This window comes from Phaenicophaeus curvirostris, chromosome 2, assembly GCF_032191515.1.
Source record: "Phaenicophaeus curvirostris isolate KB17595 chromosome 2, BPBGC_Pcur_1.0, whole genome shotgun sequence".
In the NCBI taxonomy this organism is placed as follows: Eukaryota; Metazoa; Chordata; class Aves; order Cuculiformes; family Cuculidae; genus Phaenicophaeus; species Phaenicophaeus curvirostris.
In genome coordinates this window covers 90,179,601-90,249,745 of record NC_091393.1, presented here as the reverse complement: position 1 = coordinate 90,249,745, position 70,145 = coordinate 90,179,601, and the positions used below count along the sequence as shown (strand labels likewise).

Sequence of the window (70,145 nt, the reverse complement as noted above, 5' to 3'; positions counted from 1 at the left end):
CTTAATTATCTTGATTTAACATTTTGTATGACAAATGTTTCAGGCATGGGAAGACTCAGTGACAATATACATATCACAATAAGCCAAGCAGGCTTGGAACACTGTCCTTTTCAAAAAGGATCCATGTCTTTTGGCCAGGTCCAATGCTACAGAGACAATAGGCACACCCTGCTGCTCCTGGAGAGGCAAGTGTGAGAGGAGTCCTGGTGTGGTAGCAGAATAGAGGAAAAGTAACTCATAAGTATTTCAACGGCAAGCAAGAGCATAGGAGTGGAAGTAGAGATGCTTTCATTGTCAGTGCTTTACATTTAATGACTTGCTGTGATATGGCTGTTCTGTCAGGACATGTACATGTTTTCAGCCTGAGCAAGCAAAATGAAAGTTCATACCTCTTGATATCTGTGGGTGTATTTTCCTTTTGGAAAAATGTTAATAACCTGTGCCAAAATATATAAATTCTTTGCGAGGTACAGATTGAGAAAATATTTATGTTCATGGGCTATGGTTGCTATGTATTTCTGCTGCTGAAAAATCTTCACAAGATAATATCTTTGCGGTTTTGGGGAATTGTTTTGAAATGCCCAATAGAAAGTCTTTGGCAGTATCTGGAATGCTTTCTGAAATGTCCAATACACATTGTTAAAGTTTGAAGATTGAGGGTTTTTTCTTCCTTTTTAAAACTTATTTTTAATTCCTTTCCAGATCCTTTAGTTATGATTGTTGAAAAAATATTCTAACCCTTCTGGCTCCTTGTGTTTTTTATCTTCTGCCAAATTACTTGGCTACCCTGTGAAAAGGTCCAAACAAGATCTTGCCAAGCTGGGAACCCTGCTGGGTTCCTGAAAAGAGAATATTCTTAATAACAAAGGCTTAATTACATCCTGGATTTAATACTCTTCCTATAAAAGGAGCCTGAAAGTTGGAAACCTGTGAGCTATTTCCAGACAATCACAGTGTTTAAATAAAAGGCTCAGCAACAAAATACAAGAGCGAGTAAAGAACAAGTCAGTATTTTATACGATAATCTTATCTGTCTGTCAAAGGGTTCTAGCTCATGGCAGAAACAAGTTTAGGGTAGTTGGGGCCTTGGTCTTTTTGCTTTTAATTTTTTGTTTTTAAACAAATGACGTCCACCCAATTAAACATCCATCTGGAATGGGAAGTAGGGTTTCTGACTTTCTCAGCATTGATAGCCTGGCTCAGCCCTCCCGTAAGAGTAGAGGTGGGTGCTAAAAATCATAACTGCCTAAAGAAGTGATCATTTAATGAATGGAATTGCATGTCAACTATGAGAGTGGGGAACTCAAGTGAGGAGAGACATCCCAATCCCATGCATCAGGTCTTGCTTTTCAATGTGCTTTTCTTCTAATTGCTTTGAGAAAACTCTAGAGGATGCAAGAGAACTGATGTAATGGTGAGCCTGAGCAAGGGGGCTGCATCTCAGGCAGCTGTTAAAATAACTTTTGTCCTACCTTGTTTCTTCCAGACCATGTTAAACTTTTGCTAGCTTCAGTGGGAAAGACTCTTGAGAACGTTGACCCATTTTTATTTAGGATTCCTAATATGGCCTTAAACTCTCGTTTCACTTGGCTGGCTTTGAAAATATCAGACCTATTGCTCTCTACAACTACCTGAAAGGAGGTTGTAGTGAGGTGAGTGTTGATCTCTTCTCCCAAGTAACAAGTGATAAGATGAGAGGAAATGGCCTCTGCACCAGGAGAGGATTAGACTGGATATTAAGAAAAAATACCTTCACTGAAAAGGTTGACAAGCACTGGAAGTGGCTGCTCAGGGAAGTGGTTGAGTCACCATCCCTGGAGGTATTTAAAAGATGTGTAGATGTGGTGCTTGGGGATGTAGTTTAGTGGTGGAGTTGTCAGTGCTAGGTTAAAGGTTGGACTCGATGGTCCTAAAAGTCTCTTTCAACTTAAATGATTCTGTGAGCCTATCTTGTCCACCCACAGACAAGTGAAATCACATTAAGCTATAAGCATTTATAGCTTCCATTTTCTGTTCTGTGAAGTGGTGAGTTTTCCTCTGCAATTGGGAATGTGTGACCTTTTCGGTTGTTGTCTTTCAATACGTGAATGTACTGCCTTAAGTGTTACAAGCTACTAATTCATAGACCACAAGCTAAAGTTATTGTATCTCATGTGATTTCCCCACCTCCACCATTTGGTCTTAAGTCTATGAAGAGGGGGGAGTGATGTTAACGCATGAACTAGAATGAATTAGGTAAAAAAAATGTTCCTTAGAGAAATATATTTCTATGTAAGAGCCATGTTATTTACTGCTCATGTTTTAGTTCTTCTCATGAAGATCACAAAGATTTTTGCTGTAATATTTTGGTTTTGTTAGTGTCCCATTCTTTGTTTCACAAGAAAATGAAAAATTCCTTATGAATATTCTCCAACTGCAATATTGTTCATATGTGTATATGTGGGTGGCATCGTCCCTTACTACTATATGTTTGTTACTAATAAAGCGTGTAACATGATTGGAGCCAAGATTACAGTTTTTGACAGTTTCTGGTGCAGCTGATGGTCTAGAAATGATTAGGTTTTTTCCTTAAAAGCTGCCATTTAGTGCAGGAAAACTTTGTAAGTGAATGATATGCTGTGCCATTAATAAACATGCGTGCACATATGTATGCAGGGTATATAAATGTGTTATGTACGAGAGTATTGGCTTACAGAGAGGATAGAGTGAGACATTACATTCAGTTAAGGCTCAATTTTTGTTTATAGAACCAGAGTTGTCCGCAGTGGGAGCACAGTAGGACCCTTGTGAACACTCTGCAAGGGTTCTGTCACTTAAGCTCAGACATTTAGTATTGATCCCCAACACAACAGCTGTAAGCCAGGCAAATTTGAGGAACCAGCTTCAAAGAAAGTGGAGTTACTGTAAGAAAATGTTTTGGTGGTTTGGGTTGGTTTTTTTTTTTGTTTGTTTGTTTTTTTAATTTCCTTTCTTCTCAAAACTGGAATTGCCTCAGCTGTTTTTTATGCAGGAGAGGCTGCAGGTGCTGCAGAGCACAAGACAAGCCTTTTGTCATAAAGCAGCTCTAGTATCCAGTTCTCTGGTGGTTTGAACTTTCAGATGGATTCTTCATTTTACAACCAGGACTGTAAAGTCGTATTCCTCTTGCATCACTTCTATGAAAGCTGTAGGCTGTATCCCCAGTTAGCATTGCAATTTAAACATTCCCACAGCTGGGTAGCAGTAATCACAGAAAATGATCATTGTCTTAAAGTTCCTTCTTTCTCAGTTTTTTCTTGAAAAAAAACCCACACTAGAAAACTCATCAGGTAAGTGAGAGGTGTGAAACAATCATGGCTGTGATTAGTCAAAGGCATTCTTGAGGGAAAATACTTGTTTTCTATAACTGCGGGAAGTACTATGTATCCAAACCTAACAAGTGTTACCTCTTCTAGAAAGTGATGTGGGTTGTGCATGGATAAAACATCCATGTGCCTAAGAGTGTGTAGCCGCTTTCATCTTTTAGAAGACAAAACAATAATATCCTGAACTTTGTAGAAAGGACTCCAGCAGGTGTATTACAGTAAGAAAAAACAAAAGGCTACGTACTGCCAGTAGTTATGTGTAGTTACTGATTTGTGAGGCTGGGTAATACCTGTTTAATATCAGGTGTGATCAAAATTCACCCTCTAGGATGCTGATTTCCAGTGCTTTCTAAATAAAATGCTTCTGCTTGTAATAATGCTTAGGCCATTAAAAAAGGTGATAAATAGTATCTGAGAGGCATTTTCAGGATTGTGGTCTTGCATTGTGAATTATAGAAATAGAGACTAGACCCTACAAAAGCTATAAATTCCATGCAGATCGAAAAATTACTGATGAAAGATGCCTCATGAGCCCAAAAGTGCTGTCACTGCAACTGCAGCTCAGAGTTCATCTGCTTTGTAGACAGGGCAGTGAATGTGCCCCCTAGTGTGTTGATTTTGGAAAATGGGAAGGTGTTATTAAAAGCCTTTTTTTCCATGCTTAGGTGACTGGTTTATGATGTCTGTTTTATCACTGAATAGCAATTTTTTTACTGGTTTAACTCCCTTAATGTTCTACCTGTATTTGTGTGTGTTTCTATAATTATGTAGCATGTCCTTAACCCAAATTCTTGGTGAGCAGCGTGACTTGGGGGTGTCAGGGATTAACCCTGGTTCTTAAAGCACAGGGTTGCTTTGCTGGGAAGAAGCCTAGGGAAGTATTTAAGGCTTCAGAAGTTTTTTCAGCCTGTGCTAGGCTGAACCAGAAACTTCCTAATTTTTTTTTTTTTTCAAAATGGGGCAGTCCTAAGGTTGCACAGATACTGATCACTAGTTCAGATAAGGTAGAAGAGGGACTGCAGATGACTGCAAAGTTACTTATTGTTTTAGAAATTAAATTATCCAGCTGCTGCCAAGGAAAAAAAGACATTAAAATGTAACAGCGCTGTTTCTAAGCCTGTACATAACTGTTTTCTACATTAATTCCTGGAAGGTAACTCAATTTCTTCAGAATAATTCATCAGCTTACTCTGAACAACCCTACAGGCGTTAGGCAAAACCTACATCCTGTGCTTAATGAAGAGGCATTTTCCTGCTAGGGTGAAAGTGACTCATACTTGGATGATTAACTAACTGGCTCTATGGGACCTGAATTTGTCTATCTTCTGCACCCAGGGAACAACTGAAATTCACTTAGGGGCCCAGTGCTAAAAACCTAAAATTCACTTAGAGGCTAATGCCTAAAGCCTAGAAATCCCATGATTGCTTACCTTGTCACTGCTCCACAGAAGCTTTGAAAGGGTAAAGGAGCCCTCAGAGGCTCAGAAGCTTGAGAAAGTTACCCAAACCAGACTGCTACTCTGACCTACTCCATGTGTTCAGGCTTAAGCTGTTATAATTTCATGAGGGCTGAAATGTCTGTCTGCATGAAGAAGACAGAGCATTATGGAGCCTCCTTGAAGTCTGCAGCTTGTGTCCTCGCATTTAGATGTTCCTGGGTTTGATTCCAAAGTCAGGAAATGCTTTGAAGGCTTCTGAATTTACGAGTTTCCTCTAAAAACTGGTATCATTCACGTGATGGCAAACAATGAAGATGGCTTTAATTACTTTAAGAGCTTTAAGTTTTTTAATTGGCCACAATATTTGAAATTTAGTCTTACTTTTAAGGGCTCCTGCACTGTTTTAGTTACTGTTCAGTTGTTCTTTAGAGACGGGGAATCTCAGTCTGCAGAGTGCTGCCTGCCAGGAATGCTTCAGATGAAAAACTGATGAAATCATCAGTGTTGTGGTGATATCTTATTGTACCATGACTCTGAGAACAATGTATTTTGCAATTCTCTCTATTCTGGTTTCACACAGCACCTAAATTCAAGGGCCTGTGGTTTCTGGGCTTGTGGCATATTCTATTGCTAAAATTAATAGCTTTCTCAGTCCACTTTCAAGTATTGGGTGGAAAACTGGTTGGATGGCTGGGCCCAGAGAGTGGTGGTAAATGGTGTGAAATCCAGCTGGAGGCCAGTGACAAGTGGGGTTCCCCAGGGCTCAGTGCTGGGTCCAGCCCTGTTCAATGTCTTTATCAATGACCTGGATGAAGGCATGAGTGCACCCTGAGCAAGTTTGCGGACGACACTAAGCTGGGTGGAAGTGTCGATCTGCTGGAGGGTAGGGAGGCTCTGCAAAGGGATCTGAACAGGCTGGGCTGCTGGGCAGAGTCCAATGGCATGAGGTTTAACAAGGCCAAGTGCCGGGTCCTGCACTTGGGGCACAACAACCCTGTGCAGTGCTACAGACTGGGAGAAGTCTGTCTAGAAAGCTGCCTGGAGGAGAGGGACCTGGGGTTGTTGGTTGACAACTGACTGAACATGAGCCAGCAGTGTGCCCAGGTGGCCAAGAAGGCCAATGGCATCTTGGCTTGTATCAGAAACGGTGTGACCAGCAGGTCCAGGGAGGTTATTCTCCCTCTGGACTCGGCACTGGTGAGACCGCTCCTGGAATCCTGTGTTCAGTTCTGAGCCCCTCACCACAAGAAGGATGTTGAGGCTCTGGAGCGAGTCCAGAGAAGAGCAACAAAGCTGGTGAGGGGGCTGGAGATCAGGCCTTATGAGGAATGGCTGAGGGAGTTGGGGTTGTTTAGCCTGGAGAAGAGGAGGCTGAGGGGAGACCTCATTGCTCTCTATAACTACCTGAAAGGAGGTTGTAGAGAGGAGGGAGCTGGCCTCTTCTCCCAAGTGACAGGTGACAGGACAAGAGGGAATGGCCTCAAGCTCCGCCAGGGAAGGTTCAGGCTGAACATTAGGAAAAAATTTTCCACAGAAAGGGTCATTGGGCACTGGAACAGGCTGCCCAGGGAGGTGGTTGATTCACCTTCCCTGGAGATGTTTAAGGCACAGGTGGACGAGGTGCTAAGGGGCATGGTTTAGTGTTTGATAGGAATGGTTGGACTCGATGATCCAGTGGGTCTCTTCCAACCTGGTTATTCTATGATTCTATGATGCTACTGTGTGGGGAGACAATGCATTTGAGGAGCTTTTATACCTACGGTCAGTGTTTGTTCAGAGTGTTTCCTAATGAGCATCATTCTATTCCTAGAAGGCACAAGATGTCCCATAACAAAACTGTATTGCTTAATCAATTACTAAACAGCACCAACAATTATCCTTCTAATCTGAAGCAGGCAGGGGTTTTATTGTGGTGTGCTAGTCTCTCCATGCAGGTGTGGGATGGCGCCTTGGCACCTTCAAGTCCAGCCTCTCACCTTTGGACCCACCACCAGCAGCTCCCCTGTTACAAGGGTTACAGGTGCTGACAATTGCAATGAAAAAAAATCTTGTTCTTGGTAGCAGATTTTGTTTATCCACTGCCTTTCTTTATTACCTGTACTTTCATTATACAGTTCCACCGCAAAGTGATTGTGCTGGGTAGTTTACCCTCTGACTAAAGGTTCAGGAAGTATTTAGTTCATAAAAGGTGGATTGCCAAGATTTGTGGAAGATTACATTAGCATTTCTTTGTTTTCATAAGCAGAGCTTGCTGCAGAGACTAAATGATTTGACAGGCTCACAAGTAAGACCTTTGTAATGAACTGTACTGATTAATTATTTTCCCAAGCTACAGCAGTATTTGAGACTTAAACCTTGGAACAAGACGGAAAGAGTAAGGTGGGCTTATAGGGATGCTGTCGCTGCACCAATGAGAAACAACAATTTAATCTGTATCTTATGCTATCAGTTGTAGATGAGAGTGAGGTGACTATAATTAGTATGGAAGAGGAAGGGCTATTTTCACTGTCAGCAAATGCTCAGGCCAAGTAGGACATGCTGACCTGCAAAGGGGGTGGAAAGAGAAAACTTACAAAACAGTTTTGGGGAGGCCCAATTTCTAGGCTTCTTCTGCCATGTCAAGGTTTTTCTGTGCTGGAAATCTTGCCTGTAGGATTAGCCTGAGATCAACTGAAGCCCAGTTAAAGAACCCCATCTGAAATAAATGCTGTGATGCTTTGCTGCAGTAGAATTACTGCAGGACATCCAGTACTTGCTCAGGCAGAAATCAAAAGATATCGCTGGTATTCTTCATTGGTAAAGCCAAAGCAGATGATGGTTATTTTTTCTGCTAGACCATTGCAAAATAAAGTGTGTTAAGCCTTTCCAGAAAGGGCTACCTTGGGGGAAGCTCCAAGGAAGCACACACTCAAGTATTCCTTTTATATCTTTATTAGTTTGGGGTTGTTTTTTTTTTTCAAGTTGGCTTTACATATGTATTATCCCAATGATCACATTGCTGAATACATAAAGTTATCATTCTTAAAGGTTACGCAAATCACTCCTGCAAACTTACATTAGCAGCCATTCCCCTATTACCATGGTTACATCCTTATTATAATTTAACCTTGCATTTTATTACTAAACAAAACCCATCCCACCTTAACTTCCAGTTTAGGAAAAAGTCCCAAGCAAACAAGTTTTATTTTCCTTTTCAAGGATCAAATGAGGTCACTATGGTCTTTTCAGGAAGAGAGATAATGTTTGCATAGCAACAATGCAATTCACTTGTGGCAGGTAAACCTTCTTGACCTGTGTTTTCTTACTTCCCTTCTGCAAAGCTGAAGTACCTTTGTAGGACTAAACATCTCAGACTACTGCTGCTTTTCTGAACATACAGTGGTTCCTAAATTCAGAAAAGGCCATTAAAATAATTTGGCCTGGCTTTAGCAGAAGGGATGCTTGTAAGGTACCCAGGCTGCAGGCTTTTGCACTGACTTGAGCTTTGACTGCTGCCAGCTGGAGGTATTGGGTATGTTTCCTGCTCCACCAGTAACCAACTTGCCTCTTATGTGCTCAGTGCTAGTACAGGGACCTTCATTGAGTGATGAGCACTTAGCATTCACTTATGCTGACCAGAATAACAGCACAGGTCCAGATCGATCATGCTGCCACCCATTTGCATCTGATTCAAAGGAAAGATAAACTGTTAAGCTTTTACTCAGGCGCTTTAGGACTATTCCTTGGCTATTGCCTCCCAGCCCCTCCCTGGATGGCAGCAGAGTTTAGCTCCCCTTCTTGCAGAAAAGCAAACCTTAGCTGTCCCTAGGAGGGTTGGAACAACATAAGTGGTGTCTCCTGCTCCTGTTGGGTTGGCTGCCGAGGCACCAATGCAAAATGCATCAAGAGCAGCTTTGTGGCACTGAGAAGAGCGCTGGTGTGGGCTGGGACCAGGGGAACTGCTACACAGCCTGGGCCAGAGGGGTCGGGAAGCTGGTGGGCTGAAGAGGCAGGAAGGGCAGGGCAGAAGCAGTCTGCCAACCAGCCCATCTTTTGTTGCTGTGCTACTGCTGGTCTTGCTCCTCCTCTGAGTTTGGTGTTTGACTTGTGTGCCCTGGCAGGAGAGAGCAGTATTCCTGTTGACAGTCAGAGATGTTTTAACATGGGTCTGTTGGCAGACAAGTTGGGACAAGGCCTTGCTAAGATCTTGCAAAAGGCTGGAGCTGTGCTGGCAGAGGATCTGCAGAGCAGAAAACCACTGAATTTCAAACGAGTAGAGCAGGAGCATAGATGGTGCATGAGACCTTGCAGGAACGCATCACACTAGTGGTCCATTCCCCAGCAAAAGCAGTGGGTTCTTCCCCAGCTTGGCCACAGCTCCCTGCCCCGAGGCCAGGCTGGGCTGGAGCTGGAGCTGCTGGCCAGGAAAGCCTTCTCCTGCTTGGTCATAGCAGCTGCATCAAGCCAGCAAGAAATGCTGCTTGGAAACAATGGGTAATAGAGGAAGTGTTTTCCCAGATAAGCCCAAATAAATACATATTTTAACTTCTTCTATGTGTGTGGAGTATCACAGGGCAGTGAGGGTTTGCTATGCAGCAGGGCTGGATTCATCGCTGTGTGCAAGAAGATGCTTCCTAGGGAAGGAGCTAGTGGGACTCTTTGTAGGGGTGTGGAGGTGACACTTGGAGGAGAAATCTTCTTGGAAAAAGTGGCGATGCTGATATCATCTTGCTGCCATGGTACAATTAAGAGCTATTAGTTTTCCTGCAGTTGGTTGTGTAATTGCGCTGCAGGGCCTTTTGAATGCTGCATTTAAATTAGTCTGCAATTGGAAATAATGAAGGTTAAAACCCTCTTACATGATTTTATGATCAAATTAGTTCCTTTGACCCAGAAAGCAGCTGTGGCAGCAACAAGTGCTGCACTAGGAATAAGACCATAGGTTTGAGGTGTTATTCAGAGCTAGCTTTAGAAAAGCACCTCCATGCTAAATGAGTGGATTTCAAAGTCAAAAGGCTCTGGAGCAGAGGCTGGGCAGTGGCCTGGGTGCAAGGGGAAGGGCAGCACTGGAAGGGCAGAGGAAGAGCCGCCAACAGAGTGGGAAACAAGGCAGCTCTGCTGAGAGTTACGATATCAAAATAAGGCAGTCCCACAATATGAAAGCCATTGGATAATGGAGGGAGCCATGGGGGCACACTGCATATCCCACCCTGCTCTTGCTCATCTTCAATGTCTGCTCATAACTAATACTGGGAACAGCTTGGGCTAAATCAAAGCAGCATTCTTCGATTTTTACTCTTAACTGGTAGCTGGGAAGAGGGTAATTAAGGCTTTCCCTTAGCTGTGTAGGGACTTTGGGACACTGCTTTTGTCCCCTTAGGCTATTGTTTCAAAGTTGCTTCAGGACCTCAGCTAACTTCTGCCCTGCCTGTCCATCCCACAGCTGGCCTTGGCTGCTCTGGCTGGCCTCCAGGAGTTGAACTTGTCCCTCTTCAGCCTGAGTGTCAAGGAGGAGCTGATAAGACTTTTACTCTTTCATTCCTGATCAGAAGGGGTCTGGGTGCTGCAAAGATCTACCATAGACAGGGCTGTGGTGTTTCAAACTTTCTGTGCCTCTTATCTGTCTGGACAGGGAGAGTCCTTCCCTCTGGCATAGAGCACACTCTGGCATAGCGCATCCAAAAGACTTTGAACTGCAAAACACAGCTTCACTCTGGTCTTCAGCCCTTCAGAGTGTCTAAGAAGTAGGTGGATTTAGGGAAGCATGACCTGAGGGTTTCTGGCTTCTCTGGGTGATGCTGCCGCACTGAGCGAGGCTGTAGCAGCCTCACTATCATTGCCCGTTCCAACAGTGAACAAGGTTCTGGGACATATGTGACTCTCAGCATTGTTGATGATGACTTTTCCATTGCTCCAGACTCTGTCACATGCAGCATGTCCCTGGGCAACTCACAAATGGCTGCCACCACCTGCACAGTCTGACTAATACCAAGATCCAAATCTGAATGATTTTCAAGCTGGCTCTGCTCCAGTAAACTTGCAGACTTTCTTGGCCTCTCTTTCCTTGTGCTGCCTTGCCTGGGCCTCCCTCTGCTCCTCAAGAGCCCTCTTCTCTGTGGCTGCAGCCATCTGTAGCATCTCCTGTGCCTCTGTCCTTCATCAGCTCCCATCTGGAGTTCATATCAGTGCTCTCACATCTTGCTAGCGTGCAGTCTCATCTGCACTCCAGAAGGACAGAGGGACTGCACTTCCCCTGGGATCCTGCTCTAAAACACAACAGAGGAGAGTGAATCACATCTGGTGAACATGGGGTAACATTTACTCTCCAGTTGCAGTGTTTACCTCATCATCAGGGATATGCAGGACATAGCGGAGAGGGTGAAGACTTCACAGCAGCTCTAAACCCACTCTCATTTTTCTACTCTCCCCTAGATCGCCATTTCCACACTGAGCCCCCCTGTACAGCTTATGGGGATCCCTAGACCAAAGTCTCCTGGGCTGAAAGCTGACACTGGGCAAGCTGTTTAAGCCGAAGCCCTTGGTTTGCTTCAGCTGATGGAACAACCTGTCATTGGTCTTCCTTATGTCAAACCTCCTGATGAGAATCAGGCATATCATGTGGCCAGGATGCAGCAGGGAGGATTATTGGTAGGGCTCACAGAGACGTCAACTCCTGCAGAGAGTGATTAGCAACTCAACATACACCCAATGCTTGTTAGAGCCTTCAGGAAGCTGATTAGAGCACTGGAGAGATTTATTTACGGTGACAGATGAAAATCGGTGCTTTCAGCTGCTGAGGAGATGCACAGGTACACGCCCAGCCGTGCTGGGAGCACGGGAGATCAGAGTGGCAGTGGCATCTGAGTGCATAGGCAGGAGATGGGAACACAATTTTTCAAACTATTATTTAGTTCTGATGGGGAGTCACCTCTCACTGTAGGACTTGTATTAGGTGGACACCGTTGAGCTTGATATAAAGAGTTAAAACACACCCTCCAAGTATGGAAATAAGCATCACAGGACTGACACAAGCAGTGGAGATTGCAACAGCAGACAGGGAGTCACTTGCCTAGGAGGTGCTGCAAGGCCAGCATCTGGGCAAAGCCCTAGGGGAGAGACCATAGAATCATAGAATAACCAGCTTGGAAGAGACCCACCGGATCATCGAGTCCAACCATTCCTATCAAACACTAAGCCATACCCCTTAGCACCTCGTCCACCCGTGTCTTAAACACCTCCAGGGAAGGTGACTCAACCACCTCCCTGGGTAGCCTGTTCCAGTGCTCAATGACCCTTTCTGTGAAAAGTTTTTTCCTAATGTTCAGCCTGAAACTCCCCTGGCGGAGCTTGAGGCCATTCCCTCTTGTCCTGTTCCCCTGTCACTTGGGAGAAGAGGCCATCACCCTCCTCTCTGCAACCTCCTTTCAGGTAGTTGTAGAGAGCAATGAGGTCTCCCCTCAGCCTCCTCTTCTCCAGGCTAAACACCCCCAGCTCTCTCAGCCGTTCCTTATAAGGCCTGTTCTCCAGCCGTTGCTTTCATCCACAGCACCATCACTCCAAGCACCCACAGCACTGTTGTTACCGTGGTATCAGTACCTGCTGACATGTGAGGCAGGTACCTCTGACTGCTGCCAGGGATAGAGGCAGGACATGGCTACTGTGCACACCCTGGAGTAGGAGGCTGTGCTCTGAGTCATGGAATGCTCACGCATCCCTCTGGCAGTATCTGTGGCAGCCAAACACTCGGAGAAAGGCCACACTGTGACTTCCCCCTCCTACTCAGTGGTTGGGCACCCAGTACTCCTGCTGCAGAAGGATACAAATATTCCCTGGGAAGACAAGCACCTTGCTGTGAGCCATCCAGAGCAAAGGGAGGCTGTGGGCTGTCATGAGACTGCGGCCACTTATCACTGGGGCAGGGCTCTGCCAGGTCTGGAGTGCTCCTTTCCTACTGGACAGAAGAGCCCTGCAGCCTTTCCCAGCAGTCCTCGCCTTCAAGCTGGGATCTTGCTGCCAGCAGCATGGTTAACCATGGTTAACCATGAATTCATAGAATCATAGAATGGTTTGGGCTGGAAGGGACCTTAAAGATCCTCTAGTTCCAACCCCTCTGTGATAGGCAGGGACACCTTCCACCAGAACAGGCTGCTCAAGGCTTCATCCAACCTGGCTTTGAACACCTCCAGGGAGGGGGCAGCTACAGCTTCTCTGGACCTGTTCCAGTGTCTCACCATCCTCATTGAGAAAAATTTCTTCCTAACGTCCAATCTAAATCTTCCTTCCAATTTAAAGCCATTCTCCCTCATCCTATCACTCCATGTCCTTGTAAAAAGTCCCTCCCCAGGTTTCCAGTAGCCCCTTCACATACTGGGAGGCTGCCATAAGGTCTCCTTGAAGCCTTCTCTTCTCCAGGCTGAACAAGCCCAACTCTCTCAGCCTGTCTTTGTATGGGAGGTGCTCCAGCCCTCTTATCATCTTCATGGCCCTCCTCTGGACCCATTCCAACATTTCCATGTCTTTCTCATGTTGGGGATTCCAGAACTGGACACAATACTCCAGATGGGGCCTCATGAGAGCAAAGCAGAGGGTCAGAATGCTCTCTCTCACCCTGCTGGCCACGCTTCTTTTGATGCAGCCCAGGATACTGTTGGCCTTCTGGGCTGCAAGTGCGCATTGCCGGCTAATATCAAGCTTCTCATCCACCAACATCCCCAAGTCCTTCTCCGCAGGGGCCGTTCTCCATCACACCATCCCCCATCCTGTACTGAAACTATGGGTTGCCCTGATCCAGCCATGGGACCTTGCACTTGGCCTTGTTGAACCTCATGAGGTTCACACATGCCCACTTCTCCAGCTTGTCCAGGTCCCTCTGGATAACATCCCGTCCACCACTCAGATCCGCACCACTCAGATCGGTGTCATCTACAAACGTGTTGAGGGTGGGTTTCCACCTCTCTTAGGGAGAATGGCACAGCTCAATGGGCTACAATAAATTTTCCAGCTCTCTTAGGAAGAAAGGTATAGCTTGGCTCGCTCTGATAAAGACTTTGATGTCCAGGCACTGAGGCCAGGCTGCAGGACATGGAGCTACAAGGCATGGAGCTGCAGGACGTGGGAGAGAAGGACCTGGGGGTGTTGACTGACAGCCGACTGAACATGAGCCAGCAGTTTGCCCAGGTGGCCAAGAAGGCCAATGGCATCTTGGCTTGGATCAGAAACGGTGTGACCAGCAGGTCCAGGGAGGTTATTCTCCCTCTGGACTCAGCACTGGTGAGACCGCTGCTCGAATCCTGTGTTCAGTTCTGGGCCCCTCACCACAAGAAGGATGTTGAGGCTCTGGAGCGAGTCCAGAGAAGAGCAACAAAGCTGGTGAAGGGGCTGGAGAAGAAGTCTTACGAGGAGTGGCTGAGAGAGCTGGGGTTGTTTAGCCTTGAGAAGAGGAGGCTGAGGGGAGGCCTCATTGCTCTCTATAACTACCTGAAAGGAGATTGTAGAGAGGAGGGTGCTGGCCTCTTCTCCCAAGTGTCAGGGGACAGGATGAGAGGGAATGGCCTCAAGCTCTGCCAGGGGAGGTTCAGGCTGGACATCAGAAAGGAATTTTTCACAGAAAGGGTCATTGGGCACTGGCAGAGGCTGCCCAGGGAGGTGGTTGAGCTACCATCCCTGGAGGTGTTTAAAAGACGGGCAGACGAGGTGCTCAGGGATATGGGTTAGTGCTCGATAGGAATGGTTGGACTCGGTGACCCCACGACTCCCTGTCCCGGCCCGGCAGGACACGCGGCCGCCGCTCCCCGCGTGGCCGGCAGGGGGCGCGCCCCCCGCCCCTCTCCCGGCGGGCCCCGCCCCTCTTTGTTGCGGCGGCCAATGGGCGCGCGGCGGGGGCGGGAGCGCGGTAACGCGGGGCCGGAGCGGGGCGCGCCCCCGGGGCCGGGCGGGCGGGTGCCCGCCACTGCCGAGGGGCCGGGCCCCGCTCCCCGCCCGCATCCGACACGCACACACGCGGTGTCTCCCGAGCGGCGGCGAGCCCGCGGCGTCCCATGGGCGCGGGGCGATGACGGGCGGCAAGGCGGGGGGGCGGTCGCGCAGCGCCCAGCCGCGGGCGGCGGGAGGAGGAGGAGGAGGCAGCGGCGGCGGCTCGGAGGAGGAGGACCAGAGGGACGGCGGGTCGCTCTTCTTGGTGAACAAGAGCGGCTTCCCGATGGACGGGCAGACGTGGGAGCGGATGTGGGGCCACGTGGAGCGGGTGCATCCCGACGGCGGCGCCGTGGCCGCGGCCATCCGGAGCGCCGCCCGCCTTCCGCGGGTAAGGCCGGCGCCCCCCGGGCTCCCCCGCCCCGGTGGGAACACGGAGGCTCCCGCGGAGCCCAACCCGCCTCAGCCTGCGGCCGACGGCGTTTCTGGGCGTCGCGGGGACGGAGGGCGCCGAGGGATGGGCAGGAGGGCGTCGCGCTGCATCCCCGAAAGGTGCGCTCGGCGTCCCCGAAAGTGACAGGGGACAGGACGAGAGGGAATGGCCTCAAGCTCCGCCAGGAGAGGTTTAGGCTGGACATTAGGAAAAAATTCTTCACAGAAAGGGTCATTGGGCACTGGAACAGGCTGCCCAGGGAGGTGGTTGAGTCACCTTCCCTGGAGGTGTTTAAGGCACGGGTGGACGAGGTGCTAAGGGGAATGGTTTAGTGTTTGATACGAATGGTTGGACTCGATGATCCGATGGGTCTCTTCCAACCTGGTGATTCTATGATTCTATGAAAGGTGCTCTCGGCATCCCGGAAAGGTGCGCCCGGCGTCCCCGAAGATGCTGTCGGGCCCCGCGGCTGCTAGGGGAGAGCTGGAGCGTCTGCTGTTTGGAAATGGGGTACGGGGGCGGGAGGGATGCTCAGGAACTGGACTTGGTGTCTTCAGAAACAAGTAGGAAGAAAATTGCTTCTTTTTTTTTTTTTTTTTTATCCTGGGGAGGAAAAAGAGGAAAACGATCATGAAAAGAAATCTTCAGGAGCTGAATGAAGCGCTTTGTGCACACTTTACTTAGCTCTTTGGAACGTGGGCAGTTCCTGAAACACAGCCTTACTCCTGAAGTGTAATAAGGGATTTAAAACCCAGACATTTCGTTTCCAGTACATGGAAAGATTCCAAACGCTTTTGTCTTGTATGTTCCTCAGTACAGGCTGCAAATAGCTTTGCCTGACCCAACTCTTTTCTTTTTCCTCCAGCCAGCAAATAAAATGTTGTCTGCTGATGTTCCAAGGCTTCTCACGTCTGTGCTGCGTTACTGATCACATCTCTTTAACGTGGTCAGCTTTAGCAGGCTTGGAGCTTCATTAGCTCCTCCCACCAAGCAGCATTAATTGGACCTGACCGCTGAACTCAGTGTAGATTTGTACCCCTCTGTACGCTGGGTGGGCTGGCGTTGTCCCAGTCCTGTTTGTCAGTGATATGTGTGCTTGTTCTTCATGTAGGGTAGAAAGGAAAAATTCTGTGCATGGAGAAGTTGGAAGTATATTGAGTAGGGCCATCTTGCACAGGTGCTTGTCAAGTAAGATGCAAACTGAAAGGACCTTTTTTCTCTCTTTTGTGATATTTAGTTCACTGTGAGTGAAAAAGGGGCGATCTATGTTGTCTGTGTTCCCTTGATTCCTTCATGCTGGCACCAGCCTTTGTTTGGATGGGGAAGGAGATTCAGGTAAAGAATAATCTGGTTTTGCTGGGTTTGTTTGCAGTTTCCTGATGTGGTTCATTCCATTCTTGCACAAGTGCTTGAGCTACAAATGAAGGGGCAAGGAGAGGGCAGAATTTCTCATTTCAGTAGCCTGAGAGACCTGCTAGTGGCTCCAATGTGCTGGCATGCTGTTTGCCAGAGTACTCTGGTGAGTGTTACCCGTGGCTTCTTCCTTGGTGTTGAAGCACGAGGCTGAGTCTGTGAGGTGTGTGCTGAAGCTGGGTAGGAGGAAAAAGTGTTTTGAAATCTGCTTAGAAAAATAATTTGCTGTTAGTTACTAGTTGCTGATCGGCGGAGGGTGCTGTAGAAGAGTTGCATTGTGTTCCTCCAGTGCTGTCCAATAGCAAACACCTCGTCACAGTGAGGGGTTCTTCAAAGGCAGAAGGTCTTGGCGTCTCCTGTGACCAATTAGCTCTTGCTGGCTAAGCCTGGGACCTCTGGGGTCAGAGGGTAGTTTGAGGGCCACCTCGTCCTTACTATGGCCAACACAGCTTAGGTGGACAAAAAAGAGTACGAGCCGGTGTGTTTGCCACAAAGTGGTGGTGGGTTGCTGAAGCTGTGATGGTAATTTCTGGGTCAACGTAGGAATGTGAATGGAGAGTTGTTCCTGGAGTAGTGGTACAGCTTTTGTAAGTAGCTTGTGCTGCTGAGTATGTGGAACCCTGCAAAAGACCAGGTAGTGCTGGTCTGGAGTGACGAAAGCAACTTGTGTCTGTGAGAATATAGCTTGTAATCCACTTGAGTTGGTAGAGGTTGAATGAGCAGTGTGTGCAACTACTCCATTTTTGCATCTGATCTGTGCTTAATCCCTAGTGATGGGAGAGAGTTTTCATCCCCTTCCCAAGAAGCTCCACTTGATTGCTCTAATCGTCTTGGTATTAGCCTCAGCAATCATACACACAGGACAGTAAGTAGCTTCTTACTGTATTGGTGAGGTTGTCCTTACTGAAATAAACACAAGCTGCAGGGCTGCTGGGAGGAAGAGTCCTCACAAAAAGCCAGCTTGTCTGCAAGGGGGGCAGTTTTGGAACCAGAGGGGTCCCTTGGTTGCACCCCTCACCTCTGACTTTTGGCTTGAGCTATGGGAAAGGTATGGGCTCCTGGTTTGGAAGGGCTGTGCATTTTTTTAAATGGCCTGTGGTCTTGGAGATACTTGCAGATCTTAAGGAATTAAACCTCTGACTGGCTTTGAGGGCTCTAGTCTGCCAGCTTCACCCACACTGAGTAACAGGGTACTTGCAGGGTGAGCTAGCAGAATTTCTCATTAGATGAGGCACAGTGGAGTTGTGCAAGATGAGTTTCTCAAAGGATGTCTGCAGAGAACTAGGCCTGCAGAGTTTACAGCCACATGATGACAATCTACAGCTCTGCCACAAGGTCTTGCACTGCAGAGGCTCTGCTGTGTCTGGAGCTGCTTGTGCTTGGAAATGTTGATACTCAATCAAGGCCTTTTCATCTGCCTGGTCTCTGAATTTCACTCACTTTATAAATTCATGGTCTGTAATGCTGTGTCTGCGTTTCTTCTCGGCAGCTCTGGCATCCCACCGCAAAGCCTTGCGGACTCCTGGCTGCTGCACTGGGATATGCACTGGTAGCTGAAGGGCTGCAGCCTCAACTGCAACAACGCTGTGCTTTCCTCCCCTTGTGGTGTGGTGCAGCCCTGGCTTCTGCTTTGTGCTGGCTGGGTGCCCAGGATCAGTGCTTGCAGCCGGGGCAAGAATCTGAGGAGGAAAAATGGGTTTTGTTTGGAGGAAGTGGGAGCGGTGGATGGCTCCTTTGCTGGCTGGTGGCACGATAACGTCTTTAATGTAGTGTGTCTTTAATAGACAGGTGATGGGATATTTGTCAGCCATTGGGAAAGCCCTGGTTCTCTTTACCTGAATGCGCCGTGGTGGCCGACACTATTGTCCTCCACCTTGGAGACAGGGAAGCACCTTGCCTGAAGGTCCAAACCTGACCCTCATGGCGAGGGTGGCAGCTGTGGGTTACAGCAAGGGCTGCATCCTTCTGCACTGGTGGGATCTCTATAGGGTGCGGTCCTGTCCCACAGCTGGATGAGGGCAGGGACATGAATACTATCTCCCCAGCAATTCTGCAGCCTCTTGTTGGCTGGGACTCCGACTGCCTTGGCACATGTATGTGCGATGTGAGCACCTGGAGGTTTTTTTGTATTTGAAGCAAAGGAGCATTTATATCAGAGCAGGAATGACTACTCCTAGAAGGATTTGCCTTGATTTCCTCTTTCAGCTGCTTGTTACTCCTGAAAATCAAGCCCTGTCTGGTGTGTTGAGTACCGGGCTTCCTCATTGTCAAGAAGGATGGGTGAATAATTCATTCAGACCAAAGGAGTTGGGGGCGGAAGGAACTTGTGAAACTGAAAAATCGCCTCTAATGAAAAGGATAGGTGTGGAAATTGTGATTAAGAGGCGTTAATGAACCTCATTCGTAACTCCTACGTGTTCAGAGAGAAAAAACCTGTGTGCATGGCTGTCTTCTGTGTGGTGCTGGGAACAGTGGCAGCATGCTGAAGGCCTGGCCATCTGTTTCTTTGCTGCTTAAAATAGGTTTCTGTGCTGGTAACGTAGGAGTCTCTATTTTGTCTTTTTTTTTCCCCTATTTACTATTTGACTGTAGTAACTAGCTGCGTGTAGTAAATGTGTTTTAGTCAGCTTGGGACTTGGTGCTCGCTGTCTGAAAGAAGACACACAATCCCTGCGTTTTAATGGGAGTAGAAGCCGGAGAGGAAAGTATGTGTTGCAGAGACAGCCTTCTACTGCCTGAACTTGCTTTTCTTATCTGTAATCCCTGACCTGAAGTGTATTTAGGACAGCAATATCTCACTTTATGGTCCTCAAACTATTGTAACAATATCTTGAGCCTGCAGACACCGCGCACTTCCCTTTGTGCCTTGTGTCACAGCTGCCCAACTTGCTGGTTCCTGAATTTGAGTCTGCATTAATATCTAAATAACCTGTTCACTGTTTGTGAGAGTTGTACTAACTTCTTTTAGACATTCTGCCCGCTTTACTGTCTGCTGACCCTGTCTTTTGCAGTCTTGCCGCTAAAATAAGGGAACTTGGGACAAGACCCTGCCCCTTTCCTGTATGGTTACAGGCTCAGGAGCTGTGTAGCTTTGGGGATTAAATATAGATTGAGGGCCCGGCTTCTTAAAGTTCTTAGGCACAAGCAGATGTCTTATGGGATTTTGGAAGAATCCCATTATGGTGCCAATCTATATCTTTAAGTGTCTTAATATCATTAGGTATCTGGGTCCCAGGTGGTCTTCTAGGTACCATGTGCTCCCTGCCCAGCTAGTGTGCCGCTGTCGCATGGCAGGTGGGGAATTATGCAGCCTGAGATCCCCGTCTCCTTTTATCTTTCTCGCATGGTAGAGGAACCCAAAAATGACTTCTCATGGAAGGTATGACAGCAGAGCCAGTGCTGGGACTTGGCTCATTCAAACTGCTGTGTGCTAGAAGGGAAAAATGGGAAGTGTTTGCCTTTGGCATGGACTGCCTGCCCACATAGGGTGGTGTTTGGAGGATGGCAGTGGCTGGGATGAACATCCTGCCATGGCGTGGCCTGCTCTGGTCTCTCCATACCGGCAGGGATGGGGCTGGTTCCAGTGCACAGGCATCTGCCATTGTCAGTGGGATGACTTTGCCCAGTGCTTGAGTTCACGTGAGATTCGAGCCATCTGTGCTGCCACATTGTGTTGCACTAAGGACATGCCGTTGCCCAAGTAAATCACTTATCTCCTCTGCAGGGAGCTGTAACTGTCTAACCTCTTTATCTTTTTTTTTGTGTCCAGCCTTCAGTGCCACCGGTGCCAAACTACAAGCTCTCTATGTCAGTCCCAGAATGGCTCCAGGCAATACAGACCTACATGAAGATGCTGCAGTATCCTTCTCCAACGTATGGTCTCCAGAGAGAAGGCTGTCTTGTGCCTGGAATGAATTAACAGGGGCTTTACCAAAGCACTAGCTGGTTTCAAGGGCTTGGGATTACTCAGGGTTGAAAGGACACTTCTAAGGATTTGTGATAGCACCTGCAGCACTGAGCTTGTCACAGCAATCCTCTGGGAGATGTGATTAACTTTAAATGATACTGAAGAATTTAACTGAAGTGACGTTGGTGGGAGTAGAAGTGCTTATTTTGCAGTTGATTTATGAGGATATTATGACTGGATTGTGATGCCTGCAGAAATAATATGGTGTAAGTGATTAAGGGGGAACCGGTGTTGTGGCAAACCCTTTCTCTCTCTGCCCTGGCAGCCCCTGTGGGCTCCCTGAGGACTGCCTATGTGCTCAGCTTGCAGGAGGTGCTTGTCATTGGAGTGGTGGGCACAAGCAACTGCCCTGACTCTGAGGTAGGTAGGTTTGCCTGTGCCACAGGAGCTGAGCGAAGGAATTCCCCCTTGCAGATGCCCCACCTTGCTCAGGAGGCTCATCAGAGATGTGCGCATCTATCCAACCTTCCTGTTGCTGCCCCATGCCTAATACCTGGCTGTTTCTGTTGCTGAAAGATAATGTCAGAGGAGATGGTTGCTGGCCCAGATGCTGTTCTCTCTGTTTTCCTTTTTTCTGAATTCTCCCTTTTGGCGTGTGTGTGTGTGCGCGCGCAAGTAGTGGGGATGAGGAAGGAATGTAAAGTCCTGGTAAGGATTAAGAAAGGATATGGGCGGCAGCTGGAATAGCATCCAAAAATAGCAAGCGCATTTAGCCTGCAGGGGACCAGTGGTTGGGATCAAGGCAGCAGCGGGGGCTGAAGTTGCAGCAGCTGCTGTGGGGAGGGAGGCTGGGGCCAGCCTGCTTGGAGTGGGGGGTGGCACATTTCTCTTCCACGTATCGGACACTTGGACAAGTTGAGAGGCTCACTGCTCGGTGGAGTTATGTGCCAGACAGAAGACCATGTCACAAAGAGCTCCAAAAGTTATATTCTTTTTTTTTTTTTTTTTTTGCCTTAGCAGTCTTGAAATTCTGTACTCCGCTATGTAGGAGGAGCGGGACTTAGGCATGGGGTTTGGATCTCTGTTCAGAAAAGCTTCAGTGTGAGCTGAGGAACAGGGCCTGGGCTTCCTTTGTTGGTTAAAAGGCTATATGCTTTGTTCAGAGCACTCTGAAAGGGCCTCATGAATTAGGTTTTGAAGGCAGGAGGGAAGCAAAGCCTTGTTTCCAGAGAACTCTGATCTTTAATTGAAGTCAGTTCAGAGCATCCTGGTGTGAGCTGGAGTTTTTATTTAGACCATGGTTATACAGCCAGCAGCAGTGCTATGTATACCTCACAAGGTACCCTTCGCCTCCATGGGGTCACCCGTTTCTGCCCTGGTATCAATACCACTGTTTTGCTGGTGTGAATATTCTTGTGGTCGTTTTGGGAACTAGGCTGCAGAACGGTCTCAACTGGAAAAATAATCTAGCAAAAGTAAGTGGATAGTGTGATTTATTTTTTTTGTAATTTTTGTTGTTATTGGTTTGTTGTTTTAACTGGACATATCACTTTCCTGATCTGATTTACTGCATTACTGCTTGAACAACTATGTTAAAGCAGCAGGCAAGAGGCTACTTTTGGCGATGCTGCTGCTGCATGGTAGCTTGCGCCTCTAGACAGCTGGTGCTGAGTCTTGGTTGATGGGTGACCGTCAGATGGCTTCTTTTGTGATGAACTTTTCTCTGATGTTCGCAGTGTTAACTAATATTCTTGAGTTGCACTTAACTGTTTGTTTCCATTGCAAATGCATTGCATTTTTAAAGGGTTATTTATATTTCCTAGATGTAAATGGGTGCGTGTGCTGTGCTTTTGGTTCACAGGTCAAACTCACAAAGGGAATAAGTTCTTTCAAACCATGAATGATGTTGAATGGTTTGGTTAGACTATAAGAGTTTTCTCTTGCCCAGATGGGAGACTTTTTTTCAAACTTGTAACCTCATAGTGGGACCTAGAGGAAAGTTGAATTCATAACCCTCAAATGCTAAATTTGAGTGTTAATCTCTGCTGAGAATCCATGGCTTTTACTGCTCATTTCATGTTTCAAAAGGAAATCAGAAGAGAAATTCACCCTTTGAATTCACCCTTATTTTATTGTCTGGTTGTTCAAGTTACTTTCCTTTAACAGGCAAAATTCAGATACAATCACACGGGAACACAATTCTTCGAGATTAGAAAAAGCAGACCTCTAAGTGGGTAAGTGTCTCCTAAAATGGTCTAGTGCGCTTGTCCCATCTGATCATCTTGGGCATTCAAACACTGTAGCACCATGGCACTGGAGGGCTGTCTCCTCTGTGCCATAGCTCCTCTGGCAGGGCCAAAGCTGTGTATGTTGCTGCCTTTGCAAGGAGAGTCCCAACTTGTTGCCAAGTGGCAAAAGGACCTATCAAGAGCCAATGAGTGGAAGGGCTGGTTTTGCTCAGCAGCCACGTGGCTGCAGGCCAAAGCTGAATGCACAAGGTTGGGAAAACTCTCAGTTCTCACTTGTTAGTGTTGGGCTGGGAGAGCTGGGCTGCTTTTTTGGAAAATATGTAAGTCCTGATATTCTGGTTGTGCAGTAGTGCCCTTACCTGGTGGTAGGAGGAGGTCAACTGTGAAGACACTGCAGGAATTTTGAGGTCATCGTGGGTGCAGTCCTTTTCCCTGGAGGATCACAATGAACTGCTTAAGTCATGGCCTCGCTACTCCCATTGCCACTTATCTTGCCATTCCTTCCAAGTGGCGGACTTTTCTGCTGATTGGCAATAACTTTGTGCAGGAAGCCTTGTAACAGAGACTTAGGATCCCTTGCATGTAAGAGCTGCCTCATACTTAAGACAGCTCTTTAACAGGACCCGTTGCCACTTAACAGGTTAAGGTGGAAAGTAACGTTGACAATGTTATTCTTTTATTTTAGGATGAAATTTAGAAAAGCAGAATATAATTAGTCCTGTAGACTGGCCTGTCTCTAGCTCTCCCCAGCTGTATGTCATTAATCTAATGGTCTGTCACTGTAAATTCCAGTTACCATTCCAGCTCTGTGCTTCAGGTTTTCATGTTGCTTACAGCAGTCTTTCCCACTTCCTTTTTCTGTGTAATGTTCACAGCACCAATGGAACTAGTTTAGAAGAAGTCTTGTGCCTTGAAAGATAGATGGGTTTATGGAAGCTTAAAGCAATTTTCATGCTGGTAACTCATTTTTCAATTTGCCCTATTACTTTTTTCGAAGGAGGCGGAGTGTGAAAATGAGTTGTGTGGAGCACTCATCACTTGAAAGGTTGGCATCCTTCTGGGCTGGATGAAAGCCTGGTTTACGAAGATGGTACTCTTTCCTGGAAGGGAACTGACATAGTGCTAACAGCTAGAGATGCGCCCATGGCTTGGATCATCTCCTAAGTGTCCCTAAGAATCCTAAGCCATTTCCTCTATTTACATGCCTTAGTGTTTGCTTGGGGACTCATGTCAGACTTTTTTCCTTGTCCTGTCGCTGTTAGGACTTCTGTAATTTAGTATGTGGTGGCAGGACTTCTGCAGAGTTAAGGAGGTTGCCTGTGCAAATAGTCCAGCCCCTTGGGACAGCTGCTGCCAGCTTTCCAGGCACAGTTGCCCACACCTAGTGTACGTTGGGCTTGCACAGTGTTAAATCCCAAGACTTGTGTTGATTTGCTCTTTTAACTGATGGACCAGAGTCCTAGGAGTAGGGGAATTGTTAGGAGCACACTTAGCTGCCCAGATCCTGTTGTACTGTGGTGGCACTCAAGCGCTTGCCCTTTCTTGATTTTTCCAAATTTGAGAAGGGGAGTAATGTATTGATTGCCTGTAATGTTGAAGTGTCCCTCAAGGCTTTCCTTTCCTTCATCTGGGGTGTGTGGCTGTTTGTACTAGCTAAGGGTATCTTCTCTTGCTTCCAGGCTCGTTTTCATGTGAGCTCAAGAATCACCCACAGCTGAAGTTTTTTCCTGGGAGGTGTGTTTTGCTTTGTAAGAAACATGCTTCTAGCATAGAATCATAGAATCATAGAATAACGAGGTTGGAAGAGACCCACCGGATCATCGAGTCCAACCATTCCTATCAAACACTAAACCATGCCCCTTAGCACCTCGTCCACCTATGCCTTAAACACCTCGAGGGAAGGTGACTCAACCACCTCCCTGGGCAGCCTGTTCCAGTGCCCAATGACCCTTTCTGTGGAAAATTTTTTCCTAATGTCCAGCCTAAACCTCCCCTGGCGGAGCTTGAGGCCGTTCCCTCTTGTCCTGTCCCCTGTCACTTGGGAGAAGAGGCCAGCACACTCCTCTCTACAACCTCCTTTCAGGTAGTTGTAGAGAGCAATGAGGTCTCCCCTCAGCCTCCTCTTCTCCAGGCTAAACACCCCCAGCTCTCTCAGCCACTCCTCATAAGGCCTGTTCTCCAGCCCCCTCACCAGCTTTGTTGCTCTTCTCTGGACTCGCTCCAAAGCCTCAACATCCTTCTTGTGGTGAGGCGCCCAGAACTGAACACAGGATTCGAGCAGCGGTCTCACCAGTGCTGAGTACAGAGGGAGAATAACCTCCCTGGACCTGCTGGTCACGCCGTTTCTGATCCAAGCCAAGATGCCATTGGCCTTCTTGGCCACCTGGGCACACTGCTGGCTCATATTCAGTCGGCTGTCAACCAACACCCCAGGTCCCTCTCCTCCAGGCAGCTTTCTAGACAGACTTCTCCTAGTCTGTAGCACTGCACAGGGTTGTTGTGCCCCAGGTGTAGGACCCGGCATTTGGCCTTGTTAAACCTCATGCCATTGGACTCAGCCCAGCAGTCCAGCCTGTTCAGATCCCTTTGCAGAGCCTCCCTACCCTCCAGCAGATCAACACTTCCACCCAGCTTAGTGTCGTCTGCAAACTTGCTAAGGGTGCACTCGATGCCTTCATCCAGGTCATTGATAAAGACATTGAACAGGGCTGGACCCAGCACTGAGCCCTGGGGAACCCCACTTGTCACTGGCATGGCAACAACAGGCATCTTGTGCTGAGGCGGCAAACGCCAGTCTGAGCGAATTCCTGTGGTGTGAAAGGCCTCGCTTGCTAAAAGACACAGTTTGTATTTGTAGTTTGATCGGGCAAGATGCTGAGCACCTCTGATTGCCACCAGCTCTTGGAAGTTGAGGCTGTTCCCAGAGCTGTGGTTTGTTGATATTAAACATATTGCTTATTTCATAATATGAAAGCTCAAAGCTAATGAAAGTATTATGAGATCTTGGCAGCCTCTTCAAGAGAGCAGTGGCTGGACACAAAGAAGCTGAGCGCTAGATGGAAATTGAATATTCATAAATTCATGTGGAAGTGTCCTAAAGCAGCTGGGGCATATTAATGAGTTTTTCTGTTATGGAGGGAGGACTAGATATTATAGAGATTTACTGTCAGCATCGATGTGATGCATGAGAAAATAGAAACGCCTACCTGTGCTTAGGAAGAAGCATAAATTATCTATAGGAATTCATAGTATTAAGAGAGACAGGCTTGCTGTAATCCAGGATTTACAATATCTCTTAAGAAAAAGCCATTGTTTAGCTCAACTTGCTTCTAGACTGCTAGACACGCTGTGGATTTGTCTAGACTACAGATATCACTTTTGAAAGTGTTAGATTTCTGTTAGTGTAACTGCGTGAGTTGGGGTGGTAGAGATGTGATCCTGCAAACTATGGATTGTATTCCTGTAGCACTGGCAAGCTGTCTGAAAATGCATCTCACCTTGCCTGGGTTTGCTGTACTTGCACAAAACCTAGGTTTACAGGTGTAGCTACATCCACCATAGGAATGCTTTGCTAGTAGAGTATACAGATATCCTCACCTGGGGTGATATTCTTAACGTAGGCTTTGTCACATACCCTTTAGTGCTAGCAGCTGAAGAGCACTCTATGGAGTTCAGCTTTATTGATCGTGATATGAGTGTAATTTGTCCGTGCACACAATACAAGTATTTAAGACATCAATAGGGCTTGTTTTTCTTTTCCCATATAGGATTATGCTGGCAAAACCTATGTTACAGGTCTTGTTGTTACAGATAGTCTGATTAAAAAAAATGGTGCCTTTATAACTGGAATAGCCGTTCTTTAAAACTTCCAAGCTTACACCTTGTAAGAGCTTCAGAAAAATATATGTAGTTCTGGATGTCTAGTAATATCTCTTAACTGTAACTTCAGTGTCAACCAACTTCTGTTATTGGCTTTACAAATAGCAATAAGCTCTCTGGAAGCTTCTGTTCGAGGATGCAGGCATGAGCCACAATGAGGAACAAATATCTTTGTCCTCTGTAGTGTTTCTGGAGAGGTTGTAGGTAGGTGTGGTATTGTGCTCCAGTTAAGTGGCTGCTGATCAGTGGGACCTATGACTGAAGCAAAAACTGTTGTTTGGGTACGTTCTGGGGGCTTTGAGAAATTACAGCTCAGAAGCTGCTCTGTAATGATGGAAAGACATTCAGTGACTGCAGATGTAACGGGTAATCAGTTGCAGTGAAAGACAGTGATAGAAGCAGTCACACGGGAACGATGAAGCCAAATAATAGCAAAGAGAAGGGTGTGGAAAATAATACTGTTTTAACACACCATGTTATTAAGGAACCTTGATGGAGCTGTAAAGAAAAATGTGTTCATACCATTTCCAGACAATAGACTACAAAAGGCATTTGAACATCTGCTTCTTTCTCGCACAAAGGGAGAATGTAACAGATATGGTGCTATGTTCAGCATGTGCTAGAAGTGCATTTGCCACTGAAACAAACTGGTTTTGAGAAGATTCACGGGAGCAGTAGCTGCACTGCTGTTTTATCTCCTTTTACTCCTTTTGATGCGTTTCAATCTTTCTTGTCTTCATTGGCAAGAATATAACCTTAGAAAAACTCAGGAGAGGGAGATTTTATGGACGGCCTGGGGAAGGAGAACTTTGTGGGAAATATGCTGGGGGATCACGTTAATACAGATTTCATTAAAGTCTGTAGGAGCCTTTGTGGCAAAGGTAATGGGCAAGCTCTCCTCCTAAGCACGGTCATTTCTGAAGTGACTCCAGTGTGATGGGTGTTAGCTGATGAGATCCTCTAGTTTGGGCATGCTGCAATGTTTAAAGCTTTTTCTAACCTTTGTATGAAATCGGGTGCCCTAGAGAAAAATCTGGCAGCAAAAGGAATTTGTGTTCCCGCCACCTCACCCCCCCTGCCACAAGATAACTATAGTCCCTGCAGTTTTAAAGAAAGCACTGAAAAATGCAAACCAATCTCCTCTGTGGGCCTTCTCTTAGTGCAGAAAGCAAGGGAGACAATCTAGGTGGTTTCAGTGAAAACATTGAAAGAAATTTGAGTCAATTTAGAAAGGAATATCACCATCTGCCAAGGACTAGATCTCAAGGGAGGAGTGAGGAGCGTGAAGCCTATTTGTTAGAGGCAGAAATGTTCACTGTGGTCTGGAATAGAGATCTGCCTGTCAGATTTTAGAGTGGTGTAAGTGCCACAAAGAGGGAAGCTGCATGATGCTTATTTTTGACTGTAGCAGCCTACCCCAAGTTACTGGAAGAGATGGGCTGCCCCTGTGCTCTCTGTTGCTTGTGGAGAGGGTGACTTTGGGCTAGTTCCCAGCTAACTGTGATTTGAGATGGAGAAGTACTGCTTTAGAGCATTGTGTATGTGGAGTTTGTTCAGGTAACTGTGAAGATTTAAAGAAAAACCTGGAAGCAAACCCTGCTTGCTTAGGGGATCAAAATGCTTGATGCTGTTTTTTAATTCTTGCTCCCCCTCCTTAAATTTTAATTCACAATTTTAATAGTGCAACCTTTCTGGTCACAATCAATATCTGAGGCAGCATGGTAAGAATTCCAGAATGAAAGCAAATAAGGAGAGGAGAAGTCAAAGAGCATCCATGCTCTCTTAGAGAACTGACAACAACATCTAAACCATCAATACTACTGTTAGAAGGTATGGGGAGAAGGACTGCTCTTATTGGAAACAGGAAGGCAGATACCAGCCTTTGCAAAAAAACAAAAGGAAAATATAAATTTAAATAGTTCCTATACTTCTGTGCAGTTTCAGGGAAAAATTCTAAGGCAAATAATCAAGTGTCTAGAACATAACAAGGTGGTAAGTGATAGGCAACATTAATTTAGTTTGGCATGGTTTGTTTATGATAATTTCCTGCTGAGACTGTAAGAGCTTTTATCAGTCAGGGAGAAGTTGTGGCTGTGGTAATTCTTTGCTTTGGTATGGCTTTTGGCAGCTTCCAGATAAGGTAGAGACTTATAGTCTAAATGAAACTATTTCAACAGAAGGACCCAACCTGCTGAAAAGCAGTATTTAGAAAATGGTACTTAACCAATAGCTTGTGCTTACCTAGCAGTGTTCATCAGTTGAGGTGTGCAATCTCTGTCCCAGGTCGATGTTTCTTCATTAACGCTACAGGTAAGAGTAATTGTTTGTTAATAGATGTGCTTTGTGGTCCAGACTAGACAAGACTTTCAAAATGTAGTTGGGATTCAGAGCGATATCAAAGGATAAAAAAGAGCTGGGCTGGAATGAAGAGGTATTATATAAGCAAATACAGAGAAAAGATTTGGAAATAGCCAGCTGTGGCAATACACAGTGCAGAATGAAAGGCTAGTGTTGCACAAATGGATGATCTTAAAAAAACGCTGGGTTGGTAGCAAAAATATACTGAAAGTTGGATTTGGAAGGAAATTGATTTGTATGTATTGGTGTTTTGGTGTGGTGGGCTCAGCTGAAGGATCATGAAGTGTGAGTCAGTTGAAGAGAATCTAGAAGGAAAGCAACAAACATTGCCAAAGGTCTAGAAAACATGACTTAAGGGAAGACTTGGGGCAAGAGGAAGTGGAGAATTAGAAAAGAAAATAAAAGGATCTGTGTCTGCTTCCTCATGTTTACAGAGGAGAGGGTAGATTAGAGCCTATTGTGTATACAGATTTTGGTTGCAAAAGGAGAGATAATAAATGGTCTCCGTGCCTACTGTGGAGAGCAGAAATATCTTCTTAAATTGCAAAAAAAGGAGAGTTTTAGTTTAAACACAGGGGACCTCCTTAGATGGAAGGTTAAGTATAGGATAGATTAACTGTTGGGTACCTGAGCCTTTGAGAACCCAGTTAAAAGTAGCTTGGAAAATTATCTGTAAGGGGTGATTTAGATATGGCTTATGCCACCTTGGGCAGAGCAGTGGCTTGGGGATTCTCCAAAGGCTTTGCTTCCAACAGAAATGCAGAGTTTAAGGCCATGCTTCGTCTTAAGCTTGTTAAAAGCAGAAGGACTCTCTCAGTGGTTATAGAACTGGCTCATCTTCATAAACCCTGTGGTCTGTGTTGCAAACACAGAGGAAAAAGCAAACTGTTTGCAGAGTGTTCTTCAGGACTCTAGGATGAGTGTGTGTGAGGAGCACACAACCTGCTCTGTTGTGTGCGTGTGGACACCTGATCATTGATGACACTTCTTGACCAGCGTGCCCCTTGCACAGATCCTCATCACTGTCATGGTCTGGAGGCTGTGGTTGTTACTGAGTTACCTGGTCCAGGGTGGCCACTAAGCACTGCAGCTCCTGGACCCAGGTTGTTTGAGCAGGAGGTGGGATAGGAGGGCTTCCTGAGGTCCCTTCTGAGCCCAGCTCATCATAAGTGCAGCTGTCCCTTCTGAGGCTGTGCACTAGCAGACAGTGTGTTTCTAAGAAAGCAAAATGCCTTTCCTGTTTGATTCAAATCTATCTGAGTAACTAACATATAGCATCCCGGAGAGCTGTGCTTAAGAATCAGCCACGTATGTGGCTTGCAAATAGAGTGCATGTTAAGTACAACTTAGTATTTAAGTAGTTAGTGTTGCTGCCACAGATAAGTCAGGAGTAATTTGACTGCTCATTTAGGCCAATTACTTTTAGGACTTCCTTCCTGGCTGTGGAGTCATTAATGTTCTCTCCATGTCGACAACACCTTGAAGTCCTGACAGCAATGAGGTTATAAAAGCAGGTGCTAGGAGGTCTGATGCTGCATGTGGTGACAAGGCAGCTGCAGTGCAATTACTGTTTTCCTGCTGTCAGTGGGGTCAGTCTAGATGTGGACCTAAGGAGGAGATGCTGGCTCTGTCCCTCAGACAGCGTTAAGCAAGTGAATACCACACTGAATGGCTTGAAGCTGAATAGCTTTGCAACTTGAGCTTTTTCTTGCCTCTGATACACAGTCATAATCAGCTGTGACCTTCCCACCCCTGGGGAATTAGAAGAAATTTGGTGGATTGTCTTGTTCGTGGGTACCTCCCATGCATCATCAGTGTTTTAATACTTCTCCAGATGGAGAGTGGGCTTTGCAGCAGCTACTGCTGCAATTGGCACTGAGGAGCCACTGTGGGGGATGAAGAGGCCCTATTGTGTGCCCTCGCCAGGGCTGCTCGCTTCTTCCAGCAGTGGGATTTGTGTGGCTGATTGTAAGCATGTAGGAGGGAGGCAGGCTAACTCTTAATTTGTCTTCTGTGCTGTAGGCAAAGTGTTAGGGGTGGTTGTTTACAAATGAAAAGATAATTTCTAGCTTGGATAAATGGGAAACAGAATGGCTGTGACAGACTGTAATAACAGTGGAAGCTGTATTGCCATTTGCAAGGCAAGGTTTAAAATGCATGAGGTGGGTGAATTGGAAAGTGGCAAGAACATACTCTACTGGTTTCAGTTGCATATTTTCATTATCTTCTCCAATACAAATATTTTTGTCATTTAATACAGTCTTTTCTTAGAGTAGGGATGTGTTTATAAAGCTCTTCTTAAGGAAAGGATATGGTTAGAGAAGATTTCAAAATAGAAGTCATCCTTTGGTTTGGTTTTTAGTTTTGTTTTTTTTTAGTGTATCATTAAATATGACCCTTCTGACTTTTTTTTTTTAATATATATACTTCCAGTATTTTTTTTTAACTCTCCAGGTTTTCAGGATGTGCTTGTGGAAGGGGATAGGATACCTAGTTGGTTGATAGCACAGTGCCCGTCTGTCACAACAGCTTTCTCAGCTGAGCTGACATTAGGTTGCCTGTTTCATCAGTGTTGTTCCTGTCAGATAACTCTACTTCAGAGATTAGAGTCCAGACTACAACTAAACTTTCTGCGCTTGCAAGACCCTGGGCATGCATGGTTTCCTACACTCCTGCAGTAAATCCAGTGGTTTTTCCCACTTTCCCAGGCAACAGGAGGTAGGGGAGCAAAAGCAAGATGATAGCTCAGCTTGCAGCGGTGTTAAGTGTCTGTGTTGGTAGAGCTTTGTGTGGAGCGGGCTTTGGTAAAAGGTATTAAATTCTTGTCTGCACCTATAACTATAGGCTCACAAAGGCGTTTGTAGCTTTCAGGGGACCATCGTGTAGCCATCTTCTCTCCCCTGTTTTTTTCCAGAGGAGAGCCAGGGTTATTTTGAAAATAAGTTAAACTTCTTCCTTCTGTGGGATCTTGCAGGACTACCAGCTCATGCAGCTCTACAGGACTTTGTGTTAGTCTGAAGGGATGCTCATAGAGTTGCTGGAGTGTCAGAGGACTGCATTCTTCGAACCCATCTTTAGAGGCTGGAAGGCACTGGGATGCCAAACACCTCCCCTTCCCAACTCAGTCCAGAAGTCAGCAGGGCTCTGGCAAGTCACTGAAGAAGAGAATCAAGCTCTCCAGTGCTTGCTGAGATAAGAATCAGAAGCACCTGGCTCTGTACCTACAAGAGGACCCTTTGATTCCTGTCAAATGCTCCAACTGAAAGATGCGAAAATCTTTTTGTTTCTGTCCTAGGTTGATGGAGACAGCAAAAGAAATGACCAGGGAGTCCTTACCTATCAAATGCCTTGAAGCAGTTATCCTGGGGATGTATCCTTTCACATGCCTGTGGTATTTTTTTGGTGTTTGAGATGGTCACAGCCTAAGGTGAGTGCCAGCAGTTTGGGTAACTGTGGTGGTATTGATCAACAAGTTGCTGAGTTGCCTAGGCTTGTTAGTAGGAGCTTGGGTGCCGTGTTCCCAGTTCACAAGTGTCACGTTCCGGCCGTGTTGACTTTACATCCTGCCCTGGTAATCTGCGTAAGGTCAAGATCTGACCCGAAGTGCCCAGATAAGTGCCTGTCTACACAATCCCTGTTTTCTTTCTTAGTATTTCCCTGCCAGTTATTGTCAGAGCTTAATAACACCTGAGGAATGCAAGTTCTGTCCTGTGCTTGTCTATTGTTTACATGGCAAGGTCATGCTAGATTTTGTGTCTAGGCCTACAACTGTGCTTTGTGGGGAAACATATGTATCATAGTTAAACATTTAAGCTTTACCTTAACATAATGCTTGCCTGTCAGGGAGTGTCGTGATAGGATGAGGGCTAACAGGTTTAGGATGAAAGAGGGTAGATTTAGGTTAGATGTTGAGAAGAAATTTTTTAGTATGCAGGTGGTGAACCACTGGCACAGGTTGCCCAGGGAAGTTGTGGATGTTCTGTCCCTGGAGGTTAGGCCAGGTTGTATAAGGCTTTGAGCAACCTGATCTGGTGGAAGGTGACCCTGAGCGTGGCAAGGGGGTTGGAACTGGATGATCTTCAATGTCCCTTCCAGCCCAACCCATTCTATGATTTTATGATTGATTCCTATTCAGTCTTAGGAAAAAGACCCCAAGAATATTTTCATTTAGAGACTGACTTGCCTTATGTCACTCTTGTGCTGTCACTGATAAATAAACCTGCATCATCCTAAAACCCTAGAGGAGGGCAAGGCAGGGTTACAGGAATAATTGTGTACTGATTACGTCTTACCACCACTGATCAAGTTTGATTTAAAACAAAACAAAAACCCAACCCAAAATAAACCCCCGAAGCAAACCAGCTTCTGGTATCTCTCTGCAGCATTTCGCTTACTGCTGCTGCCCCCTCTCGTAGGAGAAGCATCTGGCAGAGCCTGGCAGGTAGTGCCCGGTGTTGGTTCATGAGAAGAGCTGGTTGCTGTAGGGTGGGGACGTGGGCTGAGCAATTGTCATGTATGTTGACTGGGTGCTGAATGTGGTCCCCTCCGTGCTAGGAGGTCTGTGGTGTACACTGAGTGCTGCTCACAACTCCCCATGTGCCAGGGAGAGGGCTTCAGGGCTGAGTCTGAAAGGTGGCTATGGCTGACGGAGCTTCTGCAGCAAATGCTGGCAGGGACTGCATGCAGCTAGAGGGATAGGAATCCTGGGGGCTTGATATCACTGAGAGACTCAAAATGGTGCTTTCAGAGAACCAGAAATCACATAATTGGGTCTGTTGTGCTTGCTTTTATGTCAGGGTTTTGTCCCAAACTACGTGGGGATCAAAGGATCGGGGGAGTAATCTCCAGGTGGAGTTGATGCTGCTCTGTGTCAGTGTGGGTTCTAGCACTGTATTTCTACTGTTGAACAGATTATTCCAGATACTACACAAACAGAGGGCAATTAGTTTTGTACAGATGACACAGTATTGGTGCTCATCTGGAAGTTTTGACCATTTTGTTTTCATTTGGAAAGAGGATTTTCCTGCTTGCCTCAAACCTGACTTCTGTTATTTTTCTTTTGAGTAGTGGTGGAAGCAAAATATTTAAAAGCTCTGTTTTGTACTATTTCGTGTCACCTGAAGTTTCTTTGGACTTTTAAGATTTGAATCAGTCTTTCTAGATTGATCTAGATGCTACTTAAAAAAAAAAAAGTTATGGAAAACTTTGGATTTTTAAATTGAGATTCCCTTGTGACTTCTACTTGCTGTCTTGGAAGTCTCCTGTGTAAGAACAGAGCCTGTCTGCTGGAGTGGTGGTCCAGTAACAGATGCTTTAGGTTTTGTATTGCACAGATTCTTTAAATATTTTGCTGGAGTGGATGGGTGTCTGAATATGTGTGCTTTGAAAGTGGCAAATATGAAGTCTGTCTGTGCAGAGCCTCATGTGGCTATGCTGTTGGTTTTTGGGAGGCATCTCTGTAACAGCATATGGAGAGTTTTGCTGATTTTTCTTAGCCACGAGATGTTGATCTTCAGCATTGCCTTTTCGGTGCAGGCATGGTGAGGCCAGCAGCTGTGACTTGCTTTCCAAGGTCAGGCTGTTATCAGAAGAGAGATGTGCTTAGCCTCTTCTGACTGTCAAACTAATGTCTTCACATATGCGTGAGCTGAGCATCCCTCAATGTGTGCGTTAACCTCCGGTTCCCTTCTCTGTCTCTGGAAATAAGGTACTATTTGTAATTTGTGTGCTGGGAGGCTTTGCCGTGTTGCTTGGATACCAAAAAGAGCACAGCCCACTACAGCGGACCCTCAGCATGAGCCTTCATTCAAAGGCTGACTCGTGCAGATCAGCTTAGCAAGATGTCATTTTAATTGAGCTGCTTGCTGGCTTGTGCAATTACCTTTTATTATTCAACTTCTTCTAAAACGCTTCTGTAATCCCTCTTGGTGTAGAATTATGTTTTGCATAATTGCTTTCGCACCAGATCTAGAAGTGTTTTTATAGGGCAATGAGTTAAAATACTCAGCTACACTGTCTGCACACACCAAGGGAGCAGCTGCTGTGAGGTGACTGAAAGCTCCTACAGATCTTCCAATATTATTTTGTATCAATCTGTACAGCTCTTCTCTGTGTAGTTGTCTGAACTGGCTTGTGTCTCTCTGCTGACGTGGTCTGCTTCTCAGTGCCTAACAAGAGACATTCCTCCTGCTGTCTTCCCAGCGCATTTCTCAGTTCAGTTGTAAATCAGGTGAGTAGTGGTGTGCTCAGCCCATTAAAAAGTGCCAAGGGAATTTCGTCTGTGCTGTATTCACTTTTAATAAGGAGAGCAAAATATCAGAAGGGGAAGAGGAAGCAGCACGATGCATCCATCCTCAGGGAGTCTCGCAGAGCCTGTCTGCATTGGGCGAATGTAACTCACTGTTGCCTTCAGTATGCCTCTCCCAGTTCACAGGAGGTAACAGTCAGATCCGTGCAGTGTACTAAACCTCCCACTCTCCAATAATATAATTAAACAAAGAAGAGGAGAGCAGAAGTGCCTCAGGAGGGAGAAATTATTTAATAGCTTCTGCACTATGCCTTCTGTGCATTTAATCAGTGGATGACGTTTATCACTGCTGGAGATGCAGGCCCACCCTCCTTCTCCTGCCTAGCAGGTGCATCCCTGAGCTAGGAGCAAGTGTGTTCAGTAAGAGGGAGAGTTTCTTACTGCAGTTATTGTAGGATATCGATGTCCCCACAGTGCCCATCTTTGCCTCCTGCATGTTTGTCCACAGCTCAACCCACTCACTAACTGAAATATGGGCAAGGAGAGAGTCCTGCTTAACATTTACAACCCCTCTGGTAGCCAGAAAGAGCTGGGAGCGAGCTTTTAATCACTTCCATTATCACAGTCTAATCTTAAGCTAATCACCTCAGAGTGCAGCTTGGCGCTGGAGAATAGGTGCCTCAAAATGAGTGATGCCAGCCTGGCAGTCAGAATCATAGAATGGTTTGAGTTGGAAGAGGCCTTAAAGACCATCTAGTTCCAATCCCCTGCCATGGACAGGGACGTGTCCCATTAGATCAGGCTGCCCAAGGCACCATCCAACCTGGCACTGAACTCCTACGGGGATGGGGCAGCCACAGTTTCCCTGGGCAGCCTGTGCCAGTGCCTCACCACCCTCACTGTGAAGAATTTCTTCCTAATGTGTAATCTAAATCTCCCCCTCTCCAATTTATAGCTATTATGTCCTGCTTTGGAAGGCTGAACCAGCTGCTTGAGCTGTTCCTTCATGGGCACTGGAGCTGTTGGAAGAACGTGGGGTCTCTGTGCAGATGGTATCCAGATGTGGGCTCAGTAGCACTCTGCCTTGCAATAAGCAGTCCCAAACGCGAGATCGCTGCACTACTGGAGCCTGTGGGAAATGCCATCTGACTCCAGGCTATGGTTGGAAACTTCTCCATGTATTTACTGCTGGTGGTGGGAGGCCTTCTGGTATTGTGAGCAGTTGCTTGGTTGCTCAGAAAAACAGCTCTTCTTTGTTTGCTGAAGCCTTATCTGACAGTTTTGAAGCATGAGTTTTATTTTCCTCCCTTTCCTCACTCTGAGCTAGCGGCTTCAGCATTGCTAGCATAAATAAAGCTGCCTCCTCACTCCTCTCAGCCTGCTGTCGTCCCCTCTGGCTTGCTTGTGGCCTGTGGCACAGCCTGCTGCTGTGGCTCATGGTGCCTGCTCATGCTTCCACAGCCCTTGTGAGCAGCAGGAGACGAGGAGACCAGATACCCTGTGGCTTTCTGTGCTCACCTTGACCAGACTTCAGCAAAAAACACCCTTGCTAGTCTTGAAGACAAGAAATGCTGTAATGTCATCACATCTGAGTTAAATAAGGGAGAATTTCAAACTAATAAATAACATTGATTAGCACAGGTGGTGCAATGGGCACTCTTTTTCTCTAGGTCAGGTTCATCCAGCTTTCTCTTTTTTTCCTCTCATCTGCAAGGCAGAGGGAGACTCATAGTGGAGACGCCAGAAGGTGTCAGACATGATGCTGCGTCTTCTTGCAGCTGGAGGAGAAGCGCTTGTGAGTCTGGTCACTGGGACAGATGGGTGCTTAGACCTGCTTGGACATCAACATCGGCAGGCTGGTCTGGTCAAGCAATTGATGCTGTCACTTGCCTCTGAAACCTGAGAATGCCTGGGTTCATTTCAAGTGCAACAGGCTCTGCAAGGCCTTACTGCACTGACTTACAGAATCATAGAATCACCAGGTTGGAAAAGACCCTACCAGATCATCGAGTCCAACCATTCCTATCAAACACTAAACCATGCCCCTCAGCACCTCGTCCACCTGTCCCTTAATCACCTCCAGGAAAGGTGACTCAACCACCTCCCTGGACAGCCTGTTCCAGTGCCCAATAACCCTTTCCATGAAAAATTTTTTCCTAATGTTCAGCCTAAACCTCCCCTGGCGGAGCTTGAGGCCATTCCCTCTTGTCTTGTCCCCTGTCACTTGGGAGAAGAGGCCAGTACCCTCCTTTCTACAACTTCCTTTCAGGTAGTTGTAGAGAGCAATGAGGTCTCCACTCAGCCCTCTCTTCTCCAGGCTAAACAACTCCAGCTCTCTCAGCTGTTCGTCATAAGGCCTGTTCTCCAGCCCCCTCGCCAGCTTTATTCTTCTAGGGCTCTGAGAAGGAGGATCTCCCTGTGTCCCTTGCCCCTGGGGGTCTCTGTGGCTCTGGGTGCCCATTGTTGCTGCAGGGCTGGCACTTCACTCGCCTGCAACTGCTGCAACCCTTGCATAGTTGCTGCCTGTCAGCTTGGCAAAGGCACCACTTTTGGGGTTTTTTTCCCCCTCCAGCTAAACTGCTCCTGAGGCCAGTTTAGATGCAGGTAGGCTGAGTGTCCCCTTGCCTCATGCTCAGCTGGCTGCTGTTCCTAGTGGTGGGAAAACTACTGGGGGCAAGTAAGCCAAGTTCACATAGCTGTGGGGAGCCAGCTGCTGTCTGGAGCTGCATGCTGGCATGGGAGATCCCTGGAGGTGTTCAAGGCCAGGTTGGATGGGGCCTTGGGCAGCCTGATCTAATGGGATATGTCCCTGACCGTGGCAGGGGGGTTGGAACTGCATGATCTTTAAGGTCCTTTCCAACCCAAACCATTCTATGATTCTATGATCTGGCCCTTCCTCCAGTCTGCAAGCAGCACTGGTGTGCTCAAGAGAGCCAGCTTGCTAGTGGAGCCATACTGGTTTACCCCAGTGGCCTGTCAACCCCCCAAAGCATGTTGTATGCTTTGGGCCCAATTCTTCTCTCACTGCTTTGACCCAAGCCTCTCAGTTTCAAAATCAACCAGGAGGGGCGTGAGAGCAGAATTCATCAGTTGCTTAATGCACACAACCCCGCCTATCAGGCATTAGTGTCTCTGTGTGGTGGAAGAAGTTGAAGGAATTGTTGAAGGTCTAGTGTGAGGCTACAGAAGAGCTGAGAGTCAGGTTGGAAGGGGTTTGAGAATCAGAGGGATGGAAACATTGCTGTGAAACCCTGGTGGAGCTGTTCTTGTGCACTGTCCTTGTGCATTTCCTGTGTGTGAGGGAAGAGATGGACACACAGAAGGTTAGTGTCCCTCTTGTGTTTTTCTGCTGCTGCGATTTACATGAAGACCTGAGAATGAGAAGCCACTGAGCTTTCGTAATGGCTGCTTTTGCCCTCTCCTGCTCTGCGCTGCTTCTATATTGTGGCACGTAATTTACTCCCTGACTCTCCATCCTGCAGTTACAGTCCCAGCTCGAAAGTGTGATTACAGCTGCGGCATTGCTGTGTCATTGCCTTTTGTTTGCCACAATACAGCTCTCCTTGGGCAGAGCAGAAAGGAACAGAAATAATAATGGTGCATGGATGGAGGGGAAGATCTGATGTGCCTTTCCAGCCTGTTTGCTGTGTATTTCATCTCGAGGGGGGACTTCCATTAAGTAGTCACTCAGCAGAAGCAATCTGTACCTAAAGGTTAATTTCCGCAGCAGTTGTTGCTGGGTTATTTGATAGTGGGTCATTTCCATCCTTAAAAGAGCCTTTTACTCCTACCTAGTATTTAATGAGATTAAATTGCAACTTCTCCGAGACCTCGTGGCAGAAGTGTGTATGTGTGGCAGGTGGCCACCAAAGCTTTGTGTGGACTTAATAGAAAGGCACTCGGAGAGCAGAGAGAAAACCCTTTTATAATGAGGGGGAAAAATAGTGGTGATGTTTGAAAGCTTCATAGGTGTTAATAAAAGATACTGCTTTTTCAGCTACGCTGAATGATAAATACAATGGGCTTCTACAAGAATTTGTCTGTAGGACACAAATTATTGCAGCATGACTTTGATGTACCCAGGATGCTCCTTTTAAGGCCTGGAGCAAGGTGACCTTTTAAATGAGGTGACTGTGGGCTGAGTATTCCAGTTGATATAGTGGTGCTGGGCCCCATTCTGACCTTGCAGTGTATTTATAGTCTTTAATTCTGCTGATGGCGTGGGCTTTTTCTTGGAGAAGCTAGTTCTCAATGGATTGCTGTTGCATTAGACCACCAAAGGCGATAGAGCTATTTCTGTTCTGTGTTGATGTAGCTGATATTGGGGTGAGCTTCGACAGTTGCTGCAGGATGCCCGTGCTTGATGTTGATGGGGCAGCAGATGGGTAGAGGTGGGTATACACGGCCTTGGCTGGGTGAGGGGCTGTGCGCGCAGTAGGGAAGCGCGTGCTTTGCTTTGCGTGCTTGTCCAGACTTACTGTCGTGCAGATACTGAAGTGCACCAGGAACTTGGCCCATAGCATTGTCCGTTTCTGTACCCTCTAATACATTTTCTCCAGACTGCTAAAGCTGATGACATCTAGCACTGAACACGGTTAAATATGTTTGACATTGAACAGAAAAGCTTCCCTGTGGCTGTTCTGAAATATTTTTGCCAATGTCTTTTTCTTGCTTTTTTTTTTTTCTTTTTGTACAGAGGCTTAACTCCTTGCTCCTCAACCTCAGATTCTGGCAGTTCACAAATCTCGTACTAGTGGGTTCCTGTGTTCACCTGGAGGGCAAAAGTTTGACTGTGTGAAATTCAACAAGCATCAGGTGTGTGAAATATTCCCTTGAGAAAATGCTTTAGAGACAGGTTAGAGCTGCTGTATGCTTTTCCTGCATCTCTGTAGGGAGAAGTGAAATGCAGGGGTTCAGCATCCCAGGGAGTTGCACTGGTAGTCGAGGTGGGATGTCAGGCTGGGCAGAACCAGAACTGAGACTGAATTGTTTCATGGTATTGGTACAAAGGCTTTTTGTGTTCCGAATTTCCCAGCAGCTGTAAGGCAGCTGTGTTATGCAGACAGGGAAGGAAGGCTGCCTGCATTAATATCCCAGGGCACGTCAGCTGTGCTGTGGCTCCAGTTTCACTGTTGTTGAAGACCTTTTTGTGCATGGGAGCGGGGCTGCTGGACATCCTTAGAGCAGGACCCTTTTCTGAGCCAAGTCCTACAGCTCCAGCAGGTATTGGACTCCACTCCTCCGTTCTTTAGGCTGCCTTGATGCTGTCCTGGCAACACTGCCCTCGGGGATGGTGTATTTTGTAGTGGCACTGCCCTGCCTGATTGCCTTGACCATGTCTCTGTCTGGCAGGGATGGCTCTGAGGTTACAGCAGGTGCATCTGGCTGGACTAAGGTCAAGCTGCAGCATCTTGCTGCAGCCTTTTCTGGTCATCCCTCCTTCATTCCACAGACACGGACAGAGTCCTCAGCTGCAGAGGGGAAGGACGCCTGCTGTCCCAGGGGCTGGGTGTCAGTGTGTGGAGCCAGAGTGGGTTTCAGCTGTCCAGGGATTAGCAGCAAGGAGCCACGTGCAACGTAGATACTGACGCAAACCTGCTTGCATGAGGGTGTTTCAGTCTCTCCTCCCCTGGCACAGGCCAGCAGCCTCCCAAAGAGATGACCTGGGACCCACACGTAGTTCTCTTCTGAGATCACCTACTATGCTGTTACAGAGCTTGTCCCTGGCCTCAGCAAGCGATGCATTTGAAATGGCCAGCCAGTGATTCAGAGAACACATTTTGCTTTTTAAAAGCATTTGCTCCTAACCATGTTCCTGTGCTTATCTAATTAATTATCCGCCTGGGAGCTTTACTGTGTTTGTCTCAGCAACGTGTTACAAGGGTAACATGCAAAAACATTCCTGTATGAGTGGTAGCCATGCTGAGGACTGGTTTATAGATGGAAGATGGAAAGGTAGGCTGTCACCCTGCACAGGAATAAACTTAGATTATTTTTACATTTTTTTTTACTGTTTGAAGATGTGGGAAAGTGAGATTTGATAACCTGAGTTGTACCAAGCTCCAGCATGGAAGAGGAAAACACCATTCTCTTTTAGGACCATGAGACTTCTATGCTGCTATCAGATGAGGGCGTTCCCACACATCTGGGGAGGGTGGTCTCTCTTCTGGTGTGCTGGACCAAACACTCTTGTGGTTTTTTATCTTTCCTCCAAATGTGGTTAAGAGTCAGGCCTTTCCCTGAACCATTGCATCTTGTTCTCCAAGCAGTGAAATGGGCTTTGGCAGCATTTACTGTTTCTGGGGGCACAGTGAGAATAAATCTTTATTTGCAAGGAAGCACTTGGCCCGGCAATTTAAAACACGTGCTGAAGATGTCTTACAGGTGTAATTGTGTGTGCTCCCTTCCCAGTGCAGTTGTTGCCTTGACACAGTGCACAGATACTTAACAAATGGGCAGCCCTCTGTGGAACGATTCCCCATCAGCTTTAAAACCCACTTCTCAGGGAACTATTTTCATCATGTGGTGCTCGGGATTTATTGCAACGGCCGGTACGGCTCACTGGGCATGAGCAGACGATCAGATCTGATGGACAAACCTCTAACTTACCGAACTCTAAGCGACCTCATCTTTGAATTTGAAGACTCCTATAAAAAGTACTTGCATTCAGTCAAAAAAGTAAAAATTGGATTATACGTCCCGCATGAGCCGCACAGCTTTCAGCCCATTGAGTGGAAACAGCTGGTCCTCAATGTATCCAAAATGACGCGCACAGAAGTCAGAAAGGAGCTGGAAAAGTTTGCCAGGGATATGAGAATGAAGGTAGGTCTGCACGGCTCGGCGCTAGGCTCGGAGGTTGGTGTGCCTAGTCCCATACTGCAGAGACTGGTCTTCCTCCATGTCAGCAGACTGACCCCAGCCTGAGATTAAGGTGGTATCAGGTGGGCTGGGGGTGTGCTTACATCTGTCTCTGTGGTTCTCCCACTGGGTTTGATGTGTTTTCAAGCATTTACAGCTATTTTTCAGTTCAAAGATCTCCCCTTCAGCCTGAGAAACACTTGCATCCACACTCATCCCTGGTCACATTGGCAAGTTTGCTTTACTCACCGAACCCAGAAGAATGTGGGTGGGAAGAACCAGTGTGCCTGGGGCTGAAGCTGGTGGGGTGGGTGGCCAGGTCACAGATAGGAACTTCTGCTCTTTGTGCCTGAGCTGCAAGGGGTGCTGTGGGACAGCTGTGTCAGTGGTTGCTTGGCATGCCAGTGGGCTTGCCCTGTGCCAGCTGATGCCCAGCACCCTCGGCTAAATGACAAAGTAGGTTATATAGGAAGGGTGAGGTAAGTGAGTCTCTGACCAGTCAGTGCTTTCCCTCTGGCTGGATGGACTGAAAAGCCTGGAGAGAAATGACAGGGAGATAGGGTAGGCTGCCAGGTGGCTGGAGGCTTTGGCTGCCCTTGGATGAGGTGTTCCTGACCGTGCCTCCAGCAGTGACATCAGTGAGGAGCTGGTTGTGGTCATGGTGGAAGGGGATTTGGTGCCTTTCCAGCCTGTTGCTGGCAGCAGGAGCAGAGCAGGTGTGTTGCTAAGTATGGGGCTGGCTTTTATGGAAAGGCATGCAGCTTCGTGTCCAAGTTATTCTGTGTTCTTGTCCCCTCCCCTGCTGAGGAATGGCTCCTATGTAGCAGCTCCGTGCCTTTTTGGCTGAGGCACCTGCCCCATTGCCCTGACCTCGAGCTGAGTGTCACCAGTGGCATCACAGCCCCTGCGTCCTGCTGCCACCTGTCCTGCCCTGCCAAGGAGTTTTGCAGGCCAAGTTGTACCATACTGTCCTCTCAAGCACATGTGCTTCATTACAGATGTAATGAAGCTTTCTCCCTCATCTTCTCTATTCATGTGCTTTTAAAACCATCTAGAGAGTAGAAAGCTGAAGCAGGCTGTACTTGAAGAAGTCCATGTGGGTTATGGGTGGATGACTTACTGAACTCGGTACTTGTTTTTGGTTGAGGGACCAGCTTTGTGTGTGTGATGAGCTGTGACATAGAATCCAGTCCTTTTAAGTACCTCAAGGCCAGGACCATGGCCATGAACTCTTGAAGGCTGAAGGCCTTACATCTCACTCTTCCCTTGATTTAATTTGGAATTGGAACCACTTTATTCAGAGGGCTCACATTGTGAGGGGCATAACTTGGGAGGATCAAGTCTTAAAAACAGCCCAAAGTGTGAATGTCGTGCTGACGGACTTCTGAGGTTGGAGGGCCTGGGGAATGCAAGCAAATTGGAGAGCCTACTACTGAAAAGCCCCACTGTCACAAGGAGTTCAGCTGCCAGCCTGGGAGATGATTGCCTCTGTTTGTGGAGAAGAAAGTGGGAAAGGGTGATTTGGCTGTGTGTGTTTCCTTCAGCTGAGGCTCAAAGCAGTTTTTTCTTATGCCTTGCTGCTGCCAGCTCTGAAGAATGCTGTGGATATGATGTTTTTTTCAGTATTTAGCTGGGAACTGAATTGGTGACACCAACTCATTTTTGCAGAGGAGCCCTGACCAGTTATCACATGATGACAGCTTTGGTTTCCTTTTAACCTGGGCAGGGTTTGAATAAGCCCCAAAGGACTGAAAGCTCTTTGTGCGCCTTCCCTGCTTCTGTATGAGGCCCTTTATTTTTATTTTTTATTTTCAGTGAATGATTGCCTTTATTGAACACCGTTTTCTTCCCTCCCCCTTCTCTCACAGATTCTGAAACCCTCAAGTGCCCATTCTCCAATAAAAGAGAGATCACGGGGTAAGTCGTTGTCCCCTCGACGGAGGCAAGCCAGCCCTCAGAGACGGGCATGCAGAAGAGACAAATCGTGAGTATTCCTGCTGCCATCACTGATGGGTCAGAACTTGAGGCCCATGACATATTTTGCTTTAAAAAACTTGATGTTAACCTTGGTTAAAATTAGTCAGTGCGTTACGTTGTCCGAATCAGGTCTAAGTTTTAATGGCCTTAAATTGGAGGGGGAGGATTTAGACTGGACATTAGGAAGAAAATCTTGGTGATAAGGGTGGTGAGGTGCTGGCATAGGTTACCCAGGGAAGTTGTGGATGCTCCCTCCTTGGAAGGCCAGGTTGGATGGGGCCTGGGGCAACCTGGTCTAGTGGGAGGTGTCCCTGCCCATGGCAGGGGAGTTGGAACTGGATGATCTTTAAGATCCCTTCCAACCCAAACCATGAATGAATAAATTTAGGAATGGTTGGACTCGATGATCCGGTGGGTCTCTTCCAACCTGGTTATTCTATGATTCTATGCTATGATTCTATGATTATATGTGCATGCTGGCTTGTATAGGAATATTGCACCAGGCTTCTTGTTTGCCTGAGAGGCTGCTGGTATTGCTGCTGTCCTGGCATTGCCATGCTTAACTGCTGCCCTTGCGGTGTCCTTGGAGGCCCCTTTGCTTTGCTCAGTTCTACAAGGTGTCAGATGACTGTGGAAGTGTGGATTTTGCCTTTTCTTTTTTTTATTCTTCATACAATCCACTCTCTGGAGAAATGAACCCAGCCTGGCATGCAGGGAACTTGTAGAGGAGGGAAAGTAGTGTGATCACATTTTAAGGGCGTTCAGACATAGGTATTAAAAACAGGAGGATACATCTGCTAGAAGTGGTGGGGTGTCCTGCTGTCATGGCCACTGAGACAGAAATTGGATTCTCCATGATGAGCCCTCATATAAAGCTGTTCTGATGATGTGGTTTTTGCTGAGGACTGTCTGACTTCTGGGATGGTGAAAAAGCCAACCTTTTCTCTTCTTGCAAAGCAGAAACATCACTTGCATTGTATTCATTGACTTTAATTGGCTTAAAAAAATCAGACCACTTCCCTCATGTGTGCGAGGAAGGATGGGCTAACTGCACGCAAGTCTCTAAATGGATAAAACAGAGCATCCAGATCACAGGCCTTTTACAGCCACTGGCAATTCAGGCTCCCATATCTTAGATGTAGAAGAGTCAAGTTTTAGCTGTACTGCTTCGTGCCAGGAAGCTGACAACAGTGAAAGCCTATACGTAACCCAGATTAGTCACATATTTATGATCATCGCTTTTTAAATAGGCTCCCAGACTACTGTCTCAGCACTTATTTATTTATTTTAAAGCAACTAACAAAGACATTAGACTAACCTTCTAAAGATAACTTCAAGATACTTTAGCAGCAGGTGATTTCACAGCAGGCTTTTATTTTTACATGTGAATTCACACTTGGTCCACGATGCTTTATTACTGGGAGCTCCTTGTTTAGTGCATGGGTAATTATAGTTGTAATGGGCTGGGCGACTCCAGGCTTCTTCACCTCCTAGATTATCTTTGAAGGTTGGTTTCATTTTCGGGTTTCTGATAGTGCTTTTGCCGTTGCTGGAGTGGACCACATATGACTGGAGAGACAAGTGAGTCTCACTGGGCTTGGAGGCTTGCCAGCTGACTGGTTTCCTGAGGGAGCTGTTGAGCACGTGCCTGCTCTGCAATGGCTGGTTCCTCCTTGGCAGCTTTGCTTTTCCAGAACAGACAGATCTTAATCTCTGCTTTAGTGGAAGGTGTTGAAGCATCTCGGAGTGGGTGGGAGCTCTTGCAGCACATGCTTTTTGTTGCATGACCACCCTGTGGGTCCTGCAAAGGCCTCTCTTGCAAGCCTTGCCAGTACGCTTGGAAGGAAAAGGGGTGAAATTGCTTTTGGCAGGTCCAGGGCCCTTGAGCAGACCCAGGAGGCTGCTCTCTGTTAGAAAAGTGATGCCGGGGGGCAGAACTGGCCTCCTCATGTTAAAATTATGCTTGTGTGCAGTGGCGCTAGAGGCTCCAAGGCTGACTGTGCCTCTTCACAGTATCACTAGGGAAAGAACCACTGGATCATTGAGTCCAACCATTCCCATCAATCCCAAAACCATGCCCCTCAGCACCTCATCCACCCGTCTTTTAAACACCTCCAGGGAAGGTGAATCAACCACCTCCCTGGGCAGCCTGTTCCAGTGCCCAGTGACCAGTTTTCCACCCAGGAGAGTGTGTGTCTGTCCAGGCCAGAGGCTGACAGTTTCCGAAGCAGAATGCTGTGAGAAACTGTGTCAAAGGCTTTACTGAAGTCCAAGAAGACCACATCCACAGCCTTTCCCTCATCCAGTAAGCAGGTCACTTTGTCACAGAAGGCAATCAGGTTAGTTTGGCCTCAGTGGGAGTGATGTTGCAGAGCAGTGTGCTGCTGGAGGGAGTTGCCTTCTGGTGATAAAACCCTTTCATTTATAAAATCAAGATCTGCTGGTTTCTGCAACAGGAGATCTCTGAGATCTGAAGAGGGGAATGGTATCTGCTCATCAGGGATGACCTGAGTGGCATATACCAGCATGTACAGCATTTGATGTGGGGCAAGAAATACAAGAGGGGAAATGGGTATTTTCTTCTGTATGTTGATGGATCTCAGAGAACCTAGTTGCCATGAGAGGCCTTTGTGTTATGCTTAGAAGAGGAAAGACTTTGAGTCTTGCTATGCTTTAGGCTGAAATCCTAGCTAAGGAATGGCGATGCTTATCAACACTGTTTTGTTTCTTTGTGGATCTCTTACTCACATGCTGTAATTACAGCTTTTTAGAGCTTGCAGGGGAGAGGGAGAGAAGTATTTTGCTCTACTGTGAGCTGGCAGGGGCTGAATAACGCGTTTGTTTGAGAGGCCTCACCTGCTGATGACAAGCTGTTATTACACCCTGGGTTTTGTCAACAACAAAATTTTATGGGCCTGCTGGGAGAAATCCCCCAGTGAAAAAATATGTGAACTGGAATGTCTTTGGATTGTTTCTGAAGGACAAAGGCTGAGCAGCGCTTAAGGACAGAAGTGGATTTTAAAGCCTCAATCCTTTAACTTCTCATCCTGGTTTTGTACTGGTTTGTTAGGTAAATGCCAATGGTGGCTGCTAGCAAGCCTGTGGTAATGTTTTAGCTGGGAAATACAGCCACAAGGCAGACAGGGTACGTTGCAGGATATTGGCGGTAATACAGTAAGTCATACGTCCCTGTCTGGGAGACCGGTGTGGGTAGTCAAACTGCAGCTCTTTCACTGAGCTATGTAATAGTCCTTGTGCTCTTAGCCCGCAGCTGCTGTGATCCAGCTCAGGGCAGCCAGTGGACAGGAGCAATAAAGAGGATGTAGGGTGATGTGAATCTGTCTGGTAACTCTGTGTCTGCTTGTCCATCTCTGATGTTTCCAACCAGGAGGGTAAATTACAAGCCAACGTGCTAGAACACAGTGCTTTATCCTCTTTGGGAGTGTTGATAGGAGTTTGGAAGGGAGGGTCATGCAGCAGCCTGAAGCAATCTCTGCTCCGAAATGTCAGTTCACCGGATCCATTTCCTTTTAATTTCATACCGAGGCTTAACACATGTGTGCTTTGTGAGTGTCATAGCAACGCTGGCCTTGGGTGCTTCTGGCCTAATTTGCCAGTTGAAAGGGAAATTCTGTTTGTCCTTGTATGAGGATGTACAAAGGAGCAGGTTTATGTTATATTAAGATGTACAAAACCAGACAGCTCCAACACAGCAGCTGCGCAGAACTTATTCACATGTTCATCGTCATGGCACTTTGGACAGGAGGTGTAATCTGATGGGGCAGTGCAGCAGAGGTCCCGGGCTTCAGAAGGGATGTTTGGTATCAGGTCATTTGCCAGTTAAGGAGCAGAGAAGCCATGGTGCCTCTGCTCCAACAAATCCTTGCCTTTTCCTAAAACCTTGAAGAGAAACCTTATGGAAGACAGCCTGTTTGTAGCTACAAGGTAGAGAATTGTCATGGAGTGGAAATGGGTGTGCAGTGACTCCCATCTCTTGGATAATCAGAGAAGGTAGAACCGTCCACGTGTGCTTTAATTCAACCCATACTCTGGCTTTAATTAAAGGGAGGAGGGTGAGGAAGGTGTAGGGAGAGAAAAGGATCCCTGAATCGAGGGAGGGAGGAAGAAAGGACGCTCAGGAACATACATTGCATTTCTTGCTGGTCTCAACTCCTACACAAGCTCTGAGGGATGCAGCTTGTAATGTGTTTTCGGGCTAGACAAATCTCATCTGCTCTGAAAGAATAAAGTAGAAAAGTCCAAACTATCTTAGAATGACTTTTTCTATGCGATCCCTGCCTGCAAGTGAGAGAGACCAGGAAAGGCTCCCTGCACTTCAATGAAGTACTTACAGCTGAGACAAACACAAGGCAGGGTGCAGGGCAGTACTGCAAGAGGGTGATGGGGTTATTAATATAGGTGCTTGGATAAGTGGCAAAACTAGGCTTCACTTAATCATAGAATCATAGAATCACTAGGTTGGAAAAGACCCACCGGATCATCAAGTCCAACCATTCCTATCAATCACTAAGCTATTGCCCTCAGCACCTCATCCACCTCCAGGGAAGGTAGCTCAACCACCTCCCTGGACAGCCTGTTCCAGTGCCCAATGACCCTTTCTGTGAAATTTTTTTTCCTAATGTTCAGCCTGAACCTCCCCTGGCGGAGCTTGAGGCCATTCCCTCTCGTCCTGTCCCCTGTCACTTGGGAGAAGAGACCAGCTCCCTCCTCTCGTCAACTGCCTTTTACGTAGTTGTAGAGAGCAATGAGGTCACTCCTCAGCCTCCTCTTCTCCAGGCTAAACAACCCCAGCTCTCTCAGCCGCTCCTCATAAGGCCTGTTCTTCGGCCCCTTCACCAGCTTCATTGCTCTTCTCTGGACTCGCTCCAGAGCCTCAACATCCTTCCTGTGGTGAGGGGCCCAGAACTGAACACAATATTTGAGGTACAGTCTCACCAGTGCCGAGTACAGGGCTGTGGCGGTACAGCCTTTAGAGTGGTGTGTGCACCTAGCGGTGTGCCAGAGGCAGGGCAAGGGTTTCCCTGGCCTGCCCGCCTCCCTGCTGTGCTGCTGCCTCTCCGTGCTGGCTGCCCAGAGCAGCTTTGGCAGAAACAGGCAGGCAGCGTGCAACAAGGAGGTGAAGTGTCAGCCTTGTGTGTGCAAACTCAGGGGTCACGGCTGCTGCCCAGTGAACAAAGAGTAAGCACAGGAGCTAGAAACCAGGCCTGAGGAGCAATAGGAAAGCACTGGAGTCATTGCCAACTTGGCATTGTACTGTTTGGACTTTAACTGAGCCTTTGCAGTGAAGCGGATGCGCTGTGGAGTCTACTAGGAGAAATGTGTATTTTAGCCTTTTTCTTTAGAAAAGCAAACAAATGGCTTAATGTGGAAAACAGCTAAAAGCCTGAAATAAGAGCTCAGATTAGACGCTGACATAGACTCTAAGTCACCAGGATTGTTTCAGTTTGACAATTTTGTTGCTGGAGCTTTTGCAATTGCTTGCTAAATAGGGAGATTGATTGCTCAGTTTCAAGTCTTCATTTGGTTCAGGTTGTTGGTACACTTAAATGACCCAACAGCAGACATGGATGCACGATTCCTCAGTGGATGGCTAGACTGGATTGGAATGCATGAGGCCTGGAGACTGAAGGGAGTTCATCTCGTGTTTTCTATTTCGTGGGTGTTAGCCCCTCACGCAGAGCTAGCCAGGAGGAGAGGTCAGGTTCAGAGAGACAACATGCTGTGGGCATGCGAGAGGCTTTGCGCATTTGCTCTCAGCAGTTTCCACTTTATTCTAAGAGCCAGAGCCCTGCTCTGGGGTAGGTCAGGGCGGGGTGTGTCTAGTCTTAGCTACTCCTTTAGGCCCTCTCTCAAGTCAGGGGGAGAGGAGTGCTCTCAGACTCAGATCACTGCCCCCAGGATGCAATGACTTCTTCTTCACTGGTGGCTTCAGAGGCAACTCACAAGGGTAGCTTCATCGCACTAGTTCACGTGACAAACGCGGCTTCGGCTTACAGTAAGAAAATTTGATCTGCTGGTGAGCAGCGCCCTCTTCTCTCCTTTTTCGACAGGCCTGCAGTGGTGGACAAGAAAGGAGACCTGACTACGCTCAACGAGGTGGGTTACCAGCTCCGCATCTAACAAAGCCATATGCTGGACAGAAGGCTTCCCTGGTGCTTCCCACTGCACTTTACCCGCACTCCATTGGAAGGAAAAAGGAATGGGACTACTTAACTTGCGAACTCCTACAATAAAAGATTTACCTAGAAAAAAGAAGGGAGAATTTTTTTTTCTGGTGGCAGTGTTTATTTTCTTTAAATTCATAGAAAAGGCGTAAGTAACAAGAACCTGAAAATCTGTTTGTCAGGATATAAGACTTCTTTCCCTCCATAAAGCAGGTGACTCCAGTGGTATGAGAGTTTCTTCAAATATAATTTCCCTGTACAAGTATTAATTGAATTTGGGCATTGTGCTGGGTAGTGACATTGGGATAACTGAGAAATCATATTCTTAGTGTTAAGATGTGCTGAGGTGCAGGGCAGTTAAAAAAAAAATCATATTCAGTATTAATTCAGCAATAAAAACAAGCAGTGCAGAAGTGGTGTGAGTTTTTAAAGTATCAATATTACCTCACTAAACTTAACAGATATGCAAAACTTTCAGTATTATTGTTTTGTAACAGATTTGTAATGTTTCCCAGCATTTCTGGTAGTATTAAACCAGCACTGGATGTTTTACTGCCACCTGTATTATTGTTTTGTGCATGATGCTGAAAGATGTTAAGTAACTGTAATACACAAGTGTATTCTTAAACACTGACATCTTATTAGGCAAAATATGAGGTTTGGGTTTTTTAAATGATAATAATTGATGAATAATGAATTTTTAAGCTTTCAGGATTTTTTTATACTTTGTCACAAGCTTTTAGTCTTTCTGGACTACACTGCTAAAGCACAAACTGTAGAGATTGCTGTTTTGTAGAGACAAGTGTTCACCTATTGCTCAGTTTGTTTCTTGTATATACTCTGGGAATAAGGGAAAAAAAGTCAGAATTGTTAACCTGAGTCTATATGCTTTTCTTTCACCATTTGTGTGTAACTTTGAACCTTGTCTTTGAAAGGCTGAGCAGTCTCCCATGGTGATACCTTGACATCTTATATTAAGATCAGGCATGGCAGGCTGAAGTTAACCTTCTGCCATGCTGCTGTAGGGAGTTTTTCTTATATGCATTGTAGCAATGACAGTTTAGTCAGATCTGAATAAGGAAGCTTGTGTTGGAAAAACTTCAGCAATAAATGAAACTATGTGTCTGAAATAGCTGAAAATCAAGCTCATCTAATTCTTCCCTACTCAGTCCTTTTGTTCTAAGACTTAGCTAAGGACCTTTGATGAACTGCAGTGTTCTTGAGTGATGCAGTAAGACTTTCATTGGGGTCCACCATTTGCATTTTTTGAAGTTCTCTAGAAGCATTCGAGTGCTCGCATTGCTGAATATTTCATTAGGTGCCTAATAAAAAACAGATTATTGTACAAGTCCAGCCTCTACACTTAGTGCTGTGCTTATAGATGATACTGCCGTGGGCCTTGTGTGTACCTCCCCTCCTGAGCAATTACTTTTTTTGGGAACTCCCTGAGGACAAGTCATTGTAACACAGTGACAATGATGCTTACTCAAATGGAACAGTTTAAGCTCCTGGAACAACACTTGCATCAGGCAGCAACTGAATGGATACAGAAGGAGATGATTGCTTGTACACAGACTTCTGCTCAAAAAAGTCAATGAATCTCACCCACCTAGGACAGGAAGACAGCACTGAGACCCAGCAGCCTTCTACAAACAGTGAAAGACTTTCTACAAATTAGATTTCAGAAGGTCTAGAAAGAAGACTTTTCAAATGTATTTTGCTTCTTTATACAAGATTACCATATCAGCCACAGGGAAGACTTTCCCTTACCTACCCATCCCATCCCTCTCTTGGTAAACTTTTCCACTCCTGTGTTCACAACAGGAATTGTTTTGATTCATAAGTGAAACTGGAGAGAGGGAAATACTCTTTCGGTAGAAATTTTTGTGTAATTTGACATCACCTGCAGAGTTTGTTTTAAACTTTGTGCTGCTCAGTGTCTTGTGACCTGTACCATTTTTTATGTATTCCTTAACTTTCTCCTGGATAAAATGTGAAACACTTACTTTGATCAGCTGTATCTTATAGCACAAGGTTACCTGATATGTTGCAAGGCTTTTTTTCAATGAAACCATGGTTTACTTCAGCTCAAGTAATGGTGGGTGGTATATAGTTTTTACCACTGTCTAGCACAATTTATTTTCTCTTAACCTCCAAGTTTCAGTGTAACTTGTTAATATGGTAAAGGTATGGGACAAACTGCTTTTCATTCTTGTTTTGAAGTTCAATTGAAATATTCTCTTGAAACTTGCTTATGATGGCATTTGTCTTAAGTGTGGTTCTAGTAACTGTTCTAACTTACTGCAAAGTGGTCAAATAGTGTAGAAAACATGCATGACTTTTTTTAAGCACTTGTATGTTTATGCACAGCATGAAATTTCAATAAAATATCATGGTACTTTTTTTTACTGACTTAAGGTGTGGTCTTTGTCCTGTCCAGGTTTCTATTTCAAATTGTTTTTAGAATTAAGATGGGAACAAACTAAAGCATTTCTTTTAAGATTGTTGAGTACCTACCTCAGTTATTATTCTACAAAGAAAAACACTGAAGCCCTACAGCTACTCATTAATGGGTTACACAAGAAAAGGCTGAAACTACTCTCTAAACCCTAAAAATGCATTGTTATGGAACAATAAACACCCCTGAAGTAGCAGCACTGATAACTGCATCATGTCAAGCAGCTGTTGCTTTTTAATTTCAGTAGTACCTTGGTCCTTTCCCCATGTTATTGCCATCAAAATAGGGGAAAACACTTCTGAGTTTCCCCTTTTATTAGAGGAAAGCAAATTATTATAGTCCTTTAATAATAAGGACTAATAATAAGGACTGAGGAATAATTTAATAATAAAACACTGTGAAGCAGAAGAAATATCTTATTGCCTTAATGGTTTCAGGTAGGTACCAGGCAAGGGAGGTATGGTTTTCAGAAGGCCATCTTTACTGCCTTGAGGAATTTGGCCAGCAATACCTAGTATCTGAATGCAAGCCAAATATAGAAACTATTCATCAGCAAGTCCAAAGCATTTGCTTGTAAATTAGCATAAAACTTCATGTTCAAACCAGCAATGTAAATAACTAGGTGCTTGGCCTGGCCTAAACAAGTGCTGCTCTGTGTAAGAGAAGGGAACTGATGTGACATCTCTGCTTTGGAGGAGATGGGGTTTCAGACAAGCCTCAAAAGTGATGCTCAAGTTAAGCCTTATTCTAAATAGCAGAACTTCTCTACCACAAAGTAATCGCAGTTGTAACACTGCAGTCAGGAAAAGGAAACGTGGATGAAAATTCCAAAAATTAGGTCGGAAAAGAACAAGATAAACACAGCAGAATGTGGTTTGATGCAGGTTTTCTAGCACTACACTGAAAGACAATTCTCCCAGGTGTTACTTTTACTTACATATCCATAACGTAGTTTGACAAAGTTACAAGACTTGTTTTCAGTCTCCCTGCGAGTTTCCTATTCAGGCAACCTGTTAGTTTTGTAAATCACATTTTGCACATTATGAGATTAAATATAGGAGCTTGATCATTTAATACCTCAGCATCTGTCATTTCAATGTACAACTTGATGGTTTTATTAACTAGATGGAAAACAACCTCTCCAGTTGTTCAATACAGGAAACCTCAAGATGTCAAGGACTGATTTCTTTTTCCTATAGTAGATCAAATGTGTTGAGTTTTGGGTCCCTCACTATAAGAAAGACATAAAAGAAAGCTGCCTGGAGGAGAAGGACCTGGGAGTGTTGATTGACAGCTGACCTTATTGCTCTCTACAACTACCTGACAGGAGGTTATAGAGAGGAGGGAGCTGGCCTCTTCTCCCAAGTGACAGGGGACAGGACAAGGGGGAATGGCCTCAAGCTGTGCCAGGGGAGGTTGAGACTCGACATTAGGAAAAAATTTTTCATGGAAAGGGTCATTGGGCACTGGAACAGGCTGCCCAGGGAGGTGGTTGAGTCACCATCCTTGGAGGTGTTTAAAAGACGGTAGATGAGGTGCTCAGGACCATGGTTTAGCTACAGATAAGAATGGTTGGACTTGATGATCCGGTAGGGTCTTTTCCAGCTTGGTGATTCTATGATTCTATGAGGTGCTTGGGGATATGATATAGCAGTTAAAGAAGCAACTTTCTATAACATAGCTCTGCAGTAAGAAAAATATTTATCTTCTCCCTTTGGAAGTCCAATCTTGCAGTCTCTGCCCTGACTGCACTGTAGGTAACTGAGGAAATGCCTTTGCAGAAGTATTTAGACGAAGTAGTGTTCACAGAGCAACTCTGTGGTAAAACGTTACTTTCAGCCCCTTGTAAAGTGTGACACACACACACAAACTTAGTACCCTTTACTTGAAGAAGCACACAATTCTCAGAATAACCAGTTTTACTCTAATTGACAGTAAAAACCATTTTACAGCATCTCTGTGAAAAATAATGCCATTTTGAGACTGACACAGATGTTTTCCATTATCAAAGAGGAACCTAACATAAAATCTTTTCTTTTTGCCTTAAAGACTTGATAAAGGAATATAAACATTTTAAAAAAAAGAAAAAGCCTCTTTAAAAAATCTACTTTACACAACACTAACAAATCAGCATGCAGGCAAACATTTCAACCGGACCAGCAGTGCCTGAGTTAACCTTTAAAAAAATAGTAATAACTACATGAAGAGAGAAGGTGAATGTAACTTTACCTACACAAAAAGTCCTTTGGCTATTACCGTTCAACAAGCCTGAACTCTGCGAGCAATGGCAGGTGGTCAGATGAGTTATTTTCATTGGGAAGACCATTAACAGTCCAAAGATCTTTCTCCGTCAGAAGTGCCAGCCTGCCAAGCAGTTTGAGACCTCCATGAAAAGAATTCTCTGCTCCTGGTTTAAAAAGAAAAAAAGTGGAAATGTTCACCACCATGGGCTAAAAATCAGTCACACATCCTCAGAAAGAGGAAAATAGTATGGCAGAAATAGTCTGGAGTCACTGTCCCATGCAAAATCACCAATAAGGCGGTTTGGAAATTTTTGTTGAATATTACACTCTTGCTGTAGGACTGAAAATCAGTAGAGCTCAAAGTCCTCAGAAAGACATCACCCTTCCATTACGCAGAGAGATGAGTTGAGGTAGAAAGGGAAAGGGATTTATTTGTTCATTGTAACTCCCCTGGAAAAGCCTCGCACAATCCAGTCCTATACCCTAACACAACAGTATTGCTAAGCAGAGCTGATGCTTGCAAAATTAAAGAACATTTGAGAGGTACTGGTTCACAGAATATTTTATTTCTGCATCCTCAAGCACGCAGCTCTCCAGCAGGCACATCATACAGGAACTCTTGCTTGCAAGGATGAAAGCCTCCTGGCATTTCCTCTCCTGCCTGTTCAGCATAAGAAAGGGATCTTCCTCCATTGTTTCCTGCTAACTACGCCTATTATTGCATTAAAAAAACCCAAAATAAACAAACCCACAGCAATGCTATTATTACACCTTATTATTACACTATATTTGAAATATGTTTCCTTATTTGAGAAAAAAAACAAAAACAGAAAATCAAAGAGTAATCAGCTTTTTCCAAATCAAGTAAAGAAATTCCATTGAGAATTGGGTACTTCCATAAGCTGTCAAACTTTCAGACTTCCTTGGTCTATGTATTTGAGCGAGATGACTATTCAGCAAGCCTAGCTGTTGCTTTCAGAGTGCATGTTGAGTGCTTTCAGGACCAGCACAAACACCAGCTGTAACTTTGACAAAAATATTTTAAATATGAGAGTACTCAGCAATATCAGAACTTCCTGGCTGAACCTAGTACTGCCTTACTGGCAGGTGTATTTGAAAGGATTATCCAGCAACTGTTAAACTCCTTGGATAGTTCAACAGCCTCACTCTTTGCCATCTGACAGTTTCTCAGTCCTCTAACAACCCAGCAGCTGTTTACTGCTGCTCTGAAGAAATGCTTTTTTTACTGCAAAGATGCCTTGGTAGCTCTCAACCCACATTTATCATTTGGCACAGTACCTGCATGTCTACAGAGCAGCAGTTTGTTGCTATAGAAAAATTGGTGTACATGCAGTGATTAATGTCAGCTCAGAGCACTCTCGAACCAGCAAAACTGAGTCTTGCAGGACTCAGGTAGATACTGAACCCTGCCACCACAGCAAACCCTGAATACCAAACGAAATCCTTGGCTAAGCCATGACACAGACTAAAGCATGAAAACTTTCAAAATAACCCCAAACTCTTTAATTGGAAAAAAGCCAATCAGTCAGCCTGGACCATATTTAATATTTACTCACTTGTTCACACACTGACAGCTCTCAGGACAGAGGCCCAGGTCATCATGAAACTGAAAATCCAGACTATTAGTTTCCAAGAACCGATGTATAAAAACTACACCACTCTAAACTACTTGGAGAATTCAACTTCAGTCCTATTCTGTACCCTGATGTCGGGTAAAGAATATTTGAAAAACAGGTGCAGAAAGAAAAGTGCTCCAGCTCTGCTGGGGCAATGATGGTACAAGAAAATATATAAGCAGGTGAATTCAGATTAAATTTCGCACAGGGATGCACTTTGAAATCACACAGCTCTCCATTAAATCAGAGCATTCAGAAGTCATTTAGACATTTCCCATACCCTAGTTTTTCAGTCAAAGCTTTTATTTCTATATTGTGCATCGGTTGTATTTGATATTTTACATGCACGTTATGACAAATGAAACTGTTGTGCATTGATTCAATGAATTTTAACAATCACGACTCAAAGTATGAGAGATGAATATGGTATTTTCATTTCTCATACTGAAAGTAATGTTAATTTGTAAAAATCAGTTGCAATCTACAGCGGGAGCAGGAGTGGAATCCAGGTTTCTTTGTTCCGAGTTCTGCAGAGCCATATTTCTGAGAGCACTGTACTGTGCAGTGACCTTTGACGATGGCATAAAACATAGAACTAACGATGAGACGGGAAGCACGCTACTCGGAAGTATCCGTGGAAAGAACACGAATGCAGCAAAGGTCAGCAGTGTGTTACCCATGCATACATCCACCCGTAGATGTAACTACGTCTTTCTTGCACCATCTGGTGAGTTTTAGCTGCAACTACAACCAAGAGAGTGACAACTGGGCATGTGCAAGTGACTCCCAGAGCAAAAGCCACACAGTTCATTTACTTGACAGACGCTACATCAAGACTACCTGAAAAGCGACCTTCTAAGAAACATTTATTAGTTTTAATGTGCATCATAAATGACCATTCACCATTTTGTTGATCAAATGACGGGAAATACTGCTTCGTTGTAGGTCTGGTCATTCATGGGTTACTAAGAGCTGCATTTCTCAAGTGCTGCTTACATTGCTGTTTTTCTGTAGCCTCAGCTCTTGTCTCCATGCTGAGATGACAACTACAGGAATGTTCTGCTTGGTGAAAAAGTTTGCCCTGTGTGGCACTACAAGTGCAACTGTGGTGAGTCAGTAAGGCCAGCCACATTTCTCAGATAATGGCTGACATTCAAAGCACCACGACAAATCACTGAGGTACCTCAGATACATTAAATCACGTTTCCCTTAGAACAGTATCTGAACGTTCTCATTTAGCATTTGTGAAAAACAATTAAAAGTTGGTTTCTTTACCTGGCTGGGCAGCAGTATCATCACTTCCTGTAGAATAGAAAATGTAATCCACAGTGACAGCACTTCGAGAGTGACAAGTTGTTACTTCTGGTATCCCAGTTTCAGGAAAGTAATGAGAATAGACTGAAGACAATTTAAAACAGTGCTGCAGTTTTGATGACAACCTAAACAGGAAGGAAAGGAAATTGTTTTATTTTGTCTTTCCTAGAAAGAATAAGCACATACCAGGTAACTCCTGGTTACAAACAAAATTAATTATCTATATATGCAAACGTATTAACCCCATAGCCTTTTCTGTTAGCGGCATAAACCTCTGCAGGCAAAATCCAGGTGCCTTTTCAAGTAAAAGGCAGATACCTAAAAGTCTATCAAAATTGGCTTAACTGACACTTTAAATATACATAGCTTTCAGCTCCATCTACACTTTGTAAGGTTTCACATGTCCTCATTCAGCAATCTCTCCTCAACACATGGGTAAAAGCATCCATGAGAGCAACTTATAAGAAAGCAACAGACTATGAACTCATCTAACCAGGCCCTTCAGCATACAGAGATATTCACATTTTCAGTTTTGTTTTTCTCCCCTAAATGAAAGATATCAAGTCTTTTCAAATTAGGCTATGCCTAATCTTCATTCCTCTACTCAGGCTCCCATTTTGTCTCTCCCCATCCTCTATCACTGTTCCTCTAGTTCAGCCCATCTTGTCTCACCTGTTTTTTCACCATGAAAGCAAACTGCAAAACCTTTCAGCAAAACAATTCCTCTCTCCCTCCCAGCTATTTGCTCCCATAAGCTCTGCAAATCAACCATCAGCTGTACCCGCCTCACTTTGCATGGCTGCATTTTAAACCTGAGCTGGTTAAAAACGTGTGCTCTGGTTAAAAAGCAAGTGATTTTAAAAAGTAAAACAAAATAAAACAAAACCAAACATGTCATCTGCCTCATTTAGAGTACAGACAGACAATTGCACCACTTGGTAAAACACAGAAGGGCAGCAATTTCTGCTTCTGTTACACGACATCCTTTTTTAAGATGAGACAAAACACCCTGCAAGCAGCATTCAACACGTGGCATACCATGGATTTACTACATGGGCGTCCTATCTTGTTATCTATTTCTTTTCTCAGAAATGCCATTACTTAGCTTTTTGATCACCAAGGGTTTTAATATAACTTTCTGCAATGATACCAAGATCTTATTTCTGGTAAGAAATAGCAGACTTGGAGCCTGATTTCACACGTTTACACTTTGGGCAGTTTCCTTCTTCTGTGCCTTACTTCATATGTCTTTTCAAAAAGCAGTTACATTTTCCTTCTTGGCAGTCTACTGGTGGCTTCCTCCTTCAGTTTTACAAGCAAATGTTCTGATCCAAGTAAGAGCTGTACTACCAGATCTGTAATACCATAAACTTCTGAGACTCAAAGAACTTAAATTCTCTCACAGAATTCCTGACAAGTTTTTATGATCTTTCCAGTTTATTTCCCTCCTTTATCCCAATTTCACATTGTATTATAGGATTTTATTAACATCCATAAACCAATAGCTAAAAGAAAAAAACATAAAAACAGAGATTGTTGTTGTGGGTTTTTTCCTCTCTTGAAAAAAGTTTCTGCAACTGGACTGATGTTCACAGCTTTACTACAAATGTCAGTACAGAAGAGTAGGATGTATTGTTTATGTCAAGAAGTGAAAAAAAACCCTGTCAAAAGCATTCTGAAAAAATATCTGCTAGTTCCCACAAGAACACCCCCCTATTATTTCCAATTCTAGTCTTCTACTTTCTGATCAGCTTTTTCCTGTTTAAATGGAAGACAATTTTTTTGCCAGATGCGCAGGCTGACCTGGGTGAGCATCTTCCATCCACGTCTGGATTCAGATAAAAGTTTGGTCTAAATCCAAAACAAACCCCCAATACTAGGAACTAGTCAAAGACTTCCATTTTTACACCTAACACGTACTTTTCAGATGCCTTGACAATCTCCTGACTCTTGTCCAGTTTTGTCGTTTCCAATTTTTCTCCTGCAAAATAAAGACACATTCAATTTACATCTAAAATCAGGATGTAGGTAAGACCAATACCAAAGAGACACAGAAAAGCTACAGAGAAAAGTTATCTTTAAGTACATCTGTTTTTTGTAGCAGGCAAGATACAATTCACAAAGGTTGACAAGATCTCTTCCAAAGATTCTTTCAAATTATGTCCCATTCATTTAAAATTGGGTTTTCAGCCAAAGGAAAAATGGTGGATGAAAAATGTAACAATATTCAGCAAGAAGTCACCTGCTTTTCCCAGTTGTTCCATAAAGTGCCTATGCTATAATACCTAAACACTGAAGCAGAATGTAGGTTCATGCTACGTACGTGGGCTACTTCCCTGCACCTCTGTTTTCTCAGTCACAGCACAAGTGGCTTTCAGGATGCACACACAGTAGTTTAAATACTACGCACCAGCTCCTGAACGGCAATTTCTAACTATTACCTTCTAAAGATTCAAATTTGCAAATGCTTATGTGAACAAGTAACTTTACACTCTAATGAGCTCAAACAAGGAGTTTTGCAAGCTCAAGACTCACCGTTTTTCTCTCACTAGAACAGAACATCTGTTTTTCACGGCTACCTGAATGGTATTTTCGAAGGACCACAAAGTTCTTCAACCCAGAAACTGACCTGCATTTTCTTCTTTTTGTTGCCGTTTTGTTTCATACACACAGTTTTGTGAAATACCTAATTTTTTTGGCCAAATTGGAATAGATAAGATTCTTTGTCCCCTTGGAAACTGTTCTTGTCCAGAGACCTAAAAAGACAACATGAGCTTTTTTTCAGGCAGAAATCTGATTTTAGAACAAACAAAAACAACTAAACAAAACCTGAAATAAGTGGACATTTTTTGTAAAGCTCAAAGGTTAAAGGGAAGAAAAGCCCCAGCTCCTTCAAATAAACCTTTCATAACGGCTTGTCAAATCTGTAAAAATAGTACCACCCCTACACAAACCCCATTTGTTTACTCTTACCAAGTTTTTCACACCTACCCAATTTTTCCAGATAGTTCCTGTGACACTAAGCTGAGAGACTACCAAGAATACTTCTAGCAACATAACAGGACTGAGTATATGCAGCTCCCTAGCAGACACTTACTTTATCTTCTTGATGCATACTCTTCTGGAAGTCAAAGCACAGCTTGAAATCACCCACCAGCAACAAACATCAGTGAGGCTACTTTTGAACCTTTTTTTCACCATACATACTCCACTTACCTTATACTAAATAGCAATTGAAACATCCAACAGCTACATACAAGAGCTTACAACAAAAACCACCTAACCTGAAACAGTTTAGGTTAAGCACCTAACTGCATTTTTACTTTTACAACTATTCCAGCCACTGTAATTCAAAGTTTATCTAAAATAAGAGTCACCTTTCCATAGAGTAAATAGCAAGTATTTAATTAAGTAGTTATTTTATCCTACTTAAAGGCTGGGACACTTAAACACTGGGATATAATCATCCTGTGGATAACTACCTTCCAAGAACAATTAATTTGCTTGTGAGTTTTTTATTTCAGAATGCCAGCAGCAGGCAATATTCTATAAGGCACAGTAAATATATTCAATCTTATTTTATTAACTCCACAGTAACTTTCACTTTGCAGACTGCGAAGGGGCACTATGATTGGTACTGCAACAACAATAATCACAGCTATGGCATGCTAGCATCACTCAATTAAAGATTTCTCTTTCATCAGCGTTAAACTTTTTATGAGAAGTGAAAAGCACGGCCTACCTTCCCTATAGAAAGTCCTTCATAATTTAACTTTCCTTCCTTTATAAATCTGTACAGTGGAGAACTGGGAACAGAATTGAAGTCACCACCGATGATAATTGGACAGAAGGTGCCATCCTTTTGAGAGGCAACACTAGCAATCTCTGCCAGGAGCATTGCAAGTTGGGTCAGTTTGATGTCCCCTCGCCTTGGGTTGTACAGCAGATGCGTATTGGCTATACAGATTGCAGCATTAGTTTTACAGTGAAACCTAGGCTGCAAAAGCAACACCAGTCCAACGTTGTCCCTGTCCAAGAGCGGAATATCCCGGCGAAAAAATTCCACTGGGTTTGATGAAATCAGGCTAAATTTGGAAGTTTTGAAGCAAATAGCACAGCCATCAGGTTTTCTCCCTGTCCTCATTTTGTACTCACATTGATACCCTGCAAGAAAGGCAATTAAAACCATAAAATACCATTGTATAAATTGAGATTTTTTAAGAAGAAAAACCTCCCACTACTTTTCTCACATGACAGTCACCACCCAGTCTGAGCACCAAAGACACTTTGAAGCTCACACAGAAACCTGAACACGAGATTTTCTGTCCTGTCTACCTTATGTTTAGATACTGCAGAAAACCTGGTCTAGTACCTTTTGAAATGTGGAAGCATCTACATAGTTTAGGATACCAAGCATGTCCACCTCTCGTCACGTGGATAAAAGCCCAAACCAAAACAACAAAAAAGCCCCAAAATCACATGAAAGTGGGCGCGCATTTTCAAGTTTTTTTCTGGTTGTTACCACAATGGTCTGGGAATAACACCACTAAAGTATTCCAATCAAAAGCAATAATCACCAGGAGTCATAAATCACTGTCTAAACAGATTCAGAGAACAAAGCTTTCAAACATATTTACACAATTATGCAATTATCCAGTTAGTTGCAAGAGAAAAGCTTTCAAGAGGGAAACTGTGACACTTAGCAATCCTCAGCATTAGAGTTCAAACAAGTCCACCTGAAAGTAGTAATTTGCCAAGTTAGTTTGTTTAGAGGTGAAAAGCAGAACTAATGAGACCTTATCTATCTAAGAAAAAAAACTAATGAACTTGAAACAATACCTAGGTTTCATCATTTTAAAATGCTTCACTGCCCAGCCCATGCCATTTATAAATAGCAGCATGAAGCTCAGTTGCCCACACAAGCCTAGCCTTGTTTCATGTTTCAAACAGATTTAAATCAGTACTGCCACAACACTGCCTTCTTTACACACACTCAACTGGGAGCTAGACTAACACCAACTAACCAAGAAAGAAAAAAGGAAGAGAAAGTCCAGTGCTGCTCCTTAAACTGGCATCAGACAAATATCAGTGCCAGGAATAAAGTAGAGGTCTAGGACTGGAAAGGGGTTTAGCGCACAAAAGAGGTAGATCAGTTTAAGTTGCCCCGAAATCACACCCCTAGCAGCATGTTCCTTGCCATAAATTCACATGGACAGTGCTATTTAGGCTGACTGACAGTACTGGTATAAAAACTAATCAATATAAACTGGCCATGGATAAAATAGCGGTGATATTTGGAAAGTTTCAAGCCAGAAAAAAAACATAACCTAGAAAAGCTGACCACCAGGGATACGGTCACTAACAGTTTCAAGAGAGCACTCGAATTTATAAAAGGGGGTACACAACATTGTTGCATGTGATGGCAGGAGACTTGATTCTATAATCTAAAAGAATCTTCTCAGGAAAATAGCTCTGGGGCAGGGAAGACAATATTGTATTCATTCTAAGAGTTTATCATACCCAGGGATTCCAAACTTGACTTGATCTCTGTTCTGTAGTGGTCTTCTTGGACTTCTTGCAAACAGAGTACCTAAGGCAAAAGTTTACAATTAAAAGATGTTAGTAAGTACATCAAATACTACTGTATGACATCTCTGTTGGCCATTCTGTACAGGTACACAAAAAATAGTAATTCAGAGGGTTTTTGCCTCTATAACCCCACAAAAGGACTCATGCTCCTATAGAAAATGTTCCTTGAGATTGTCAAGAGGGCCCCAAATCCTTCCACTCTTTCACAAGACAAACACACATTTTCAGATGTGAAATTAAATTTAATCAAAATAATGACCTGCTACTACATTCCCAATGGTTTAGGAGTGGGGTAAATGCCAAAGCAGTGGGAGGAAAAGGCCAAGGGAACACTTCATTGACTACAGTACGGACAAGTTTCCCTATTATGATAACCTGAACTAAAGATCAACCTCAAAATTCTCCATTAAGAAAGTCCTAAGCATGTGAAGCCTGTGTGTTACTGCAGCATGCAGGGAGATTTACAACCACCTTGGAACTCTGACTAAAAGATTGTGTTCCTGAAAGGTAATGAGTTAGCACTGCCTGCTGAACCACAACAGGCTTTCCTTACACAGTAAGAACATGTAGAGCCCTACAAGGTAAGGTATTTCTTCAGACCCTGATAAAGTAGAGTAGCAAATTCTTGCTGTTCTTTTTGATCAGTTCTATTGAAATAACTACATGTTCATTTTATACTCACGTCTGCATCCAGCTGTTTGATTTCTTCTAGAATGTTAGGAAATCTGTATGCCCAGATTAGCAAGCATTGCCTGCAGTGTTTGTACAGGTGGGAGTTATCTTCCAACAAATTCTGAGAGAGGATATTGTAGGACATGACTGTAAAATCAAATTTTGCCTCACTTTCTGTATTGCTTGGGTCAGTTTGTTTATTTTCAATGATTTTCATTGTTCTACTGTGCTGACAGAAATACTCCCAATGTCTTTTGACAGTTCCTGTTAAAAGTACATGAAAGAGAAAAGGTTATGTAATACACTATATGATTTCGTATTGTTCTTAGAAATCATTCTACTGACAACTATCCGTCTTTCAAATAGCTTAAGTAATTCTAGAAGCTCATTTGATTAGCAGTGATTTAGACCCTCTGTTTAAGATGAATTTTATGTAAGCATCAGTAAAAAAACCCAAAAACTCCAAAACACAGCACAAAATCATTATACACCCCTGTGATGTCAAACTGCTTTGAAATTAGGACACTGGCATGTTCTAAGGGATCACTGCAGTCAGATTACACCACCCTGTTCCCTGTAGAAAGGCTATCAAACTGGTCAGCCAAATCCAGTCTGTTGACATAGTCTTAAATTAGGTTCTGCCTCAATCTCCTCCAAAAAAGCTTCTAGTTTCATACTTATTCTTAGTATCATTATATGGAAGTTTATAAGAATATATTTGCCTATCATCAAGTGTCCAATTATTTTTCAGATACGTATTTCTCCACTTACAAAACTCACGGACAAAGATGCCTCTGAGCTCAGTCCCAGCTCCTCAAGAGAGCATGCTGAGGTCCAGTCATCTGTGCTATCAAACAGTGGCAGTCTGCAGCTGCAGCTGTTAGGATCTGCCTTGTTTGGGTAGTAAATTTCATCACTGTGCTTAAATTATTTAGGCCTAGTATTTGCAATGAATGCAGCAAGGCTTTAAGTACTGTTTCTATAGCCGGAGAGGCCACATTGCTTCTCAGCAAGTATTTTGTTTGCATATTGTAAGGTGACAGTAATAAAGACAACTAGGAAGGACAACAATGCTAACTGCTCTGAGGCAAAGGTATGTCAAAAAGCACTTGCTAAGGAGGCTGAGAAAGGACTCGGCGAAAAATGTACAAAGCAAACTCCAATTCTTCATCTTCTGAAGATGGATATGACGTTTCTAAGCCTCATAGATATTTGCATCCAAAAATGCCTTTGAGGTGCTCATGGCACCTGTCATCCTTTTCAGCCACAGTTAAACATCCAGTTTGTTTTGTTAAGGAAGTAATTTATGCAAGAAGGGGCCAGTTTTGACTGCGCCCCTGTATCTGTTTCACAGCAGACAAAGCTGCAAATATCCACAATACTCAGTGAGATATTAGGATGCTATGTAGAAGATTATACCTGTAATAAGCTGAAGCAGCCACTTCCCAGCTTCCTGAAAGGCTGTTACAGAGTTGGATAGACACCTTTGCACTTTTTATTGTACTTACCTTGATAAACACATTTGCCAGTCATGGTCTAACACAAAACTAGCTAACATGCCAGTGGCAGAACACAGGTGTAAAAACAAAACCATATGATCACACTGGAAGCAAACACCATTAAACCTCAGTCCATTAATTCTCACGTATCTAGGTTACAGATAACTGGCTCAGAAAGAAGGCAATTCAGGTCCAGCAGGGCTTATGAGCTCAGGTAGAGTACAAGGAATACAGCTCCACAACTGCTAGCCCAGGCCTACAGCAAGTTAGCTAAATCTTTTTACTGTAAGAGCTCCCAAGTTAAAAGGCTTGATCCGAGGCAACAGATACCTCAGATAGAGTTGTCTGCGCCAAGCTCAGGACTCCCCAGCTGGGAAATCCCTCACATAACTGCCTGTGTTCTAACGCCAAGTGCTGTGAACTTAGTTCTGGCAGACTGATTGACAGCACAAAACATAAGTGTACAGACTAAACAGCATTACAAAACTGTAACATTTTTAGGACAGATGTTTTCTTGAGAGAGGTGCCAAGAAAAACAGTAATTCGAAAGGAGCAGGCAATATTGCTTATAACTTGTTAGAGATGTTTGGCATTACAAATAAAGAAGGGAAATGAGCAAAGAGCACCTTTTACCTTTCTTGCTGCTATGTTTTTCTTCAATCTGTGCTACAGAAAGATCAGATGTTTCCTCCTGATTAGAGAGGTTTGTTCCTTCCTCAAGAGTTGAAGTATCATGCTGGTCACCAAGTCTTCTCTTCTTTGTCAACGGCTCTGCTCCCTCAGATTTCATACCGGGGTTAGGAAGGTGGAAGCAAGAACTCTGCATGAAGTTATCAAGCTGCCGATTACAGTTCTGAAATTGTCTCCGAGGTCCAAAAAATGGAGGGATTCTCCAGTTTACTGAGAAATCAGCTGGAACGAGAAGTGGAAACGAGGCCCAGAGATACTGCCCAGCCCATCTTGTACAGTTGGGAACTGGGCTGTTCAAGGCAAGCATCTGAGAACCATTCCAGTGGGCGATGCAGTCTCTGCCCAGCCTCTGCACATGACGGGGCAGCATGGAGTGTCTACCAAAAAAAAATCACAGGTTTCATTACTTACACACAACTACATCCACCTCTAGAAGACTACGGATGCAAGCTATAGGTCATGACTCATAGAATATATTCTTTTCCTACAAGCTAATACACGCAAGATATTAAAACCCTTTTAGATATATACAAGATATTTAAATGTTTATCTAAGTGATATGCAAAAGTGGGACTTTACTTATATCTTTTTTCTCCCCCTCCAGATTTACAAATGCCAGTTAGTTTTCAAACTCTATCCACCCGGGTAGCTGTTTACAATTTATTTTCTGCCTTGTTGAATTCAACTACCAGAACTTTCAAGCGCTCTATGGAATGACCTTTACAAAAGGTCATTTTTGCACGCTGCATTAACTTTATGATAAGACTGTTTGAAAGGGATCTGAAAATCCCTTCCCTTCAAGCAGTCAGAAATTTGTTTGAAAAGCCACTGACTTGGCTCAAACCACAATGCCAAGACGGCAGGGAAACAGGTACCAACTCTCATACCACCTCTGGCACCACCTTATAGAGCAGTTTCGTATTCTTATTCGTTTTCCAGGTGAGATAAACCACAGCTTAGTGATTAAAGCCATGAAAAGCCATTAAAGGCATTTTGGTTTTGGGGGGCTTTTTTGGTTTTGTTTTTCTACTTTTCTCCAGAAAAAATAAACAAAATCTAACTCTCAACAAAAAGAAGCAGGAAGGAAAGGTGAGCAACAAACATCAACCTGCCTCAGCTCTGTCTGTTTAAGGAAGAAGGGGTACTGGGAGCCTGTAAAATAAAGGTATAAAAGCGTTGGATGCCTGGAGCTGAACTCCAGCTGCCACTCTGCCTAGAGAACGAATCGAAGGAAAGCTTCCAACACAACCAGGCGTTTCGGGAAAAGCGCCGAGAAAGGGCCCCTTCCTAAAGGCCCGGCGCTTCCCCACAGCCCCCGCGGAGCTCGGCCTCCCCTGCGCCCGGCGGCGCCCGAGGGCCGGCACGGAGAGCGAGGGGCCGCCCAGCAACCCCCGGGAGAGGGGAGGGAGCAGGGAGAAGGAAGGGAGGCGGGCAGGACGGGGGCAGGGAAAAAAGGAAAGAAGACAGGAAGGAAGGAGGAGGGGAAAAAAAGGCAGGCAGGAGAAGGAAGGCAGGGAGGAGGAGGGAGGAAGGCAGGCAGGAGGGAGGGAGGAAGGCAGGAGGGAGGGAGGGAGGGAGGAAGGCAGGCAGGAGGAGGGAGGAAGGCAAGGAGGAGGAGGGAGGAAGGCAAGGAGGAGGAGGGAGGCAGGCAGGCAGGAGGAGGGAGGCGGAGAGAGGGAGGCAGGCAGGAGGAGGGAGGGAGGGAGGCAGGCAGGAGGAAGAGGAAGGAAGGCAGGAGGAAGAGGAAGGAAGGCAGGAGGAAGAGGAGGAGGGAGAAAGGCAGGTAGGCAGGAGGAGGAGGAGGAAGGCAGACTACGGGGGAAAGTAAGTAAGTAAGAAGGAGAAGAGAGCAGAAGCAGGGCCACGTCCCGCCGCCAGCCCGGCCGCCGCCCCGCTACCTGCCTGCCCGGCCCGGCCCGCGGGCCCCGCCACCCCGCGTGCGCGGTGGCCGCCCTCGCGCTGCCCGGAGGGGGCGGGGCCGGCGGCGGCCAGTGAGCGGGCGGGGCCCGGGCGGGGCCTGGGGGGCGAGCGACCTGAGACCGCGCCCGGGGAGGCCGCCGCTGCTGGCGGGGTGGCTGCGTCCGCTTAACACGCAGAGCCGCAAGGATAATCAAAGGGCTGGAGTATCTCACATACAAGGACAGGCTGAGAGAGTTGGGGTTGTTCAGCCTGGGGAAGGGAAGGCTTCAAGGAGACATTATAGCGACCTTCCAGTACCTGAAAGGGGCTATAAGAAAGCTGGGGAGGGACTGTTCACAAAGTCTTGTAGTGATAGGGTGAGCGGGAACGGGTGTAAATTGGAGAGGGGCAGATTTAGACTAGACATAAGGAGGAATCTCTTCACGATGAGACTGGTGAGGCACTTGCACAGGTTGCCCAGGGAAGTTGTGGTCACCCCTCCCTGGGGGTGTTCAAGGCCAGGTTGGATCGGGCCTTGACCTGCCTGGTCTGGTGGGAGGTGTCCCTGCCCGTGGCAGGGGGGTTGGAATTAGAGGATCTTTAAGTTCCCTTCCAACCCAAACTATTCTATGATTCCACTCAGATGAAACTTAACTCTACATTAGCTTAAGTCAGAAATCTTCCACTTTTTCCTAATAGTAGCTGCTTCTTGTATCACCAGGGCAGCACCAGCTCCGGAGCACAGCTAAACCAGCTGTAGGCTGCATGGTTTCAGCCTTTGGGTTCTCTCACATGGATGTAATGCTGTGCTAATGCAGTAATTTCCATACGCGCTCTTCTCCCCATAGGGTTACCTTGTGTCCCTGGAGGGTTTACAGCATCTCAAGGAAAAGCTGCTCTGTTTTTCAAGGTGCCATTTCAGCACCACGTTAACTGTTTGTAGAAGAACAAAGCCCACTCACCTGAGACAGTGCTTAACGTTTCTAGGGTAAAATGCACCTGCAGATGCTTTGCTGAGGAGACCTGGCCTGAGAGACGTGTGGGAGATCTCTTGTGGGGCGCCGCCGACAGACCCACACCCGCTTCTCAGCTGCATAAACAATCCTCTCTGTCTCTTTCAATGTTGCTTGGATAAGCAGTTAAAATGCTTTCTTGAGGTCTTCTGAGGGCAGAGTAAATGCTGGCTCTGTTTCCTGTATGGAAACGTAGCACACAGCATATGAATTACAGCAGTGCTGATAGTGCAGATGCTGTGCAGGAGCTGTAATCAGCTAAAATGCTGTTTATCTGCATGACTTTTACTTGTTTCATACAAGTGACTTAAATAAACAATAATTTTAATTTTTTTCTAGGAGTGGTAGGGAAGACTGAAACTGGAATAATGCAGAGATGTTAAGAGTGTGCTAGTTAGGCAATTTGTGAAATCTGCTTTGGGTTTTTGCTTCTTGAGCACAGCTTAATGAGTGACCAAAGGTAAAAGCACCCATCTTTTTTCTATTAGTTTTTTTTCACAATGTAACAGGAGAGCAATGTGACTAACTCCATAATAATACGGGTAGGAAAAGATTTCACAACTATATTTTCTAGGTATATGTGATTTTGGTAATTTGTTCTTTTCTGTATTTTTGAAGTATTCTTACGTATTAGATAGATTTCTAAGACAGTAAGCCATAGCCATAGTAACAACAACAACTGCTGTTGCTTTTAGGAGCAGAGTGACTCTGACCATGGAATGCAGTTATTTTCTGTATTTAGACCTGCATAAGACACCCAAGTTACTTTGTCACTTCAAAAGTTTTTACATAGTTCTAATCTCAATAGTGATGCTGCAAAAGGAGAAGGAGTGAAGCTTTGGGTTTTTTTAAGATGAGCTTTAAGGAAAAACAAGATATGCTGATAAGCATTGAAGTTAATTATGTAACAGACGAAATAAAATAGAATATAAGTAAAAGATTAACCTATTA

At 45.2% G+C, this 70,145-nt stretch overlaps 3 protein-coding genes across 4 annotated transcripts in view; 2 read left to right on the top strand and 1 right to left on the bottom strand.

Annotated features, from left to right (window-relative positions):
* The window catches only part of FLVCR1 (FLVCR choline and heme transporter 1), a 15,173-nt gene extending 12,676 nt beyond the window's left edge, over positions 1-2,497 (top strand). Inside the window, exon 10 of the mRNA XM_069850894.1 lies at positions 1-2,497. This exon is cut by the window's left edge and continues 1,690 nt beyond it. The gene's annotated coding sequence lies outside the window, so the exon portion shown is untranslated.
* Positions 2,498-14,743: 12,246 nt separating this feature from the next.
* VASH2 (vasohibin 2) lies at positions 14,744-52,580 on the top strand. Its single transcript, XM_069852817.1, has 7 exons — positions 14,744-15,065; positions 20,290-20,378; positions 22,605-22,661; positions 32,209-32,283; positions 41,601-41,982; positions 43,887-44,002; positions 50,067-52,580. Exons 1-7 carry the CDS (start codon positions 14,814-14,816, stop codon positions 50,134-50,136), a joined length of 1,041 nt encoding a protein of 346 aa, XP_069708918.1. The 5' UTR covers positions 14,744-14,813; the 3' UTR covers positions 50,137-52,580.
* A 1,959-nt stretch (positions 52,581-54,539) lies between these two features.
* Positions 54,540-69,292, bottom strand: ANGEL2 (angel homolog 2). 2 transcript variants are annotated; one of them, XM_069852816.1, is made up of 9 exons: positions 69,144-69,292; positions 66,226-66,659; positions 64,104-64,357; positions 63,353-63,422; positions 61,575-61,996; positions 60,462-60,588; positions 59,753-59,813; positions 57,794-57,957; positions 54,540-55,045 (listed from the first exon to the last, which is right to left on the bottom strand). In XM_069852816.1, exons 1-9 carry the CDS (start codon positions 69,275-69,277, stop codon positions 54,891-54,893), a joined length of 1,821 nt encoding a protein of 606 aa, XP_069708917.1. In that variant the 5' UTR covers positions 69,278-69,292; the 3' UTR covers positions 54,540-54,890. The 2 variants fall into 2 exon arrangements, 1 of the variants encoding a protein (XP_069708917.1); XR_011337057.1 differs by lacking the exon at positions 60,462-60,588 and having other exon boundaries at positions 54,909-55,045.
* Between the last annotated feature and the right edge of the window lie 853 nt (positions 69,293-70,145).

Excerpts from the sequence above, each read along its gene's own strand:
- VASH2 (XM_069852817.1), top strand. The coding sequence starts at position 14,814 with ATGACGGGCGGCAAGGCGGGGGGGCGGTCGCGCAGCGCCCAGCCGCGG. Across the intron at positions 15,066-20,289 it reads GCGCCGCCCGCCTTCCGCGG|CCTTCAGTGCCACCGGTGCC; the intron begins GTAAGGCCGGCG and ends TTTTGTGTCCAG. Across the intron at positions 22,662-32,208 it reads AAAAGCAGACCTCTAAGTGG|GTTGATGGAGACAGCAAAAG; the intron begins GTAAGTGTCTCC and ends TTTCTGTCCTAG.
- ANGEL2 (XM_069852816.1), bottom strand. The coding sequence starts at position 69,277 with ATGCAGCTGAGAAGCGGGTGTGGGTCTGTCGGCGGCGCCCCACAAGAG. Across the intron at positions 66,660-69,143 it reads AACGTTAAGCACTGTCTCAG|ACACTCCATGCTGCCCCGTC; the intron begins GTGAGTGGGCTT and ends TTTTTTTGGTAG. Across the intron at positions 57,958-59,752 it reads ATTGTCAAGGCATCTGAAAA|GTTGTCATCAAAACTGCAGC; the intron begins GTACGTGTTAGG and ends CTTCCTGTTTAG.